The 72,089-nt window shown below is 47.9% G+C and overlaps 1 protein-coding gene and 2 non-coding genes across 3 annotated transcripts; all 3 read right to left on the reverse strand.

Moving 5' to 3' along the window:
• Window positions 1-15,181: 15,181 nt before the first annotated feature.
• LOC144484529 (uncharacterized) lies at window positions 15,182-39,217 on the reverse strand. The gene is given in 5 exon segments (XM_078203042.1): window positions 15,182-15,931; window positions 28,242-28,664; window positions 37,903-38,070; window positions 38,155-38,470; window positions 38,552-39,217. Coding segments are annotated over 5 exon segments (2,142 nt in total). The 5' UTR covers window positions 39,142-39,217; the 3' UTR covers window positions 15,182-15,286.
• Window positions 39,218-50,866: 11,649 nt separating this feature from the next.
• On the reverse strand, window positions 50,867-50,938 carry trnac-gca (transfer RNA cysteine (anticodon GCA)). The gene has a single exon. It is a non-coding gene; the product is annotated as a tRNA-Cys (tRNA).
• A 1,874-nt stretch (window positions 50,939-52,812) lies between these two features.
• On the reverse strand, window positions 52,813-52,884 carry trnac-gca (transfer RNA cysteine (anticodon GCA)). The gene has a single exon. It is a non-coding gene; the product is annotated as a tRNA-Cys (tRNA).
• Between the last annotated feature and the right edge of the window lie 19,205 nt (window positions 52,885-72,089).

Raw genomic sequence — 72,089 nt, forward strand, 5'->3', positions numbered from 1 at the left:
GGGGGAGAGCGTCGCTACCGGGGAGATGCCCCTTTCGTGGCGCAGGGCCGTCATTGCCCTGCTGCCCAAGAAGGGGGATCTCCACCTGCTCAAGAACTGGCGCCCGGTCTCCCTCCTCAGCACGGATTATAAAATCTTTGCCAGGGCTATGGCTTCACGCTTTGGATCCGTGCTGGACCACTTGATCCACCCTGACCAGTCCTACACGGTCCCGGGCCGCTGTATACATGACAATCTCCACCTGGTCCGGGACCTAATCCATCACACCCAGAGGGCTGGTCTGTCGGGCGCCTTCTTGTCATTAGATCAGGAGAAGGCGTTCGACAGGGTGGAGCACGAGTATTTACTCGGGACTCTGCGGGCATTCGGGTTCGGGACGCATTTTGTGGCCCGGATCCGATTACTGTACTCTGCCGCAGAGTGTCTGATTAAGGTTAACGGGTCCCTGACGGCGCCCCTTCGCTTCGGGAGAGGAGTACGGCAGGGCTGCCCCTTGTCCGGCCAACTGTATTCCGTATGCGTGGAGCCATTCCTGCGCCTCTTGCGGAGGAGGTTGTCAGGTTTGGTCCTGCGCGGACCGGACGTAGGGGTGGTCCTGTCAGCTTACGCCGACGACGTGCTCCTCATGTTCACGGACCCGGCTGACCTGCGGAGGATGCGAGAATGCCAGGCGGTGTACTCCGCCGCGTCCTCCGCCAGGATCAACTGGGCCAAGTGCTCCGGACTCCTTGTCGGTCCTTGGGAGACGGACCCCCTCCCGGAGGAGCTCAGGCCTTTCACCTGGAGCAGGACCGACCTCCTCTACTTGGGGGCCCATCTCTGCCCAGCCGAGGAATCCTGGCCGGCGAACTGGCGGGAGCTGGAGGCCAAAGTCTCCGCCCGCCTGGGTCGCTGGACAGGACTGCTCCGAGTGCTGTCCTACGGGGCGCGAGCTCGCGTCATAAACCAGCTGGTCGCCTCCATGCTGTGGTACCGGCTGGTCCCTTTGACCCCTCCCCCTGGCTTTGTCACCGATATCCAGAGAACCCTCGTGCGGTTCTTCTGGGGCAATCGACTGCACTGGGTCCCTGCTGCGGTCCTGTATCTCCCGCTTGAGGAGGGCGGACAAGGTCTGGTGTGCCTCCGCACTCAGATAGCGACCTTCCGCCTCCAGGCCCTGCAGAGGTACCTTTACGTTGAGCCCCCTCCACAGTGGTGTGCCATGGCGACGTATTTCTTCCGCCAGTGGCACGGCCTCAATTATGACGTGCAGCTCCTGCATATCGAACTGGGGCGTGCTTCGACCACCCTGCAGGAGTTGCCCGTCTTTTACCAGGACCTCCTCACTGTCTGGAACAAGGTCGCCTCGCGACGCAGCTCTCCCCCGTCAGGAGTAGCGGCTCTCGTGCGAGAGCCGCTGCTCAGGAATCCGCTCCTCCAGCCGTATAACTTCAGGTGGCTGGCGGAGAGGGGGGCTGTGGACGCCGGGGTGACCAGAATCGGGGACGTGCTCGATGGCGGAGGAGCGGGCTGGATGAGTCCCCGCGTGCTGGCTGAGCGCGCGGGGACGTCCGTCCGGCGCGCGGCCAAAGCCATCCTAGACCTTAGGACGGTCGTGCTCGGCCCCGAAACTGCACGCAAACTTGAGACGGCGCAGGCGTGCGGTGGGATCCCGCCCGAGCGTTCCCCTGTTCGGGCGGAATTCCACATTGGCCCAAAGCCTCAGCCCCCTCCCCTGGGTGAGGTGCCCCACAGCCTGAGCCGCCTCGCGGAAATGCCCTCCGTGCCTTTTTCTACCGCGCGGAGGCGTTTCCTGTGCGGGCTGCTGCTGCACACCCTCCACTACCGCCTCCTCGCCTGTCGCCCGGATACACCTTGGCGGGCCTTGTTGCCGCCGGGCGGCGGAGGTCCCCGCTGGAGGTCCCTCTACGGAGGGATCTCCCCCAATTACGTCGGGGACCTGGGGTGGAGGGTGATGCATGCAGCAGTTCTGCACAACCGTAGGATTCACTGGTTCACGGGCTCCGAAGACTGCCCTTTCTGCGGCCTTGTGGAGTCCGTGGACCATGTCTATGTTGAGTGTCTTAGGCTGCACTCCCTTTATGTTTTCCTGAAGAACCTTTTATTGATGTTTTGTTTACACTTCAGTCCCACGCTCCTGATCTACGGACACCCGGTGCGGAGAGGGGAGGGTCGGGATGGCGACCTCCTCGTGAACCTGCTCCTGGGCCTGGCGAAACGCGCCATTTACCGGTCCAGGCAGCGGGCGATCGAGGGGGCCGTCCATCCTGACTGTCTTCCCCTCTACCGCGGCTACGTTCGCGGCCAGGTGTCCCTGGAGAGGGAGCATGCGGTGTCCACGGGCGAGGTTGACGCTTTCCGCGCCCGCTGGGCACCGCAGGGGTTGGGGTGCATTATTGACCCTAATAATCACATTTTAATTTGATGTTTTTTAAGTTTCCTTTGCATTTTGATTTCTGTTCGGGCTGTTCCCCCTCCTTTTTGGGGAGCTGCCCCTTTTACTTTGTCCTGATTTAATTTGAGTTTGTTTACTTGGTTTGACCTAAAAAGAGGTCTCTCAATGAAGATTGAGCTTCAGACAGACTCAAACTTCCTCCTGTCTCTCCAACATCTGTGAGTAAAACACTTTCTTTTCTCCCCCTTTCCATTTCTTTTCTCATTCTGGGGGAAATTGGGGACTTGCAGCAACTGAAGGAAAAGGAAGTGAATCCAGGGAGGCTGCAGACTCTGGAAAGGTTGGCCCGGGTCTCTCTTTCTCTTAAAGACATTGACATCCTTTGCTCCCTCAGCTTGACACGCTGATTTGTCTGGCTAAAAGGTCCCTTTCCTCGTGTTCACAATTAAAGGGCTGGTTTCCCCAGGAGATGGCTGACATTTAAAAGAACAATAAATTAATATAGGACAGAGATATGCCTAGTGTTGTTATATTGTAGATTTGATATATTATTTATGGTTCTGTAACAAAGTACATTTATTGTTATTTCTCGTTTTGTAATGTAACACTGAAGCAATGTTATATATTTTCATTCATCGAGTCATTACAGCGCAGAAGGAGTCCATTCAGTAACTCGAATCCATGCCGACTCTCTGTAGAACAATCCAGTCAGTCCCATTCCCTTTCTATATTCCCTTTCCCCAGCAACTTTATTTCCTTCATGTGCCCATCTAATTTCTGAAATATATTAAAGGGGACAGTAAACTAATATCGGACAGAGACACGTCTGATGTTTTTTTTATTCATCCTTGGGACACGGGCATTGCCGGCTGGGCCAGCATTTATTGCCCATCCCTAATTGCCCCTTGAACTGAATGGCTCGCTGGGCCATTTCAGAAGCTGGTTAAGAGTCAACTACATTGCTGTGGCCTCTGGAGTCACATGTGGGCCAGACTGGGTAAGGACGGCAGATTTCCTTCCCTGAAGCACATTAATGAACCAGATGGGTTTTTAAGTCAATCGACAATGGTTTCATGGTCATCAGTAGATTCTTAATTCCAGATTTTGTTTTTAAATTCAAATTCCACCATCTGCTGTGGCAGGATTCGAACCTGGGTCCCCCAGAACATCAGCTGAGTTTCTGGATTAATAGTCTAGCGATAATACCACGAGGCTATCAGCTCCCCTGTTGTTATATGGTACAGATTAGATATATTATTTATAGCTCTGTAATAAAATACACTTATTATACCTGGCTGTGTAATTTTGGACTGCAGCTATATTATATATTTCCAACAATCTCTTCCCTCAGAGAATTGTTAGATTTCTCTTCCATAGGGACCAGTGGAGGGATTGAATATATTCAAGGATGAGTTAGACAGTTTTTGAATGACAAGGGAGTCAATAATTATTGGGGACAGGCTGGAAAATGGAGAGAAAGCTCAGATGAGACAGGATTTCTTCACTCAAGGATGTGGTGACGTTTTGGATTCTCTACCCCAGAGGACTATAGAGCCTCAGTCATCAAGAATTTTCAAGAGAGGGGTTGATAGGTTTCTAGATATTGAAGATATCGATGGATATGGGGGACAGTGTGGGGAAAATAATGCAGAGGTAGATCAACCAATAATCTGAATGAATGGTTGAGCAGACTCGATGGGCCGAATGCTGACTGCGGCTCCTATTTGTTATGATTTCTGTGCTGGACAGGAAGCAGTGAGCATGGATCTGTCAATCAGCCTCAATCAGCACCTTCAGGAGAATTGGGAGGGTGAATATTAGATACAGCAGAGTGAGAATGGAGGGAGAGTGTGTGGGATGGAGATTCACAGCTTTTGGGGAATGGGAGAGGAAAGAATGTTCATTAGAATCATAGAATTGCTCCATCTTATCAACCGTCCCTGAGCTTTCACAATGAATCCCACTTCTGAAGACACCCTTATCTCTGACTTGTCTGTACTGCTGGCAGTCTCACAAAGCAGCTGCCTGTGTGCTGATACGGGAGGCCCTGCTCGGCAAGTTTAATGCTCCATGACTGTGTCTTTAATGAACGCTCCATAGAAACGAGAAATGTCGATTTGAATTTCGATCGTATTCTGAATTGTGATGTTTTTTCTAAATTGACTTACAGGATATTAGACAAGGAGAAATCAGACAGAAATCTCCAACATCACATCGAGATCTGACAGAGTGACTCGATCTCTTGGGACCTGAATATCATTGGCCTTTGAATCTAACAGGAGAAATGTTTGTTTGGCCTCTTGGCTTCAAAAGATTGTAAACATCGCTGTGACTAGAACTGCAGTGAGATACACACACCCGAGTGAGAGTGTTCCAGTGCACTGAGTGTGGAAAGAGCTTTAACCAGTTACACAGCCTGAAAATACATCGCAGCATTCACAGCGGGAGAGACTGTACCCGTGTTCTGTGTGAGATTTAACTGACTGTTTAACCTGGAGAGTCACAAGGACACCCGCACCATGGAGAAACTGTGCAAATGTGGGGACTGTGGGAAGGGATTCAGATACCCATCTGCACTGGAAATTCATCAACGCAGTCACACTGGGGAGAGGCCATTCACCTGCTCTGTGTGTGGGAAGGCATTCACTCATTCATCCCACCTGCGCAGACACAATCTCACTCACACCAATGAGAAACCCTTTAAATGCACTGACTGTGGGAGCGGATTCAGAAGCTCTCAGGATCTGGTGTCCCACCAGCGCACTCACACTGAGGAGAGACCGTTCAGCTGCTCTCACTGCTCAAAGAGGTTTAAATGGTCATCCACCCTGCGGGTACACCAGCGAGTTCACACTGGGGAGAATCCATTCACCTGCTCGGTATGTGGAAAGGGATTCACTCTTTCATTCCACCTGCGCAGACACAATCTCACACACACCAATGAGAGACTGTTTAAATGCACTGACTGTGGGAGCGGATTCAAAAGCTCTGGGGAACTGATGTCCCACCAGCGCACTCACACTGAGGAGAGACCGTTCAGCTGCTCTCACTGCTCAAAGAGGTTTAGAACTTCATCCACACTGCAGAGACACCAGCGACTTCACACCGGGGAGAGACCGTTCACCTGCTCTGTGTGTGGGAAGGGATTCACTCAGTTATCCATCCTACTGAAACACAATCTCACTCACACCAATGAGAGACCATTTAAATGCTCTGACTGTGGGAGTGGTTTCAAAAGCTCTGGAGATCTGGTGTCCCACCAGCGCATTCACACTGAGGAGAGACCGTTCAGCTGCTCTCACTGCACAAAGAGGTTTAGAAAGCCATCCAGCCTGTGGGGACATCTGCGAATTCATACCGGGGAGAGACCATTCACCTGCTCTGTGTGTGGAACAGGATTCACTCAGTTATCCCACCTGCGCAGACACAATCTCACTCATACTAATGAGAGACCGTTTAAATGCTCTGACTGTGGGAGCGGATTCAAAAGCTCTGGGGAACTGATGATCCACCAGCGCATTCACACTGAGGAGAGACCGTTCAGCTGCTCTCACTGCTCAAAGAGGTTTAGAACTTCATCCAACCTGCGGAGACACCAGCGAGTTCACACTGAGGAGAGACCGTTCAGCTGCTCTCAATGCACAAAGAGGTTTAAAAGGTCATCCAACCTGTGGGAACATCAGCGAGTTCACACTGGGGAAAGACCATTCCCCTGCTGTGTGTGTGGGAAGGGATTCACTACTTCATCCAACCTGCTGACACACAAAGCCACTCACTCCAAGGAGAGACCCTTTATTGCTCTGCCTGAGAGGCCGGCTTCAGAAGCTCTCAGGAACTGATGATCCCCGAGCACATTCACACCGGGGAGAGGCCGTTCAGCTGCTCTCACTGTTCAAGGAGGTTTAGAATATCATCAACACTGCTGAAACACCAGTGAGTTCACACCGGGGAGAAACCATTCACCTGCTCGGTGTGTGAGAAAGGATTTACTCAGTTATCCAGCCTGTCCAGACACAACATCATCACACCCAGGAGAGACCCTTTAAATGTGGGCGTGGCTTCAAAAGCTCTCGGGAACTAATGTCCCACCAGTGAGTTCACACCAGGCAGAGGCTGGTCACCTGCTCTGACTGGGAAGGGATTCACTCAGTCAGCAAACTTGGTGAAACACCAGTGAGTTCAGAAGTGATGACAGTTCTGGGATTATTCTTGTGAATCTTTCTTGCCCCTTCTCCAGTGCCTCTATTTCCTTTTTCTAAATGGAGATCACAAATAGAACATAGAACAGCACAGCACAGGAACAGACCCTTCAGCCCACCATGTTGTGTCGAACATGATGTCAAATTAAACTATTCCTTTCTGCCTGCCCTTGGTCCATATTCCTCTATTCCTTACATATTCATGTGCTTATTTAAAACCCCCTTAAATGCCCCTATCGTATCTGCCTCCACCCCCACTCCTAGCAGCGCATTCCGGACACCTACCACTCTCTGTGTAAAAACCTTACCTCTCACATCTCCTTTGAACTTTCCCCGTCTCACCTTCAGTGCATGCTCCCTGGTATTAGACATATCAACTCTGGGGGAAAAGATTCTCTGTCTCTCATTTTATAGACTGCTATCAGATCTCCCCTCACCCTCCACCGCTCTCGAGAAAACAACCCTCGTTTGTCAGTCGCTCACACCCTCCAATCCAGGCAGCATCCTGGGAAACCTCTTCTGCACCCTCATCAAAGCCTCTGCATCCTTTCTGTAATGTGGCGACCAGAATTGAACACAATATTCTAAGTGCGGCCCAAACAAAGTTTTATAAAGCTGCAACATGACACGCTGACTCTTGTACTCAATAAAGGCCAGCATGCCATATGCCTTCTTTACCGATAAATATTTGTGTGGCTAATTTCAGGGAGCTCTGGACTTGAACCCCAAGACCTCTGTACATTAACTGTATACTTATCCTTAATATTTGATCTCCCAAAGTGCAGTACCTCACACTTGCCCGGATTAAAATCCATCTGCCATTTCTCCGCTCATATCTACAGCTGATCTACATCCCACTGTATCCTTTGACAACCTTTGACATTATCTACAACTCCATCTAGTTTTGTGTCATCTGCAAGCTTACTAACCCACCCATCCACGTTTTCATCCAAGTTATTTATATATATCACAAATAGCGCAGGTCCCAGTACGGATCCCTGCAGAACACCACTAGTCATGGACCTCCAGTCAGAAAAACACCCTCCACCACTACTCCCTGACTTCTATGGGCAAGTCAATTCTGAATCCAAGTGGCCAAGTGACCGTGAATCCCATGCATCTTAATCTTCTGGATGAGCCGACCATGAGGGACCTTGTCGAAAGCCTCACTAAAATCCATGTTCACAACATCCACTGCTCTACCCTCATCGATCACCTTCATCATCTCCTCGATAAAATCGATCCAGTCAGTAAGATGTTGACGGTGCTCCCACTGCAGTCCTGTGATGAAAATATAGACTGGTTGGTGAAATGTAGATAACAGGTAGAATTGATATCTAATGAGGACTTTATACTTTAGAATTGAATACAGGGCTCATTGTTACTAACGGGGAAAGAAGGGTTAAAACCCTTACCCAGAACCCTTTTCACACACACGTGGACATCTCTGAATCTGACGCACACCAAATGGAACGTTACACAAGGGACTGGAATTCACTGGAATTTCTTAACAACCTTTCAATAGAAATGTCCTGGTACCGACTGTGACAAAGGACACAACAGACAGCAAGAAACAGGAGGAACCTTTAACCCAGAGAATGTTAATAACCTTGTTCAGGACACCGGTGCCAGGCACAGGAGGATCCCAGGAAAAACGGAACATTTAATTTCTGTGTTTCACAATTCTAAATGTCTGATTCTTTAACAAAGGAATGTTTAAAAACGGCATTGTGATATTCCGAGGTCAACTGTGTCTGGGAAAGGGACACACTGATGTGTTTTTATTTTAAACAGGAGGCTCCATTGAAAAGCAGCTCTGGACGATACGAGCACCTCCTGACCGACTTTCAATTCATTTCAAATCACCCATCACTTTCCGTGGAATATTCTTTATTCTTTCCTGGGATGTGGACACTGCTGGCAAAGCCCCAGCACACGTTGCTCAGCTCCTAATTGCCCCTGAACGGAGTGACTTGCTCGGCCATTTCAGAGGGGCAGTTAAGAGTCACCCACATCGCTGTGTGGGTCTGGATTCACATGTAGGCCAGACCGGGTAAGGATGGCAGATTTCCTTCCCGAATAGGGAGCATTAGTAGGGTGAACCGGATGGATTTTTAAAACAATCGATGATAGTTTCATGGTCACTGTTACTGAGACGAACTTTATATAATTCCAGAATGATTCACTGAATTCAAATCCCACCGGCTGCCTGTCCCCAGATCCTTTGCTGGTTCTCTGCATTACTCGGCCAGAGACATTCCCACCACCTCCCCCTGAATGGAATATTCCACACAACCCCTTCGTTAAACGGGAAGGAGAAAAGAGAGAGGCTTTGACCTTTGGATGACCTCATCACCAACTACAGAAACCTTACAGCTGACCATTCTGTAAAAATTTTAAAACTTTATTTTTATAAAACACAGAGTAAGAAACAGGTGAAAAGTAACGATGGACGTTGTGACTGACATCAGAAACATTGATTGACCGGATAAACACTCACTGCATCATAGAGCGATCCTCAACCATTGAAGAATTGACCCACAATAAGGAATGAGAGAGCCTTATAAAAAGGGGCAGGAGTTTACACAGAGAGGTGACACCCACAGCTGCTCAGGATGATGGAATTCAGTTCAGGAAGGGGATAAAGTGAGAAGCTTTTGTGATTCAAGGCAGAAGTATTGAACAATCTGGAATCAGTGCTTCTCGAGTTTGCTGACGAGCCGAACACTTCAATTAATCTCATCATAAAAACTCCCAGTGTAAATAACATGGATTTGACTGACAAATGTTGAAGTGTTGGTTTAGAGCCACAAGTTTCAACTTCCCATTTGAGCCTGGGGTACCTTTTTGTCTCTCTATTGCTCGTGTCAATGACAGCCAGGCGACGGAGCTGAGGGCAGCATTTAGCTGAGAATAATGGGGCCTGCGCCCCAGTTGGGAAACTGCCCTGGGCGTCGCACTAATAGAGAGACAGGAAGGTGCTGGAGAACTGACTGGGAAATGGGCCTCCAACCAATCAGGGCACCGGAGGAGGTGACCAGGGCTGATGGTGACCCCCCAGGGTTCAGTGTCCCTGTGTCCAAAGCGGGGTGTCACAGGAACAGGGGACAGAGGAGCTGAAGAAACACGATTTGTGTCCAGAACATTGTGAACATCCCTTTACTCTGGTTGTCTTTGATCCTCAAGTCATTTTCTGTTTGTTTTAACCATGTTCTGTTTCATTAATAAACTTTTATCAGTAAAAATATTTGATTGTTCTGGACTTTTCCTGATGAGATTGATGCACTTTAGGGAAAGCGGGTGAGAGGGGTTGGCAGGCTCTTGAACAGAAAGTGAGTCCCTCTAAGGTAATTGGCAAAGGAGCCAGAGGGGGAGATGGGATTTTATTTTTGACACAGCGATGTTAGAAAATGGGGTTCAGGGAGTCAATTAACCCTTTCTCCCCTTTTCCCAAACTCTGAAATGATTCCCAGTGATAACCCTTATTGGTGACAGTGGTTAGATTTTATTCAGGATCAATAAGAGCTGACACAGGCTAATGTCTGAGCAGTCGTATCAAAGTGCAGCAGCATTACCATTACACTCTGGGTAGAAGCAGCATCTCCACGGAAATGCTCCCTGCTCTGCCCCAGATGCCATGGCACCAGTCAATGCAATATGTAAAACCTCGACAAATCTCTGTGCTCGGGGAATCCCTTCTTATACTTTTTTACATCACAAAGACTATGGAGACTGATTTTACCCAATCATTGCCCGGCTAACATTTGAACGGACCAATTACAAAACGTGTCATTGAACCATCTGTACCCGCACAAGCCACGTCAAACTCTCAAACAATTGTCTTCCCACGCTCCGTCCCTGGTACAGGGAGTCAGCATTCCCATGGCAAGCAGTGAAAACATGGTGGCCTTGACACCCAGGTGTCATCCAGGATTCAAGGCACTCCTGTTTTCTCTGTCCTCTGGGAGCTGTTTATCTCCCTGCTCCCACACAGCAAGTCGTCTGTTCTCAGCTCTGCTGGATTTCTGCTGAAGTTTGGCCCCTTTTACACCTTTCAGATCAATAAAACATTTGGTTAATGACCCAAACCACAATTTCCCATCCTGTCACCTGTCAACCATCCTTACCCAGAGCGTAATCACAACAGGAATAAAAACAGGAGAAGTGTAACAATCAAATTCAAAATCAATGCACAGCCAGTCACAGAATTTAACCTAATGTTCACTAATTAGCAAGAAAACCCAAAGTAGGGGGTCCCCCAGGATTCTTATAGTCCACACCTTGAGGGGGGAGAACTCTCTCTCTGATCCCTCACTCAATTTCACTCTGTTATTTTCCAGTTCTGTTCTGGCCCCGCCTGGGGTAACATCTAATCGATCTTTCCTACTACTGAAGGAGCACCGTGAGTTCCAGGTTACTTGTACATAAGGACAGATGCTTCAAGCAACAGATCAAGCATGGATGTAAAAGATTCTCCAGCTCTCTCTTTACCCCTGTCCAAATTGTGGACAGTTCTTATTCAGTATTATTTCTTCCAAGCCCTTAATTGTCCCAATCTATAATATTATCCATTTTACTTTAACTTTCCTCACTTTGTGTCCATGTGCAGTGTGTTTAATTGGATCCTGATTGTTTTGAACTCAGTTTCTCTCTGGAGTGTGTGTCAGTGCCTTGATGATGTCACAATGTTGTCTCAATGCCCTGGCCACATTAACCATTTCATCTCCTGCTGTGTCTCAAGTAGCTGTGTGTGTTTGGGACCCGCTCCTCACTCGATCTCACCATGAATTTAGGCTTGCTATTTTTCACATGTAACAAATCACATCTGCACACTCACGCCAGTATCCCAAAATCATGTCACACATTCTTAACTCTCAGATGTGTTGATGAAAAGATCAATATGTCTGTCTTGCTTATCTCCTCCTGTTATAGTGCTGATATTTCATATAAATGGCTGGGCTTTCAAATGTGGATTTCTTTTTAACAGAGTTCATGGACAATGATGTTAAAAGTTCCAAGAGAAAATATCCACCTCTTCATTCCATCTCACATTTCAGAGGTGTTGATGGAAAGGAGGTCATTGATATTGTGAAATATCATAAGAATAAAAAAACTACCAATTCAGACAATACTGAGATGTCAATCATTAAGCAGATTATTGATTGTGGAGTAAAACCATTGACATATTTGCAACCGGTCTTTTCAAACTGGGCTATTTCCCTGTAAAATGAAAATAGACAAAGTTACTCCATGGTTTAAAGCTGGAGACAAACGTGATTATACTAATTACAGGAGAGTGTCCTCACTTTTCTCATTTTTCAGAGAAAAGGGAAGTCATTTGCTAAATGGTCTGATAATTCCATTGCTCAATGTAACTCACTGTGTAATAGTCAGACCAAGTCGGTCTATCTCATTATCACTGATGGAATTTGTGGAGGAAATTACGAATGCTGTGGATAAAAAGACAATTTACAATAGAGGTTTCTACTGATCTTTCACAGATTTTGATACAATTGACCATGGAATATTACTTAAAACACTGGAAACGTAAGAGATTAGGGGAGTAGTGAATAAGTGGCTCAAAGTTATTTGGAAAATCTCAACAATTTGTAACAGTAGACGATTGTGAATCAGATTTTGTGAATATTTTGTGTGGAGTCTCACAGGGATCTGTTTTGGGCCTTCAATTGTTTATTTTATATATTAATGACATTTGGAATGTATTAACGTTATTACAATTAGTTTTGTTTGCAGATGATGCCAATATTTTTTATTCTGGGTGGGATCTTCAAGAGTTTATTGAAATTGTTAGTGCTGAATTGGAGAAAATAAAAATATTGTTTGTCAAAAATGAATTGTGACTGACACTGAGTGGAACGAAGTTTATGTTATTTGATGAAGTAAATCCCTTGGTTAATATAATAAACAATGTCAACATTTACAAAAATAGAAGAGGTGTCAGACCCCTCTGATGAAGGGTCATCTAGACTCAAAACGTTGGCTCTATTCTCTCCTCACAGACAATGTCAACATTTATTTATTCATGGGATGTGGGTGTTGCTGGGACAGCATTTATTGCCCATTTCTAATTGCCCTTGAACTGAGAGGGCAATTAAAGGCAGCCATGTTGCTGTGGATCTGGAGTTACATGTTGGTCAGACCAGGTAAGGGGGTTGGCAGATTTGCTTCCCTAAAGGACATCAGTAAACCAGATGGGCTTTTATGACAATCGACAATAATTTCTAATCATCATTAGACATTTAATCCCAGATTTTCATCTAATTTATATTTCACCAGTTGCCACAATAGGATTCAAACCTGGGTCCCCAGAGCATTACCCTGAGTCTCTGGGTCACTCGTGCTGTGACACTGCCACTACACCATCGCCGCCCCAATATGGAAATATAGTTCTGGGTGTTCTCCTCGACCATATCTTTTGTTGGAAACCACACATGCAATATATTAAAACAAAATAATCAAAGAGTATTGAAATTCTGAGTAAAACTAAATTTATATTGGATCCGCAGTCATTGTATATTTTGTATTGTTCATTTGAGATGATTCTTCAGAGGTTTGGGAAAACGTTATAAAGCATGAATATTTGGGCGACATGGCGGCACTGTGGTTAGCAGTGCTGCCTCTCAGTGCCAGGGACCCAGGTTCAATTCCTGGTGTGGGTCACTGTGTGGAGTCTGCACATTCTCCCTGCGTCTGCATGGATTTCCTCCGGGTGCTCCAGTTTCCTCCCACTGTCCGAAAGACATGCTGGTTAGGTGCATTGGCCATGCTAAATTCTCCCTCAGTGTAGCCGAACAGGTGCCAGAATGTGATGACTGGGGGATTTTCATTACCTTCATTGCAGTGTTAATGTAAGTCTACTTGTGACACTAATAAATAAATTCGAACTTTAACTTTATTAATCTGATCTATATGTTACAGAAAAAAGCCAAATGAATAGTACTAAAGTGAATTTTCAAGAACTGAGCAACAAATTATTTCTAAAATGTCCAGGTTTTGAAGTTTAGGGAGTCAGTTGAACTGAAAACTGCAATGATTTTGGATGAAGCAAAAAATGAATCATTGCCTGAAAATTTGCAAAGAAACTGTTGACTTTAAGGGATGATGATCATGAATTAAATAGAAAAAAACAAGTTTAAAACATGTTATGTTTGTACAACTTTGAAGTCTGTGTATATTTCAGTTTGTGGATGAATCTTTGGAATGCTTTGGGTGAAGATTTGAAAATATGTGTAAATACAGTTTTAAAACAATGTATAAGCTTCAAATGTTAGTTTATATGAAGTCATGGAATAAAATAATGGTATTATCTATGAGTTTAATAGAGATACTATTTGAATAATCAGAACACAATAATGAGAAAATGATGTGACTGGGAAATGGGAATGATGAAGTATTTGATCTGTATTTGTGAAAAGGAGTTGAGATTTATAAGTTTGTACTTTTTCCTAGTCCTTTTTGATCAGGTGTTTATTTTATTTCTGGGCAGTGCAATATAGTATCTGAGTGCAGCACGGTGACACAGTGGTTAGGACTGCTGCCTCACGGCACCAGGGACCCATGGTCAGTTCCCAGCTTGGGTCACTGTGTGGAGTCTGCACGTTCTCCCCGTGTCTGCGTGGGTTTCCTCCGGGTGCTCCGGTTTCCTCCCATAGTCGGAAAGACATGCTGGTCAGGTGCATTGGCCATGCTAAATTCTCCCTCAGTCTCCCCAAATAGGCGCTGAGTTGTGGTAACTCAGGGATTTTCACAGTAACTTCATTGCAGTGTTAATGTGAGCCGGTTTGTGACACTAATAAATAAACATACTATTATAGTGTCATGTTCAAAATAAAGAAATCAGTTCAGTGTAACTTAGGTAAGGGGCCCATTAAATACTCCCACAAGAGACCTTTACCATTTCTTATCTCGACCCAAACCGATCCTTCATCCTGATCTTTCAGGCTAAGGTGGTAGCTCTGTACTGAACTAATGTCATCGTTAATTAATGGGAGAGATCCTGTCACCTTTTCCTAGCTTCCTGCCATTCCATTATGTCAAATACCCTTCAATATTTAGATCCCAGCCTCCGTGACCTTTCAGCTAAGTCTCTGTAATGTCTCTCAGGACACACACATTTATCTCTATCCGCGCTGACAATTCATCCTTTTTGTTACAAATGCTGTGTGCATTTTCAGAGATTCAATAATCTAATAGGGATTTAATGTGAAACCTCTTTACCAGCGAGTGGTGAGACTGTAGAACTCACTACCACAGTTGAGGTGAATAGCATGAATACATTGAAGGGGAAGCTAGATACATACATGAGGGAGAAAGGAATAGAAGGATATGCTGATGGGGGGAGATGAAGAGGGGTGGGTGGAGGCTCATGTGGAGCATAAATACTGACACAGACCATTTGGGCCGACTGGCCTGGCCCTGTGCTGTAGACTCAATGGAACAGAGACAAATGTATTTATTTTACATCGACCTTTGGTGGTAAGAAAAACATTATTTATGATCCAGGATTAAATAAACATCCTTCACCAGTTTTTGTGGATCATTTCAGTGGAAATGTGCTCTCCCAGGCTCAAAGAGCATCAGCCCACTGGAAACAAAGTTGTGAGATCGGCCAGTCCAGCAGAAAGAAACCCTCCGACCCTCCCACTTCACCTACTGTCAGAATGAACGTGGTTCAGTCCTGGGTGTGATTAACAGCAGAATCCAATGCTTGTAATCGCTTATGAACTTGCTGGTGTCTCAGCAGGTGGGATGATCGTGTGAATCCCTTTCCACATTCATTGCAGGCAAACGGCCTCTCCCCAGTGTGAAGTCGCTGGTGCGTCAGCAGGTTAGATAATCGACTGAATCCCTTCTGACACACAAAGCAGTTAAATGGCCTCTCCCCAGTGTGAACTCGCTGGTGTGAAATCAGGTTGGATGAATCACTGAATCCCTTGCCGCACACTGAGCAGGTGAACGGCCTCTCCCCGGTGTGGACTCGCTGGTGTGTCTGCAGGCTGGATGCCTGGCTAAATCCCTTTCCACACAGAAAGCAGGTGAATGGCCTCTCCCCAGTGTGAGTTCGCTGGTGCGAAAACAGGTTGGATGAATCACTGAATCCTTTACCACACTCAAAGCAGGTGAAGGAAGCCTCCCCAGTATGAAGTTGCTGGTGTCTCAGCAGGTTGGCGGAGTTACTGAATCCCTTCCCGCACACAGAGCAGGGAAATGGCCTCTCTCCGGTGTGAACTCGCTGGTGTGAATACAGGTTGGATGCCTGAGCAAATCCTTTACCACACATGGAACAGATAAATGGCCTCTCCCCAGTGTGAACTCTCTGGTGTGTCTGCAGTGTGGATGAATCGCTGAATCCCTTCTCACACACGGGGCAAGTGAATGGCCTCTCTCCATTGTGAACTCGCTGGTGTATCAGCAAGTGCGATAATTGAGTGAATCCCTTCCCACAATCAGAGCAGGTGAATGGCTTCTCCCCGGTGTGAACTCGCTGGTGTGTCAGCAAGATCGATAACCGAGTGAATCCTTTCCCACAATTGGAGCAGGTGAATGGCCTCTCCCCGGTGTGACTGCGTCAATGAATTTCCAGCACCGATGGGGAACGGAATGACTTTTCACAGTCCCCACATTTCCATGGTTTTTCCATGATCTGAGTGTCTTTCTGTCTCTCCTGCAGTTTTCACAATACGTGCACTGGAACACCGTCACTCGGGTTGCACGGGCCTCGATGCTTTTCTGTTCACACCAATGGTTCACCCAACTCAAGCAGATAAACGTTTCTTCTTCCAGATTCAAACCGATGACATTCAGCTCCCATGAATTGAGTGAATGTTAGATCTTGACATTTCTATCAGCAAATCAACTCCTTCTAATATCCTGTAAAAAGAATTTACAAAAGTCATCGCTGTCAGAACAAGGTAGAAATTCAAATCAGACAATTCTAGTTCCTGTGGAACATTGCAAAGGATGTCAATGTCTTTAAGAGAGAGAGAAACCTGGGCCAACCTTTTCAGAGTCTGCAGCTCCCTGGATTCACTTCCTTTCCCTTCAGTTGCTGCAAGTCCCCAATTTCCCCCAGAATGAGAAAAGAAATGGAAAGGGGGAAACATTGATTTCCTCCCAGATGTGGCCCAGATGTCGTCGATGTTGTGATGCAGGAATAATTGTTTAAGCAGATGGAGATTGGAATGGCCATTATTTATCAGAAAGTTTGTTCTCCGGACACGAAACCAAATAAAGAAACGTAGGAATACAAATGGTTTCCAAATAATTTCAATTTGCGTCCAATAATAACAATGAATATCCGGTGTAGATTCAAAATTAAGTCCACTCTGCACTGTCCCATAAAGTGCTCTGTTTGTGAACAGAATTCCCACTCACCTGAAGAAGGGGCTTGCAGCTCCGAAAGCTTGTGTGGCTTTTGCTACAAAATAAACCTGTTGGACTTTAACCTGGTGTTGTTAAACTTCTTACTGTCCCATAAAAGCAGAGAAAGAGCGATAGCGTAAATCTTCCTCTATGTGGTACCTGCCAAAACATCCCACCGCAAGTATGGCACGGGATAATAATACAAACTGCTTCTGCTTCGAGCAGGGCCGATTATGCTGGACATTCTGGAAGAAATGTGCTCGCAACTTCTTAACAAACCGAAATAATATCTTGTTCTATTAAACTACACGGACTGTGTACTTTGCACATTTCAATAACATATTTAAGGAATATTGGCTGTGTTGCTATCACTTTTCAAGCCCGTGGACTTGTCTCCTCAGTCTGCATGTCGAGTCAGGGATTGAACAGGCTCATTGTATCTTCCTTCATTGATTCTCGATGTGCTGTAATCTTCTACAGTGTCCGACAGTAAGATCGATAGATTCGCTGTCACCACTTAAAAATACTTTCAACCTTCGCCCAAGTCTACCATCTCTGAAAGTCGACAGAAGCTGCTTTGAAGCTGGTCAGGAGAACCACCGGCATTACCCATCCATCCATCCATCCATCCATCCATCCGTCCATCCGTCTGTCTGTCTATCTATCTGTCTGTCCGTCTGTCTATCTATCTACCTATCTATCTGCCTGTCTGTGTCTCTGTTTGTCTCTCTACCTGTCTATCTATCTTTCTATCGGACAACGTTATGGCACAGTGCTAGACATTGCTGCCTCACAGTGCCGGGGATTTGATTCCCGGTTTGGGTCACTGTCTGAGTGGAGTGTGCACGTTCTCGTCATGTCTCCGTGGGTTTCCTACGCTTGCTCCAGTTTCCTTCCACAGTGAAAGATGTGCTAGTTAGGTGCATTGGCCATGCTAAATTCTCCCTCAGTGTAGCCGAACAGGCGCCGGAATGTGGCGACCAGGGGATTTCACAGAAACTTTATTGCAGTGTTAATGTAAGCCTACTTATGAAACTAAGAAATTAAAAAAGTCAATCAATCTATTGCTTTTATTAAAGTCGAACATACAATTTGATCTCCCAATTGCTTGCTGTGCCTGTACATTAGCAACTACGTTCCCATCTCTCACAATTCAAAATATCCTGTTCATGCATTTAACCTGTCTCTCCTCATTTCCACACTCTTAGCGTCCTCCTCAGGCTAATCAAAGACACCAGCTAATTTTATGGCGTCTGCAATCTGATGTCATTGAATTTTGCGTCCACCAGCTGTCAGTGGAACCAGACATTATCTTCTATTACAGGAGATCTTTTCGTTAAAAATACACTGCAGCATGTAATTATTTTAATGGAGATCCTCTCCCTGTTTTTACTGCACTTGCCAATGTCTCTATTTGCTTTACACTAGACCATGTTTCTCTTGATATTGCGCTAAACTCTCTCTTGTCACAGTAAGAGCTTCAGCTTCTGCTCATATCACAGCAGGGCCTGCTTCATTTATTACTGTAATTGATTATAGTTCTTTGTAAATCTCATTCTCTATCTGTTCGTTGCAAACTACAAAATATCACTTCCCATTTCATTTTTACTTGATCAAGTCTGTTCTTTGTGTTACACTCGATCTGGAATCAGTAATTGCTGAACTTGATTGCATATCAGTTTTTTTTATTGACCTGGACTGTGTCTCAAGCCGTGCTTGCCTCAGCGTCTACCTAATTCATTTCTACTCTGAAATATGTCTCCAAGTAAAGTCCGATATTCCCTCTTTCATTTTTTTCCACGACAACGTTTTTGCTTGCGTGAGGGAAGAGTCGGCGTCAGATATTGCTGCAGTTGGGCATATCTCTGTTGACATTACTGTCAGCCCGATCTTAGATATTAATGCATTGATTTGTGCTTCAGCATAATGGCAGAAGGGCCTGATTCGCTTATTCAAGCACTCAGCGACATCGAGGTTGATATGATAGTGGACGCTGCTCCTGTTTATATTGTTCTCGAACGTGACTTTTCATGTATTACTCTTGTCCATGTATTGTTTATTAGTGGTCCACATCGAGCAACTGTTCATCATACTTGTGACCCTGTCCAGGTACAGTTACACCAGGCTCATAATACACCAACCTGTTTACATTACACCAGGTACTGTTCGGTATAGGAAATTACAGTATTCAACTTTTTATATTTACACTCACCCTGTTTCACTCATTGCTGTAGCCGGGTTGCCTCTGTTTGAATTATCATACCTTATATATGACTGCATTCGAATATGCTTCAGTTTATGAAAGGCTAGGCCTTGCCTCTGCTTGTGCGACAGTAGAGCATGTTTTCATTTGTATTATACCAAGCCTTACCTCGAGATGTATTGCTTGGGATGATCTGGCTTTGTTATCATTGCACCGTGTCTCTCTATCTGTTATACTGCACCATGACCATGCTGTTTTTTTGTGTCCTGTTTCAAAGCACATTCTTGCTCATGTTGTGATAGAATCTGACTCACTTATTGCAGACAAGACAATCCCTTTGTTTATGTTCAAACCGAAAGTGTTTTTCATCATATTAGGCGAACCCCTGACTCAGTTATTATGGTGATAGACCAGTTCCAGTTTTATGTCGCACTGGTCTATCTATTAGCTATTGCCGCACTGATAAATATATCTTTTTCTATTCGAAAATGTCCTGTCAGTGTTTAAACTTCGTCTTTGGCTGTGTCAATTACACCAAAGCTAAACTATGTCTTCGTTTACATTCCACTAATCTCTGTGTCAGTTTTTGCTGCAGTGTACAACATCCATGCTTATATCATAATGCAATGTCTCAATAAGAATATGGCTCTGCTTAAAATATATTATCCCTTGTTACAGTTCATATTACACACGGCCTGTCTTAGTTATTGCCGCAAGGCACCGTGCATTTCGTTGAAATGCAGCAGGGTCATGTAGCTATTTATAAAGCACTGGGTTGTGTGTCACGAGTCCTGTACTAGACCGTGACGTAAACACGCACTTAAAGCGTTCTTTGCTGTTCAACTGGACTGACGGTAACTGTGTTTGTTTTTTGCTCACTCTCACGTGAACATATCTGCTGTTTGTAGCTGAGCAACTTTCAGGGCATCAATTGGTTGATCGTGTCCCAAGGAATAAAAACAACTTCAATTTCTGCACGTGGTGAAGAAAACATTCACGTGAGCTGCTGTAATACCTTGACAGCAGTTTAGAGATGATGCCTGTTGAGCTCTTCCTGATGTCCATTCTTATTTATATTCTGGAACATGTGAACATTCTGTCATTCTGCCCCTTGTAATATGTAAATATCGGGACGTTTTTCTTTATCTGATGTGTCATATTTAGATTTTGATTGGTGTTCCTTATGTTGGAGGGAATGCAAGTAATCAATAAGGTCACCTGATGTTTAATATATTATCTCACTGGTCAAATCTAAGAGAGTTCGGTCACATAGGGGCAACATGAATTGAAGGCTACTGCGGGAGCTAATCTGGAATTGAACTGTAATCATAACTCCAGTTCTGTTGAACCGGGTCGCTATGGGTACATGCTGTAACCGAAACAGCCACTCTATTTTATATTGTATCGGATAACTTCAGACGCTGTGATGCCGAGTTTTTCAAAAGAAAATTCGATGCTCGTCGTTTCAGTCAATATCAGATTTTCCCTTTGCAATTTCTGCAGTGGAGACGAAAGACAGCGCCCTCTATATCTGCGGATTGAGGATCACAATGCTTCACAACCACACGAGCCCACACAAGAAACCTGACAAAACACGACATAACAGGAGAGTTATTTGATGGCATCGACCACCGTGCGACACTTGTAGAGTAAAATTGCTCATTCAGGATACCCATTCTTATTATCTGTCACAATTGTGCCAAGGTGTTGCAGAGTGAGCAGATAAACTGAATTGATTTCCTTGGAAAGAAGGCTGTTAAGAGGAATTGTCATGGAAGTGACCAGATTTATGAGAGTTTATCTCTGGATGTAGATATTAGGAAATTATTTCCACTGTCATCAGGAATGCCGATGAGGGCTTACGAATTATAGGTAATTGATCAAAAATTTCTGGAGGGGGGCTTGGATTTGCCATAATTTTCAAATCGAGTTGTGATCATCTTGAAAACACTGCCCAGAAGCGTGGTAGAGGAAGATTAAATAAAATGTGATTCAATATATGTTTGAAAATGAAAAAGTGCAGCTCCATAGGCAATGGAGATGTAGTTGACTTGATTGTACAGCGTTGCAAACTGGAAGTACAGACACACTTTCCCAAAGGCCCTACTTCCTGCCTATGTTATCCAGCGATTCCATAAGCCGCACTCAATTCTAACTCCAGCACAAGCGCCGTTCCTCTTGTTGTCTCTCGCTCAAAATCCTGAAAATATCTCCAGAACAGCACCGTCACCATTTACACGATGGTGGGTCAAGATAGCGATGGACGACTAATGCTAATCTGGCCATAATCGCCCATAATTAGGGAATATGCATCACAAAACAAACAAACTAAAACTTAAACAAAACGGCTGACATTTTTTGAGAATCACCACATGATTGTTTCCTCTATAATATTCATTCTTCCTTTTATTATTTGTGTCTGTACCATCTCCCTTTGCTCCTCAATTTCAGTCCTGTTTCCTCTCTCAGTTTCTCTCGTTGAATTTAATTTTCGTTCTTCTTTTGCACCTTCAGCAACGTGCAATGAAGCTGCCTGAATATTTGCCTTTTGGAACAAGTGGTGTGAAGAGGGAAGGGGTGGGGTAATTGCCAAACCCAAGCCCGGCACAGAGCAATGGCGCGGTCAGATGGTGCAGGAGGAAGCAGAGAAACTATGTCTGAACACTCAGCACTCGTGTTAAAATGCTGCGACCCAATTATCGCATTCGTTACTTGTTATTAGAAAAGAATTGCACAAGAAAATTCCTCACCTTTCGTTGTAGCTCTTAACTTAAAAGATTGCAAAAATAAATATATATGCAAATAAAAAGATGCTTCTGGGCAATGTGTGCCATTTCCTCTACTTCAGTTACAGTTTCACTTGTGTCCGTCTTTTGAGCACACAATACTGTTAGACATGTTTCAGATGGTGATTAACTATGTTAGTCTGCACCTATAAACCCATTAAATTGTGTTGCAGACTGAACGAGATGCTAACCTGTGAACGGTGCCAAAATAGGAGCGTCAGCATTTGTGATTTTGGGGGAAGCATTTGAGGCCGATGTCAGAGCAAAGATAACATGGCTGTAACACTGAGATTACGGATAATGTTCAGCAACAAACTGAAATCAGACAGACTTCCCTCACCCTACAGGAGAAAGCTTAACGAATGTTTCTACCTGGCATCGAAGCGGAGACATTTCGCGTGTTGAGCGAAATTGATAACCACGACATTACAGAAACAAAGGACAGCACAGCGTCATCAAATGGCCTGATTACAATATTCAGCTCCACTGTCATGCTGCAGGTTCTGATGTTTAGGTTGAGAGTCCATGTCACTTAATCCAAGAAGACATCCGTTACTTTCTACCTGATATCGCAACTTATCTTGTCCTTCAAAATTAAAAAACGTTCGCCCGGCAAATGGCTAAGGAAGCAATGATTTCTGCTCAATCATTAATGCATCATTCTCATTGTCTTTCGAATAATTCCAACCAATTGTACTCAGTATTTTTTCGTTATTAAATAGGGTATTTTGTTTGGGTCTTTTAAGAGACTCCTGGATGAGTATATGGGACTTAATGGGATGGAGGGTTATAGGTAGGCCTAAAAGGTAGGGATATGTTCGGCACAACTTGTGGGGCCGAAGGGCCTGTTTTGTGCTGTAGTTTTCTATGTTTCTATCTATGTTTCTAATATTTAATATCAATACATTATTTAACACATGCGTCTTCATTATGAATTGAATAGCTCTGAAATTGAACATCATTGAATTGCAAACATGACTGACCAACAGATGGAATCGAGTCACCGGGTAATACAAATCCCATAGTGCTTCTTTGAGATTCACCACAGTCAGTTTTTAAACAAAGTCATCTATATTTAAATGGAAGAGATAGAAGAATTATCTGTTAGTTATACTTGAGGCTTGTTATTATGAGTGTGAAACATTCAGGTGCATAAACTCCGGCCATCTGTAGGAATGTCCCGTAAATCCGCAGTGAGTCTCGATTTCCTCATCTGTCTGAGTGGTTATTCCTAATTCTTTGTTATTTATTTATTTTGATTTTAAAAATATTCTTCTGGGAAATGTGTGCTATTTCCTGTAGTTCACTTACAGTATCACTTGTGTCTGTCTTTTTGAGCACACACTACTATTAGACATGTTTCAGATGGTAATTAACTATGTTAGTCTGCGCCTATAAACCCATTAAATTCTACTGGAGACCGAACGAAATGCTAACATGTGCAGAGTGTCAAAACGAAACGTTTCTTTCCTCTCAATGCGTCAAAAAAAATCAGCATTTCTTATTTTACAGAAAGCATTTGAGGCCGAGGTCAGAGCAAAGATAACGTGGCTTTAACATCGAGATTCGGATAATGTTCAGCAACCAACTGAAATCATTCAGATTTCACTCACCCTTCATGAGAAAAGCTAATGAATGTTTCTGCCCGTTTTCAGATCGGGGACCTTTCGCGTGTTAGGCGAACGTGATAACCACTATGTTACAGGAACAAGAGACAGCACCGACTCGCTAATTGGCTTGACTACAATATTTCACTCCACTGTGTTGCTGCCGGTTCAGACGGTAAGATTGAAGGACCAATACAAGAACAAATCCGTTACTTTCAACCTGATATCTCAATTTATCTTGAACTTCAAAACTTAAAAAGCGTTCGTCTGTCAAATGTCAAAGGGAGCAATGATTTCTGCTCAATCATCTCATCTTCGTAGAATACGTTCAACCAGTTATATCCTGCATTTGTAGTTATTCAACATTTAATTTCAATACTTTTATTTAACACAGATGCCCTCATTCTGAATTGAACCTCTCTGAAATATACAACATTCAATTGCAAACATGACTAACAAACAAAAGAAATCGAGTCACTGGGTAATACACATCCCATGGTGCTTATCTGAGAATGACCACACTCATCTTTCAAACAAAATCAAATTCATTTCAAGGGAAGAGAATTAAGAATGATCTGTTCGTTATACTTGATGCCTCTTTATTCCGCGTGTGAAACATTCTGGCGCCGAAATCTCGTTCATCTCTAGGAGGTCCCCACTGATTCTCGATTTCCTCATCTGTCTGAGTGGTTTTTCCCATTTCTTTATCATGAAGAACAATTTTAAAAAGATGCTGCTGGGAAATGTGCGCCATTTCCTCTAGTCCAGTTACAGTTTCACTTGTGTCTGTCTTTATGAGCACATAATACTAATAGACGTGTTTCAGATGGTAATTAACTATGTTAGTCTGCATCTCTGAACCCATTAAATTCTATTGTGGACTGAACGAGTTGCGAATATGTGTATAAGCAGTACATACATTTATTTCCTGCTTTTGCATCCTAAAATACAGCAATTCTGATTTTCCGAAAAGCATTTTAGCTGACGTAACATGGAGATTCACATAATATGGAGCAACGAACTTAAATTCTGCAGATTTAGCTCACGCTCAGCGAGATAAATCCAACAGTACTTCTGGCCGGTTTCGAACCGTTGACTTTTCGCGTGTGAGGTAAACGTGATAACCACAGCACCACAGAAACAGAAGACTACACGCTCCAGCAAATCGGCTATCTGCAATGTTCAACTGCACTGTGTTTAGACTGAAAGCCCATGTCAGTCAATTTAAGAAGAAAACCGTCACTTTCAATTTATTAACTTATCTTGAACGTCAAATGTTTAAAGCGTTCATCCTAAAGCATTCATTCTGCACTCTTTCTAGTTTAATAGTAGAGCGACCAGAACTGGACACAGTATTTCAACTGTCCCGAGTGGTGCTGTGTGACGCCCAGGTGGTGAGAGAACGGACAGGAAACAGACTAACAGTAAAGTCACTATCCTACTGCGAGAACTTCCAGATTTAGCGATTTACTTGGGGAGGAATATCGAAAAATCGGGTAAAAGAACATGGGAGCAGCAGTCGGCCATTCGGTCCTTCGATTTGGTGTCGCCATTCAGTTAGATCGGGGCTGATCAGCCTGAACGCCACTTTCCCGCGCTATCTGCATGGCCCTTGATGAGATGATGCTCCATGAAGCTACTGAATTTTTTGAACATGCTCAATAATTGACATTCTACAAAAAAATGCTTATTTTCTTATTGTGACACGGAAGTTAAGGAAGGCTAAATAATTATATCATTGCTTTTCCTCAATATGTCCATTAGCCTTATTATCAGGACAGTTTCAACAGTGATTCCAGTGATTTCCTTTTTCTGTGTGTGGGACATGGGTGCCACTGGTTGGCCAGCATTTATTCCCCATCACGAGTTGAGAGCCAACCACATTGCTGTGCCTCTGGAGTCACACGTAGGCCGGACCAGGTAAGGACGGCAGGTTTCCTTCCCTTAAGTACATTATTGAACAAGATTGTTTTTTCCGACAATGGTTTCATGGTCATCAGTAGATTGTTAATTGTAGATATTGTTTTCATTGAATCTGGTCCGCACAACATTAGCTGAGTTTCTGAATAACCTCGCGCGAATACCACAAAGCCATCGACTCTCCTGTTGTCCTCTTTTTAGGTCAAACCAAACCAAATAAACAAACTCAGATTAAATCAGGACAAAGTAAAAGGGGCAGCTCCCCAAAAAGGAGGGGGAACAGCCCGAACAGAAATCAAAGCACAAAGGAAACTTAAAAACATCAAATTAAAATGTGATTATTAGGGTCAATAATGCACCCCAACCCCTGCGGTGCCCAGCGGGCGCGGAAAGCGTCAACCTCGCCCGTGGACACCGCATGCTCCCTCTCCAGGGACACCTGGCCGCGAACGTAGCCGCGGTAGAGGGGAAGACAGTCAGGATGGACGGCCCCCTCGATCGCCCGCTGCCTGGACCGGTAAATGGCACGTTTCGCCAGGCCCAGGAGCAGGTACACGAGGAGGTCGACATCCCGACCCTCCCCTCTCCGCACCGGGTGTCCATAGATCAGGAGCGTGGGACTGAAGTGCAGACAAAACATCAACAAAAGGTTCTTTAGAAAAACATAAAGGGAGTGCAGCCTAAGACACAAAACACAGACATGGTCCACGGACTCCACAAGGCCGCAGAAAGGGCAGTCTTCGGAGCCCGTGAACCAGTGAATCCTACGGTTGTGCGGAACTGCTGCATGCATCACCCTCCACCCCAGATCCCCGATGTAATTGGGGGAGATCCCTCCGTAGAGGGACCTCCAGCGGGGACCTCCGCCGCCCGGCGGCAACAAGGCCCGCCAAGGTGTATCCGGGCGACAGGCGAGGAGGCGGTAGTGGAAGGTGTGCAGCAGCAGCCCGCACAGGAAACGCCTCCGCGCGGGAGAAAAAGGCACGGAGGGCATTTCCGCGAGGCGGCTCAGGCTGTGGGGTCGCCTCTCCTGTTGTGAATATCAGCAATACTGAAAATGTAAACAGGGACCACAGAGTGAATCATGCTGCGTTTAAAGAATTTTACCATTCGCTGCTCCATTCACCCTGTCACTCTGCGGCAGTTTTATTTATACGAGGCGCCCTCTGGTTTCTGTCACTGTTTCTCAGTCCCCAGCAATACACCGCACTGTCAGACAGCCACAGCTCACGGGTGGTGAACTTCCCCTTGCTTTTCAATCTTTCGATAGATACAGAAAATCGGGGCCCCACGTCCTCGGCACTGGAAATATCTCCATAATTGGAGGTGGGGGCTTCTCCCAGTCCTGGCGGTACAATTGAATGTAATATGCACCAGCTGCTGAGCAGTTGAACTTAAAGGGCACCGAGTCTCCTTCAAACTCCACCGCTATCACCGGCTCCTGTGAGATCGAGTCTGCAGCAATGACACCTGCAGCAATTTAGAAACATCAAGCGTTAAGATGTCATTATCATTTGATTGTAAATAATAGCATTAGGGAACGGATCGTATTGTAACGAGTACAAACCCAATCTGCTCAATCTCTCCTCATAATTTACACCCCTCAACTCCGGTATCAACCTGGTGAACCTTCTCTGCACTCCCTCCAAGGCCAATCCTTTCGCAAGTAAGGGGACCAAAATTAGGAGCAGAAGGAGGCAAGTTCAGCCCTTCGAGCCTGCTCCGCCTTTCAATCAGATCATGGCTGATCTCTCCCTGGTCTCAAATCCACTTCCCCACCTGTTCCCCATATCCATCTTTCCCTTTCTTTTTATCAGAAATATGTCTATCTTCCTCTTGAAACAATTCAATGATTCAGACACCACCTCGCTATGTGGCAGCGAGTTCCACAAATTCACCATCCTCTGAGAAGCTCCTCATCTCAGTTTTAAATCTATAGCCTCGCAACCTATACCTGTGACCTCTTGTTCTAGATTGTCCCATAAGAGGAAACATTTGCTCTACATTTACTTTATCAATCGCTTTTAACATTTTATGTCCTTCGATTAGATCCCGCTCATCCTTCTAAACTCCAGCGAGTATAGTCCAAACTGCTTAATCTCTCCTCATTTGTCATCCCCTTCATCCCCAGAATAAATACTCAATTAACTGTTTGTCGATTCAATCAGGCTTAAGTGTTGAATGATTCTTCTGAGTTCATTCTCCCAAACAGTTCCTTTACCACAACCATTACCTCTCCCTTTGCCTTTTGTTCCAGGATGTTTTTGTCATTTATTCTCATCCGACCTCTAACCAATCCCTAACTTTCCATTTTGTTCCACCTGACCCTCCTCCATTTCTCACAGAATCAAACCCATCACATTTCTCCCTCTCTTTAGTTCTGAGGTAGAGTTACATTGGACATGAAACGTTAACTCTGTTTCTCTCTCCACGGATGCTGCCAGACCTGCTGTGTTTTTCCAGTTCTTTCTGTATTTACTTTCGATCTACCTGTAGTGATGGGAAAAACATTATTTACCACCGAGGATAAAATAAATGTTTTTCAACAGCATTTGTGAATCCTTTCGGTGGAAATGTACTCTCTCAGGCTCAAAGAAATTTAGCCCACTGGAAGCAAAGTTGTGAGACCGGCCAGTCCAGCAGAAAGAAACCCTCCGACCCTCCCACTTCCCAAACTGTCAGAATGAACATGGTTCTGTCCTGAGTGTGATTAACAGCAGAATCCAACACCTGTAATCACTTGTGAACTCGCTGGTGTGTCCGCATGTTCGATAATTGAGTGAATCCCTTCCCACAATCAGAGCAGGTGAACGGCCTCTCCCCAGTGTGAACTCGCTGGTGTCTCCTCAGGTCAGATGAATCACTGAATCGCTTCCTGCATTGGGAGCAGATGAACGGCCTCAGCCCGGCATGAACTCGCTCGTGTTTCCTGAGGTCAGACGAATGACTGAATTGCTTCTCACATTCAGAACAGGAGAATGGCTTCTCCCCAGTGTGAACTCGTTTGTGCGTCCGCAGGATGGATGAATTACTGAATTCCTTCCCACACACAGAGCAAGTGAATGGTCGCTCCCCAGTGTGAATTCGCTGGTGTGACTGCAGGTGGGATAACTGGGTGAATCCCTTCCCACAATTAGGACAGACAAATGGTCTCTCTCCAGTGTGAATTCACTGGTGTGTCTGTAAAATGGATGAATTACTGAATCCCTTCCCACAAACAGGGCAGGTGAACGGCCTTTCCCCTGTGTGACAACGTCGATGAATTTCCAGGTGACTCGGGCAACAAAAACGTTTCCCACAATCCCCACATTTCCATGGTTTCTCCATGGTGTCAATGTCCTTGTGTCTCTCCAGGTTTGACAATCAGTTGAAGCCTCGTTCACACATACAACCAGTGTGCAGTCTCTCCCTGCTGTGAATGGTGTGATGTTGCTTCAGCCAATGTAACTGATTAAAGATCCTTTCACAGTCACTGCATTGTACACTCTCACTCAGGTATCATTCTCTGTACTGTTCCAGTCACACTGATGTTAAAATCTTTCACAGCAGACAAAAAGGACAAACATTTCTCCTTTTAGATTCAAGATTGATGATATTCAGCTCCCGATGAATGGAGTGACTCTGTCAGATCCTGATGTGCTATCTGCTTTGAGAGTTCTGTCTGCGATATCTCCTCCCCTAATATATTGTAAAAGAGTTTACAAACGTTATCAGTGACAGTACAGGTTAGAAATTCAGAACAGAATTTTAATTGCGAAGGAACATTCATTCCTCTCTCATTTATCGAAGGCCGTAAATATCTGGACCACACACTCTCTATTCACATTCTGCTGTATTTAATACATACCCAATAACACTATGATGTATAATTATACAGTTCTCTATTACATGATTAGAGATACATAGGGCTGTGAGGGAGTATTTTATTTCGACAGCTAGTGTTGCTGACCTGAAACTCTCTGCCTACCAGCTTGATGGAAGCAGAGAAGGTGAATAATTTCAGAATGAAATTGGGGGGGGGGGGGGGCACTTGAAGGAAATAACCTGTAGGGGGACTGGGGATGTAGAGAAGGAATGGGAGTGACTGGATTGTCCTACAGAGTGTTAGCATAGGCTCAAATTACTGAATGGACACCTTGTGTCGTAATGACGCTGACTGGAAATGCATATTGTAGCTACAGTAGGATAATACAAGATTAGAAATAATTAATGTATTTTGTTACAAATAATATATCTAATCTGTACCATATTACAAGACTAGACGTATCTCTGTCCTATCTTAATTTAAATGTCAGCCTATCCTGGAGAAACCATCTCTTTAATTGTGAACATTAGGAAAGAGACCATCCTTTTACCCAGACAAATAAATGTGTCAGACTGAGAGAGCGAAAGGATGTCAATGTCTTGAAGAGAGAGAGACCTGGGGCAACCTTTCCAGAATCTGCAGCCTCCCTGGATTCACTTCCTCTCCCTTCAGTTGCTGCAAGTCCCCAATTACCCCCAGAATGAGAAAAGAAATGGAAAGGGGGATGAAAGAAAGTGTTTCACTCACAAATGGTAGAGACAGGAGGAAGTTTCAGTCTGTTGTGCACCTCAATCTGAGTATCACAAAGCCCGATTGGCTGAAGGACCAGAGTCCTTCCGGTCTTTTCCCATTGGTCAACACCTCAGCACGAAGGTCAGAAGGCGGGCTGCCCCGCTCATGCGCAGTGTCGCCTCTCCACTGGACATGCGCAGTCCCAGGCCGGGGGGAGGGGGTGATCACCAAGAGGCTTCTCGCTCTGGCCGGAGCCGCCAGCCGGTTGCCTGGAAACCTTGGCTGGAGGAGGTGCAGGGGGAGGGGAACAATGGGTGGGGGCGGGACTTCCGTGTCCGCGCGCCCGGGCCTGCGCACTGGCACCCCATGACGTCATTGTGGAAGAGACTGATTCCTGTTGGCTGATTCATGATGTGGAGATGCCGGCGTTGGACTGGGGTAAACACAGTAAGAAGTTTAACAACACCAGGTTAAAGTCCAACAGGTTTATTTGGTAGCAAAAGCCACACAAGCTTTCGAGGCTCTGAGCCCCTTCTTCAGGTGAGTGGGAATTCTGTTCACAAACAGAACTTATAAAGACACAGACTCAATTTACATGAATAATGGTTGGAATGCGAATACTTACAACTAATCCAGTCTTTAAGAAACAAAACAATGGGAGTGGAGAGAGCATCAAGACAGGCTAAAAAGATGTGTATTGTCTCCAGACAAGACAGCCAGTGAAACTCTGCAGGTCCACGCAACTGTGGGAGTTACAAATAGTGTGACATAAATTCTGATTCTAGGATCGCATGATAAAGACTCAGGAGGAAAAAAGCAGAAATATTTATGTGAAATAGTGTGACATAAACCCAATATCCCGGTTGAGGCCGTCCTTGTGTGTGCGGAACCTGGCTATCAGTTTCTGCTGATTCAGGCAGGGCTCCATTGTGACGTCACAATGCGGAAGCTCGATTGATTCAGATTCAGACTCAAACTCCCTCCTCTGGGCAACATCTGGGAGGAAATCAATGTTTCCCCCTTTCCATTTCTTTTCTCATTCTGGGGGAAATTGGGGACTTGCAGCAACTGAAGGGAAAGAAAGTGAATCCAGGGAGGCTGCAGACTCTGGAAAGGTTGGCCCAGGTTTCTCTCTCTCTTAAAGACATTGACATCCTTTGCAATGTTCCACAGGAACTAGAATTGTCTGATCTGAATTTCTATCTTGTTCTGACAGTGATGACTTTTGTAAATTCTTTTTACAGGATATTAGAAGGAGATGATTTGCTGATAGAAATGTCAAGATCTAACATTCACTCAATTCATGGGAGCTGAATGTCATCGGTTTGAATCTGGAAGAAGAAACGTTTATCTGCTTGAGTTGGGTGAACCATTGGTGTGAACAGAAAAGCATCGAGGCCCGTGCAACCCGAGTGACGGTGTTCCAGTGCACATATTGTGAAAACTGCAGGAGAGACAGAAAGACACTCAGATCATGGAAAAAGCATGGAAATGTGAGGACTGTGAAAAGTCATTCCGTTCCCCATCAGTGCTGGAAATTCATCGACGCAGTCACACCGGGGAGAGGCCATTCACCTGCTCCAATTGTGGGAAAGGATTCACTCGGTTATCGATCTTGCTGACACACCAGCGAGTTCACACCGGGGAGAAGCCATTCACCTGCTCTGATTGTGGGAAGGGATTCACTCAGTCATCGCACTTGCTGATACACCAGCGAGTTCACAATGGAGAGAGGCCATTCACTTGCCCCGTGTGTGAGAAGGGATTCAGCGATTCATCCACACTGCAGACACACCAGAGAGTTCACACTGGGGAGAGGCCATTTATCTGCTCCATGTGTGGTAAAGGATTTGCTCAGTCATCCAACCTGTATTCACACCAGCGAGTTCACACCGGAGAGAGGCCATTTCCCTGCTGTGTGTGTGAGAAGGGATTCAGTAACTCCGCCAACCTGCTGAGACACCAGCAACTTCACACTGGGGAGGCTTCCTTCACCTGCTTTGAGTGTGGTAAAGGATTCAGTGATTCATCCAACCTATTTTCACACCAGCGAACTCACACTGGGGAGAGGCCATTCACCTGCTTTCTGTGTGGAAAGGAATTTAGTCAGGCATCCAGTCTGCAGACACACCAGCGAGTCCACACCGGGGAGAGGCCGTTCACCTGCTCAATGTGTGGCAAGGGATTCAGTGATTCGTCCAACTTTATTTCACACCAGCGAGTTCACACTGGGGAGAGGCCATTTAACTGCTTTGTGTGTCAGAAGGGATTCAATCGATTATCTAACCTGCTGACGCACCAGCGACTTCACACTGGGGAGAGGCTGTTTGCCTGCAATGAATGTGGAAAGGGATTCACACGATCATCCCACCTGCTGAGACACCAGCGAATTCACAAACGATTACAAGCATTGGATTCTGCTGTTATTGCTGCTATTAATCACACCCAGAACTGAACCACGTTCATTCTGACAGTAGGTGAAGTGGGAGGGTCGGACGGTTTCTTTCTGCTGGACTGGCCGGTCTCATGACTTTGCTTCCAGTGGGCTGATGTTCTTTGAGCCTGGGAGAGCACATTTCCACTGAAATGATCCACAAAAGCTGATGAAAGATATTTATTTTATTCTGGATAGTAAATAGTGTTTTTCCTAACGCTACAGGTAGATCTAAAATAAATACATTTGTCTCTGTTCCATTGAGTCTACAGCACAGGGCCAGGCCAGTTGGCTCAATTGGTCTGTGTCAGTATTTATGCTCCACATGAGCCTCCCCCTCGTCATCTCCCCCCATCAGCATATCCTTCTATTCCTTTCTCCCTCAGGTATGTATCCAGCTTCCCCTTCAATGTATTCATGCTGTTCACCTCAACCACTCGCTGTAATAGTGAGTTCTACAGTCTCACCACTCGCTGGTAAAGAGGTTTCACATTAAATCCCTATTAGATTATTGAATCTCTGAAAATGCACACAGCATTTATAACAAAAAGGATGAATTGTCAGCGCGGATAGAGATAAATGTGTGTGTCCTGATAGACATTACAGAGACTTAGTTGAAAGGTGACCTAGGCTGGGATCTAAATATTGAAGGGTATTTGACATAATGGAATGGCAGGAAGCTAGGAAAAGGTGATAGGATCTCTCCCATTAATTAACGATGACATTAGTTCAGTACAGAGCTACCACCTTAGCCTGAAAGATCAGGATGAAGGATCGGTTTGGGTCAAGATAAGAAATGGTAAAGGTGTGAGGTCTCTTGTGGGAGTATTTAATGGGCCCCTTACCTATGTTACACTGAACTGATTTTTTTATTTTGAACATGACACTATAATAGTATATTTATTTACTAGTGTGACAAACGGGCTTACATTAACACTGCAATGAAGTTACTGTGAAAGTCCTTTAGTTGCCACAACCCAGCGCCTGTTTGGGGAGACTGAGGGAGAATTTAGCATGGCCAATGTGCCTTACCAGCACGTCCTTTGGACTATGGGAGGAAACCGGAGCACCTGGATGAAACCCACGCAGACACGGGGAGAACATGCAGACTCTGCACAGACAGTCACCCAAGCCGGGAACTGGCCATGGGTCCCTGGTGCCGTGAGGCAGCAGTGCTAACCACTGTGCCACCGTGCCGCACTAAGATACTATATTGCACTGCCCATAAATAAAATAAACACCTGATCAAAAAGGACTAGGAAAAAGTATAAACTTATAAATCTCAACTCCTTTTCACAAATACAGATCAAATACTTCATCATTCCCATTTCCCAGTCACATAATTTTCTAATTATTGTGATTATTCAAATAGTATTTCTATTAAACTCATAGATAATACCATTATTTAATTCCATGACTTTATATAAACTAACATTTGAAGCTTATACATTGTTTTAAAGCTGTATTTACACATATTTTCAAATCTTCACCCAAAGCATTCCAAAGATTCATCCACAAACTGAAATATACACAGACTTCAAAGTTGTACAAACATAACATTTTTTAAACTTGTTTTTTTCTATTTAATTCATGATCATCATCCCTTAAAGTCAACAGTTTCTTTGCAAATTTTCAGGCAAAGATTCATTTTTTGCTTCATCCAAAATCATTGCAGTTTTCAGTTCAACTGACTTCCTAAACTTTAAAACCTGGACATTTTATAAACAATTTGTTGCTAAGTTCTTGAAAATTCACTTTATTACTATTCATTTGGCTTTTTTCTGTAACATGTAGATCGGATTAATAAAGTTAAAGTTTGATGTTTATTTATTAGTGTCACAAGTAGACTTACATTAACACTGAAATGAAGTTAATGAAAATCCCCCAGTCACCACACTCCGGCACCTGTTCAGCTACACTGAGGGAGAATTTAGCATGGCCAATGCACCTAACCAGCACGTCTTTCGGACAGTAGGAGGAAACCGGAGCACCCGGAGGAAATCCACGCAGGCGCAGGGAGAACGTGCTGACTCCACACAGTGACCCAAGCCAGGAATCAAACCTGGGTCCCTGGCACTGAGAGGCAGCACTGCTAACCACAGTGCCGCCATGTCGCCCAAATATTCATGCTTTATAACGTTTCCCCAAACCTCTGAAGAATCATTTCAAATGAACAATACAAAATATGCAATGACTGCAGATCCAATATGGGCGGCACGGTAGCACAGTGGTTAGCACTGCTGCTTCACAGCTCCAGGGTCCCGGGTTCGATTCCCGGCTCGGGTCACTGTCTGTGTGGAGTTTGCACATTCTCCTCGTGTCTGCGTGGGTTTCCTCCCGGTGCTCCGGTTTCCTCCCACAGTCCAAAGATGTGCAGGTTAGGTTGATTGGCCATGCTAAAAATTGCCCCTTAGGGTCCTGAGATGTGTAGGTTTGAGGGATTAGCGGGTAAATATGTAGGGATATGGGGGTAGGGTCTGGGTGGAATTGTGGTCGGTGCAGACTCGATGGGCCGAATGGCCTCCTTCTGCACTGTAGGGCTTCCATGATAAATTTAGTCTTACTCAGAATTTCAATACTCTTTGATTATTTTGTTTTAATATATTGTATATGTGGTTCCCAACAAAATATATGGTCTAGGAGAACACCCAGAACTATATTTCCATATTGGGGAGGCGATGGTGTAGTGGCAGTGTCACAGGACGAGTGGCCCAGAGACTCAGGGTAATGCTCTGGGGACCCAGGTTCGAATCCTATTGTGGCAACTGGTGAAATATAAATTAGATGAAAATCTGGGATTAAATGTCTAATGATGATTAGGAATTATTGTCGATTGTCATAAATGCCCATCTGGTTTATTGATGTCCTTTAGGGAAGCAAATCTGCCAACCTTATCTGGTCTGACCAACATGTAACTCCAGATCCACAGCAACATGGTTACCTTTAATTGCCCTCTCAGTTCAAGGACAATTAGGAATGGGCAATAAATGCTGTCCCAGTGACACCCACATCCCATGAATAAATAAATGTTGACATTGTCTGTGGGGAGAGAATAGAGCCAACGTTTCGAGTCTAGATGACCCTTCATCAGAGGGGTCTGACCCCTCTTCTATTTTTGTAAATGTTGACATTGTTTATTATATTAACCAAGGGATTTACTTCACCAAATAACATAAACTTCGTTCCACTCAGAGTCGGTCACAATTCATTTTTGACAAACAATATTTTTATTTTCTCCAATTCAGCACTAACAATTTCAATAAGCTCTTGAAGATCCCACCCAGAATAAAACATATTGGCATCATCTGCAAACAAAACTAATTGTAATAACTTTGATACATTCCAAATGTCATTAATATATAAAATAAACAATTTAAGGCCCAAAACAGATCCCTGTGAAACTCCACACAGAATATTCACAAAATCTGATTCACATCATCGACTGTTACAAATTGTTGAGATTTTCCAAATAACTTCTGAGCCACTTATTCACTACTCCCCTAATCCCTTGTTTTAAGTAATATTCCATGGTCAATTGTATCAAAATCTGTGTAAGATCAGTAAAAACCTCTATTGTAAATTGTCTTTTTGTCCACAGCATTCGTCATTTTCTCCACAAATTCCATCAGTGATAGTGAGATAGACCGACTTGGTCTGACTATTACACAGTGAGTTACATTGAGCAATGGAATTATCAGACCATTTAGCAAATGACTTCTCTTTTCTCTGCAAAATGAGAAAAGTGAACACACTCTCCTGAAATTAGTATAATCATGTAGTATAATATGCCCGGCTAGCTCAGTCGGTAGAACGTGAGACTCTTAATCTCAGGGTCGTGGGGCTTTCGACAAGGTCCCTCATGGTCGGCTCATCCAGAAGATGAAGATGCATGGGATTCACGGTCACTTGGCCACTTGGATTCAGAATTGACTTGCCCATAGAAGTCAGAGAGTAGTGGTGGAGGGTGTTTTTCTGACTGGAGGTCCATGACTAGTGGTGTTCTGCAGGGATCCGTACTGGGACCTGCTCTATTTGTGATATATATAAATAACTTGGATGAAAACGTGGATGGGTGGGTTAGTAAGCTTGCAGATGACACAAAACTAGATGGAGTTGTAGATAGTGTAGAAGGTTGTCAAAGGATACAGTGGGATGTAGATCAGCTGCAGATATGAGCGGAGAAATGGCAGATGGATTTTAATCCGGGCAAGTGTGAGGTGCTGCACTTTGGGAGATCAAATATTAAGGATAAGTATACAGTTCATGTACAGAGGTCTTGGGGTTCAAGTCCAGAGCTCCCTGAAATTAGCCACACAAATATTTATCGGTAAAGAAGGCATATGGCATGCTGGCCTTTATTGAGTACAAGAGTCAGCGTGTCATGTTGCAGCTTTATAAAACTTTGTTTGGGCCGCACTTAGAATATTGTGTTCAATTCTGGTCACCACATTACAGAAAGGATGCAGAGGTTTTGATGAAGATGCAGAAGAGGTTTCCCAGGATGCTGCCTGGATTGGAGGGTGTGAGCGACTGACAAACGAGGGTTGTTTTCTCGATAGCGGTGGAGGGTGAGGGGAGACCTGATAGCAGTCTTTAAAATGAGAGACGTAGAATCTTTTCCTCAGAGTTGATATGTCTAATACCAGGGGGCATGCACTTAAGGTGAGACGGGGAAAGTTCAAAGGAGATGTGAGAGGTAGGTTGTTTTACACAGAGAATGGTAGGTGTCTGGAATGCGCTGCTAGGGGTGGTGGTGGAGGCAGATACGATAGGGGCGTTTAAGGGGGTTTTAAATAAGCACATGAATATGCAAGGAATAGAGGAATATGGACCAAGGGCAGGCAGAAAGGAATAGTTTAATTTGGCATCATGTTTGACACAACATGGTGAGCTGAAGGGTCTGTTCCTGTGCTGTACTGTTCTACGTTCTATTTGTGATCTCCATTTAGAAAAAGGAAATAGAGGCACTGGAGAAGGGGCAAGAAAGATTCACAAGAATAATCCCAGAACTGTAATCACTTGTGAACTCACTGGTGTTTCACCAAGTTTGCTGACTGAGTGAATCCCTTCCCAGTCAGAGCAGGTGACCAGCCTCTGCCTGGTGTGAACTCACTGGTGGGACACGAGTCCCCGAGAGCTTTTGAAGCCACGCCCACATTTAAAGAGTCTCTCCTGGGTGTGATGATGTTGTGTCTGGGCAGGCTGGATAACTGAGTAAATCCTTTCGCACACACCGAGCAGGTGAATGGTTTCTCCCCGGTGTGAACTCACTGGTGTTTCAGCAGTGTTGATGATATTCTAAACCTCCTTGAACAGTGAGAGCAGCTGAACGGCCTCTCCCCGGTGTGAATGTGCTCGGGGATCATCAGTTCCTGAGAGCTTCTGAAGCCGGCCTCTCAGGCACAGCATTTAAAGGGTCTCTCCTTGGAGTGAGTGGCTTTGTGTCTCAGCAGGATGGATGAAGTAGTGAATCCCTTCCCACACACAGAGCAGGTGAATGGTCTCTCCCCAGTGTGAACTCGCTGATGTTCCCTCAGGCTGGATGACCTTTTAAACCTCTTTGAGCAGTGAGAGCAGCTGAACGGTCTCTCCTCAGTGTGAATGCGCTGGTGGGACACCAGATCCTGAGAGCTTTTGAATCCGCTCCCACAGTCAGAGCATTTAAACGGTCTCTCATTAGTGTGAGTGACTTTGTGTCTGCGCAGGTGGGATGAAGTAGTGAATCCCTTCCCACACACCGAGCAGGTGAATGGTCTCTCCCCGGTGTGAACTCGATGGTGTTTCAGCAGGCTGTATGATGTTCTAAACCTCTTTGTGCAGTGAGAGCAGCTGAACGGTCTCTCCTCAGTGTGAATGCGCTGGTGGGACATCAGATCCTGAGAGCTTTTGAATCCATTCCCACAGTCAGAGCATTTAAATGGTCTCTCATTGGAGTGAGTGGCTTTGTGTTTCTGCAGGCTGGATGACTGACTGAATCCCTTCCCACACACAGAGCAGGGGAACGGCCTCTCCGCGGTGTGAACTCGCTGGTGTCTCCGCAGTTCGGATGAAGTTCTAAATCTCTTTGTGCAGTGAGAGCAGCTGAACGGTCTCTCCTCAGTGTGAATGCGCTGGTGGGACATCAGTCCATGAGAGCTTTTGAATCCGCTCCCACAGTCAGAGCATTTAAAGGGTCTCTCATTGCTGTGAGTGAGATTGTGTCTGCACAGGTTTGATGAATGAGTGAATCCCTTCCCACACACCGAGCAGGTGAACAGTCTCTCCCCGGTGTGAACTCGTTGGTGCTCCCGCAGGTGGGATGATGTTCTAAATGTCTTTGTGCAGTGAGAGCAGCTGAACGGTCTCTCCTCGGTGTGAATGCGCTGGTGGATCATCAGTTCCCGAGAGCTTTTGAAACCACTCCCACAGTCAGAGCATTTAAAGGGTCTCTCATTGGTGTGAGAGAGATTGTGTTTCTGCAGGCTGGATAACTGAGTGAATCCCTTCCCACACACAGAGCAGGTGAATGGCCTCTCCCCAGTGTGAACTCGTTGGTGTCTCTGCAGATTAGGTAAGTCAGTGAATCCCTTCCCACACACAGAGCAGGTGAATGGTCTCTCCCCAGTGTGACTGTGTTGATGAATTTCCAGCTCAGATGGGAACCTGAATCCCTTCCCACATTTCCACGGTTTCTCCATGGTGCGGGTGTCCTTGTGACTCTCCAGGTTAAACAATCAGTTAAATCTCACACAGAACACGGGTACAGTCTCTCCCCACTGTGAATGCTGCGATGTATTTTCAGGCTGTGTAACTGGTTAAAGCTCTTTCCACACTCAGTGTACTGGAACACACTCACTCGGGTGTGTGTATCTCAGTGCATTTCTAGTCACAGCGATGTTTACAATCTTTTGAAGCCAAGAGGCCAAACAAACATTTCTCCTGCTCGATTCAAAGGCCGATGATTTCAGGTCCCAAGAAATCGAGTCACTCTGTCAGATCTCGATGTGATGTTGGAGATTTCTGTCTGATTTCTCCTTGTCTAATATCCTGTAAGTCAATTTAGAAAAAACATCGCAATTCAGAATACGATCGAAATTCAAATCTACATTTCTAGTTTCTATGGAGCATTCATTAAAGACACAGTCATGGAGCATTAAACCTGCCGAGCAGGGCCTCCCGTATCAGCACACAGGGAGCTGCTTTGTGAGACTGCCAGCAGTACAGACAAGTCAGAGATAAGGGTGTCCTCAGAAGTGGGATTCATTGTGAAGGCTCAGGGACGGTTGATAAGATGCAGCAATTCTATGATTCTAATGAACATTCTTTCCCCTCTCATTCCCCAAAAGCTGTAAATCTCCATCCCACACACTCTCCCTCCATTCTCACTCTGCTGTATCTAATATTCACCCTCCCAATTCTCCTGAAGGTGCTGATTGAGGCTGATTGACAGATCCATGCTCACTGCTTCCTGTCCAGCACAGAAATCAGAAAAAATAGGAGCTGCAGTCAGCATTCGGCCCATCGAGTCTGCTCAACCATTCATTGAGATTATTGGTTGATCTACCTCTGCATTATTTTCCCCACACTGTCCCCCATATCCATCGATATCTTCAATATCTAGAAACCTATCAATCCCTCTCTTGAAAATTCTTGATGACTGAGGCTCTATCGTCCTCTGGGGTAGAGAATCCAAAACATCACCACATCCTTCAGTGATGAAATCCTTCCTCATCTGAGCTTTCTCTCCATTTTCCAGCCCGTTCCCAATAATTATTGACTCCCTTGTCATTCACAAACTGTCCAACTCATCCTTGAATATATTCAATCCCTCCACTGGTCCCTATGGAAGAGAAATCTAGATACTAACAATTCTCTGAGGGAAGAGATTGTTGGAAATATATAATATAGCTGCAGTCCAAAATTACACAGCCAGATATAATAAGTGTATTTTATTACAGAGCTATAAATAATATATCTAATCTGTCCCATATAACAACAGGGGAGCTGAAAGCCTCGTGGTATTATCACTAGACTATTAATCCAGAAACTTAGCTAATGGGGACCCAGGTTCGAATCGCGCCACAACAAATGGTGGAATTTGAATTTAAAAACAAAATCTAGAATTAAGAATCTACTGATGACCATGAAACCATTGTCGATTGACCAAAAAACCCATCTGGTTCATTAATGTGCTTTAGGGAAGGAAATCTGCCGTCCTTACCTAGTCTGGCCTACATGTGACTCCAGAGCCACAGCAATGTGGTTGACTCTCAACCAGCTTCTGAAATGGCCGAGCGAGCCACTCAGTTCAAGGGGAATTAGGGATGGGCAATAAATGCTGGCCCAGCCGGCAATGCCCGTGTCCCAAGGATGAATAAAACAACATCAGACACGTCTCTGTCCTGTATTAGTTTACTGTCCCCTTTAATATATTTCAGAAATTAGATGGGCACATGAAGGAAATAAAGTTGCAGGGGAACGGGAATATAGAAAGGGAATGGGACTGACTGGATTGTTCTATAGAGAGTCAGCATGGACTCGAGTTACTGAATGGACTCCTTCTGCGCTGTAATGACTCGATGAATGAAAATATGTAACATAGCTTCAGTGTTACATTACAAAACGAGAAATAATAATAAACGTACTTTGTTACAGAACCATAAATAATATATCAAATCTACAATATAACAACACTAGGCATATCTCTGTCCTATATTAATTTATTGTTCTTTTAAATGTCAGCCTTCTCCTGGGGAAACCAGCCCTTTAATTGTGAACACTAGGAAAGGGACCTTTTAGCCAGACAAATCAATGTGTCAAGCTGAGGGAGCAAATGTCTTTAAGAGAGAGAGAGAGAGAGACCTGGGCCAACCTTTCCAGAGTATGCAGCCTCCCTGGATTCACTTTCTTTTCCTTCAGTTGCTGCAAGTCCCCAATTTCCCCCAGAATGAGAAAAGAATGGAAAGGGGGAGAAAAGAAAGTATTTTACTCACAGATGTTGGAGAGACAGGAGGAAGTTTGAGTCTGTCTGAAGCTCAATCTTCATTGAGAGACCTCTTTTTAGGTCAAACCAAGTAAACAAACTCAAATTAAATCAGGACAAAGTAAAAGGGGCAGCTCCCCAAAAAGGAGGGGGAACAGCCCGAACAGAAATCAAAATGCAAAGGAAACTTAAAAACATCAAATTAAAATGTGGTTATTAGGGTCAATAATGCACCCCAACCCCTGCGGTGCCCAGCGGGCGCGGAAAGCGTCAACCTCGCCCGTGGACACCGCATGCTCCCTCTCCAGGGACACCTGGCCGCGAACGTAGCCGCGGTAGAGGGGAAGACAGTCAGGATGGACGGCCCCCTCGATCGCCCGCTGCCTGGACCGGTAAATGGCGCGTTTCGCCAGGCCCAGGAGCAGGTTCACGAGGAGGTCGCCATCCCGACCCTCCCCTCTCCGCACCGGGTGTCCGTAGATCAGGAGCGTGGGACTGAAGTGCAAACAAAACATCAATAAAAGATTCTTCAGGAAAACATAAAGGGAGTGCAGCCTAAGACACTCAACATAGACATGGTCCACGGACTCCACAAGGCCACAGAAAGGGCAGTCTTCGGAGCCCGTGAACCAGTGAATCCTACGGTTGTGCGGAACTGCTGCATGCATCACCCTCCACCCCAGGTCCCCGACGTAATTGGGGGAGATCCCTCCGTAGAGGGACCTCCAGCGGGGACCTCCGCCGCCCGGCGGCAACAAGGCCCGCCAAGGTGTATCCGGGCGACAGGCGAGGAGGCGGTAGTGGAAGGTGTGCAGCAGCAGCCCGCACAGGAAACGCCTCCGCGCGGTAGAAAAAGGCACGGAGGGCATTTCCGCGAGGCGGCTCAGGCTGTGGGGCACCTCACCCAGGGGAGGGGGCTGAGGCTTTGGGCCAATGTGGAATTCCGCCCGAACAGGGGAACGCTCGGGCGGGATCCCACCGCACGCCTGTGCCGTCTCAAGTTTGCGTGCAGTTTCGGGGCCGAGCACGACCGTCCTAAGGTCTAGGATGGCTTTGGCCGCGCGCCGGACGGACGTCCCCGCGCGCTCAGCCAGCACGCGGGGACTCATCCAGCCCGCTCCTCCGCCATCGAGCACGTCCCCGATTCTGGTCACCCCGGCGTCCACAGCCCCCCTCTCCGCCAGCCACCTGAAGTTATACGGCTGGAGGAGCGGATTCCTGAGCAGCGGCTCTCGCACGAGAGCCGCTACTCCTGACGGGGGAGAGCTGCGTCGCGAGGCGACCTTGTTCCAGACAGTGAGGAGGTCCTGGTAAAAGACGGGCAACTCCTGCAGGGCGGTCGAAGCACGCCCCAGTTCGATATGCAGGAGCTGCACGTCATAATTGAGGCCGTGCCACTGGCGGAAGAAATACGTCGCCATGGCACACCACTGTGGAGGGGGCTCAACGTAAAGGTACCTCTGCAGGGCCTGGAGGCGGAAGGTCGCTATCTGAGTGCGGAGGCACACCAGACCTTGTCCGCCCTCCTCAAGCGGGAGATACAGGACCGCAGCAGGGACCCAGTGCAGTCGATTGCCCCAGAAGAACCGCACGAGGGTTCTCTGGATATCGGTGACAAAGCCAGGGGGAGGGGTCAAAGGGACCAGCCGGTACCACAGCATGGAGGCGACCAGCTGGTTTATGACGCGAGCTCGCGCCCCGTAGGACAGCACTCGGAGCAGTCCTGTCCAGCGACCCAGGCGGGCGGAGACTTTGGCCTCCAGCTCCCGCCAGTTCGCCGGCCAGGATTCCTCGGCTGGGCAGAGATGGGCCCCCAAGTAGAGGAGGTTGGTCCTGCTCCAGGTGAAAGGCCTGAGCTCCTCCGGAAGGGGGTCCGTCTCCCAAGGACCGACAAGGAGTCCGGAGCACTTGGCCCAGTTGATCCTGGCGGAGGACGCGGCGGAGTACACCGCCTGGCATTCTCGCATCCTCCGCAGGTCAGCCGGGTCCGTGAACATGAGGAGCACGTCGTCGGCGTAAGCTGACAGGACCACCCCTACGTCCGGTCCGCGCAGGACCAAACCTGACAACCTCCTCCGCAAGAGGCGCAGGAATGGCTCCACGCATACGGAATACAGTTGGCCGGACAAGGGGCAGCCCTGCCGTACTCCTCTCCCGAAGCGAAGGGGCGCCGTCAGGGACCCGTTAACCTTAATCAGACACTCTGCGGCAGAGTACAGTAATCGGATCCGGGCGACAAAATGCGTCCCGAACCCGAATGCCCGCAGAGTCCCGAGTAAATACTCGTGCTCCACCCTGTCGAACGCCTTCTCCTGATCTAATGACAAGAAGGCGCCCGACAGACCAGCCCTCTGGGTGTGATGGATTAGGTCCCGGACCAGGTGGAGATTGTCATGTATGCAACGGCCCGGGACCGTGTAGGACTGGTCAGGGTGGATCAAGTGGTCCAGCACGGATCCAAGGCGTGAAGCCATAGCCCTGGCAAAGATTTTATAATCCGTGCTGAGGAGGGAGACCGGGCGCCAGTTCTTGAGCAGGTGGAGATCCCCCTTCTTGGGCAGCAGGGCAATGACGGCCCTGCGCCACGAAAGGGGCATCTCCCCGGTAGCGACGCTCTCCCCCAGGACCCCCGCGTAGTCGCTCCCCAGGACGTCCCAGAACGCCCTGAAGAACTCTACTGTCAGCCCGTCCAGCCCAGGGGCCTTGCCCCGGCTGAGGCCATTTAGGGCGCCGGTCAGCTCGGCCATGGTGGTAGGGGCCTCGAGCCTGCCGACGCCCTCCGGGCTGACCTGCGGCAGGTCCTCCCACAGAAGTCTGCGGGCATCCTCGCTGGACGGATCCGGAGAGAAGAGCGAGGTGTAATACTCCCGGGCAATGGCCCGGATGCCCTCCGGATCCGAGACGGGGGAACCGTCGTCGGCCAGCAGCGTAAGGAGCTGCTGACGGTTAGCCCGCCCTCTTTCCAGCGAGTAGAAGAAGGGGGAGCCGCGGTCCAGGTCCACCCAGAACTGGAGCCGCGACCTCACGTACGCGCCGCGAGACCTGGCAAGCTGCAGGTCCCGCAGCGCGTCCTTCTTCTCCCTGTACTCCGAACGCAGGGCCGGGTCCGCGTCAGGCCGACTGAGACGTGCCTCCAGGTCGAGCACCTCCTTCTCCAACTCCTCGAGCCTGGATTTCCGCCTCTTTGTCGACCCCCTCGCGTACCCCTGACAGAAGGTACGGACGTGAGTCTTGCCCACATCCCACCAGAGCCTCAAGGAGGGGAAGCCTCCCCGCTTCCTTCTCCAGCCGGCCCAGAATCGACGGAACGAGTCCAGGAAGCGCTCGTCCTCCAGCAGCGTGTTGTTAAAGTGCCAGTACGCGGACCCCCGCCGGATGCGAGACGGCGCAAAGTCCGCCCACGCCAGGCTGTGGTCCGTGCTCGACACCGGCCGCATGGAGACCGAGGACACGCCGGACACGTGCGCCTTCGAAATGTAAAGGCGGTCGAGCCTGGACGCTCCGACTCCAGGCCTCACGAAAGTGAAGGCGCTGGAGCCAGGATGGAGATGTCTCCAGACGTCCACCAAGTCGTGGGACCCGATCAGGTCCCGCAACTTCACCACCGCCGGAGTGCGCAGCCAGGGGCCGGTGCGGTCCCGTGCCTCGAGGAGGCAGTTGAAATCTCCCCCGAGGATAATGCATTCGCCCCCCGCGATGGTGTCGATGTGAGCGGACACTTTCTCGTAGAAAGTCGTTTGCTGCGGTCCGGCGGTCGGGGCGTAGACATTCAGCAAGTGAATGACCACGCCCCCCTCACGGACCGTCAAGTGCAGCAACCGGCCTGGCACCGGCTCCTTGACCCCCAAGATCTCCGGCTTATAACGCGGGGCCAACAAGATAGCCACCCCGCAAGAAGCGAGCGTGAGGTGGCTCATGTAGACCCCCCCTCGCCACTCCAGGAGCCATTGGGCTTCGTCTCCCGGAACGGTGTGGGTTTCCTGCAGGAAACACACCGCATACTTCCCGTCACGGAGGACCGAGAAGTTCTGGAACCTGCGGTGTGGCCCACTGCTGCCGTTGATGTTGAGGCTGGCTATGGTCACCTTCATGTCAGCAGCTTTGTGCCACTGTCACCACTTAACTAGGTGTGTGGGGGGGCTGGCGCAATTCTCACCAGTCCACCCCCCACCTTTTCGAGCCTGTGGAGGAACCGCAGTACCCAGCGCCGCTCTATTTTCTCCAGGCCCGCGGAGGCATGCGAGCATGCCTTCACGGACCGGACGAGCTGCGCCAGGTCCGGCCAGCGGCCGAGGGCTAGCCGGATTATGTCGGAGCGACCGGAATGGCTACGGATAAAGACCCTGAGGTCCTTGGAGGGGATGAGGGACGACTCGGTGGGGGGCACGAGGGAGTCCCCCGCCTCGCTCTGGGCAGACTCTGAAAGTGTCCCCGTGCCCTCCACCGAGCCGCTGACCTCCTCAGGGCGGTCGCCCCTCGACTCCGAGTCCCCCGCCGCAGGACGTACGGCGGGCGGCACGGAGCCACCAACTAGCCCTAGCCCCTCCCCGATCCCACCCCCAGGATCGGTGGAGGAGGGGTTCCCCCCGGGCTCACCTTTCCCGGATTGCGGGCCCCCGTGCGACGGCGGCCCAGCCCCCCCCCCCGCCCCAGACGCTTGGACACCCCCCAGGTCCGGTGTATCCTTCGGACTGAGGTTGGGGATGTCCAGCGTCCAAGGTCGGGACGGAGAGGACGAGTGGATCGTCTCTTCGCCGCCGCCGCACGAGGACATGAACATTGGAGTGTCGCCCCAGTCCCCCGACAGACTGAAGAAGAACTCCGGGTTGTAACCGGCCGGGTGGAACGGAACCGTGGGGGCCCCGCTGCCACCCGGCCCCGGAGACTCCTCGCCGGGGGACTGAGGCAACACATGCTTCGATTTACAGGGTGCCTTGCCCCCTTTTTTCTGGGGACAAGGCACAAAGACAGGTGGGGGCACGGCAGGAGATGACTCACAAGGGGGGAGGGGCACGCAGACCTCGAACTCTACGGTGCCCGAGGGGCCTCGCCTCTTTTTGTTAACCTGCCCTCGGGCAGGCGAGGCCCCTCGCCCTCCACCCCTCTTCGCCTTGCCGCGCCCCCCCTGCTCTCCCGTCACTTCCCCCCGAGGTGGCGGCGTCGCCAGTTTTGCCGGCTCGGGGTCGCTTACCCCCCCATGCTCGGGCCCATGATCCCGGGCGCCGGACCCAGCACTAGGCCCCGGAGAGCCCACGGGCCCGGCAGATGGTGGTGGTGGTGGGGGGGGGGGGGCGCAGGTGGAGACTGAGGCGGTCCCCGAGCCGGCTGCCGGGGTGGTTGGGGTGTTTTCCCTGGGGGCCGGGGTTCCGGTACCCCCCTTCTTTTTTGTAGGTCCTTTATGGGCCTTTTGGCCGCGCGGGGGCTCCGCTCCCCCCCCGCCAGCAGCTGAGGTGGCAGCTGCTGCCGGCGTGGCCTCCCCTCGCGGGGGGGCAGATGGTACTCGCTTGGGGGGAGAGGGGGCTGCGGTGCCAGCTGCGGCCGCCTTGGGTTGGTGGTCGGCGGCCTTGGAGACGGGGCAGTTTTTTCTCACGTGCCCCGCCTCCTTACAGGCATGGCACCGCACACCGTCCGCGGACCAAAAGACCCGGTACGTGGTCCCCTCGTGGGGGACATTGAACCCTCCCTCCAGTTCCTCCTCCCGGGCCAGGCGGACAAAAACCTGGCGTCGGAAGGAGTATATGTGGCGGAGGGAGGGGTCCCGAAGGCCGAGCGGGATCGGCTGCACCCCGGACCTGACCTCCCCCAGTAGATGGAGGTGGGGGAGGAGGAGCTCACTCGGTAGGAAGGGCGGGACGTTTGATATTACTATCTTGTGGGCGGTGGCCTCCAATGGGTCCACCGCCAGGAACGTCCCGCCCACCGTGAGCCCCTTTTCCAGGGCGAGGCGAACCGCCCGCTCGGCCTTCAGGAAGAATACGGCCCGGCCGTACATCTTAGAGGCCGCGACAATGGCTGAGGGGCCGACAACCCCAGCCATTGCCTTAACGCAGGCCTCGATAGACATGTCGGGGTGGGCGTAGCACTTCACCCCGAGCTGCCGCGTGATTAGGGAGAATGGCGGCAGGGCCTTGGGAGCGGCGGGGGCTCTGGCAGCCGCCACGCCCGCATAGGTGGGCCGAGAAGGCCCTGCCACCGGCGACGCTGGTGATGTCGCCATTGTATCAGGGGAAGTGCTACGCCCACCCCGAGACTGCCCAGATGCACGGCAGGGCGTATGTGGGATGGGGAAGATAAGGCAGGGTGGGGTAGGCGGGGAAGGGTGTAGGTGCTCTCTCCCCGGAGCGAGAGAGGGAGAGAGGAGGTTGGAGGCGCAGGAGGGAGATGAGGCACAAGGCCGGTGCCCCAGTCAGGAGGGAAAAGGGGAGGGGGTGCCGGTCCCGGGGGCAGCAGCAGTGGGTAGGGGAATTAGGAAAAGGCCTTCACCCCCCCCCCCACTGCAGATGGAAAAGAGACAGTCCAAACGCCTTCGCCCCCCCCCCTCTCCTCCAGTCACTCCCTGTCCTCTCTTCCTCCCCCCCCCCCCCCGGGGAGAGCGCACCCTCCAGAGGCCGGATGGCAGGCAAGCAGGCAGTCAGGCAGTCCAGACGGCAGGCAGGCTAGACGGCAAGCAGGCAGGCAGTCCAGACGGCAGGCAGGCAGGTAGGTAAGCAGGCCAGACGGCAGGCAGGCAGGTAAGCAGGCCAGACGGCAGGCAGGCAGGTAAGCAGGCCAGACGGCAGGCAGGCAGGTAAGCAGGCCAGACGGCAGGCAGGCAGGTAAGCAGGCCAGACGGCAGGCAGGCAGGTAAGCAGGCCAGACGGCAGACAGGCAGGTAAGCAGGCCAGATGGCAGGCAGGCAGGTAAGCAGGCCAGACGGCAGGCAGGCAGGTAAGCAGGCCAGACGGCAGGCAGGCAGGTAAGCAGGCCAGACGGCAGGCAGGCAGGTAAGCAGGCCAGACGGCAGGCAGGCAGGTAAGCAGGCCAGACGGCAGGCAGGCAGGTAAGCAGGCCAGACGGCAGGCAGGCAGGTAAGCAGGCCAGACGGCAGGCAGGCAGGTAAGCAGGCCAGACGGCAGGCAGGCAACAGGCAGGCCGGGCAAGGCAGGCAGCAGCTCACCTCTCTCCTTCCTCCCCGCAGGGAGCGAAAAACAAACAAACCCAACAAAACAAAAACAAAAACCGGGCGTCTCCGTGAGCAAAAACGAAAAAAAATAAAGGTACTCACAAAAAGAAAAGAAAACAAACCCAAAATTTCCGCCCGGCTCCGACCCGGGGCCCCCCGCTACTCGGGCGAACGTGAACTCACCCCACCCCCGAAACAAAGTGCAGGCGCTGCCTCGGAGGAGGCACGTTTCAGGCCGTCTGAAGCTCAATTCTCATTCAGAGAGACCTCTTTTTAGGTCAAACCAAGTAAACAAACTCAAATTAAATCAGGACAAAGTAAAAGGGGCAGCTCCCCAAAAAGGAGGGGGAACAGCCCGAACAGAAATCAAAATGCAAAGGAAACTTAAAAACATCAAATTAAAATGTGGTTATTAGGGTCAATAATGCACCCCAACCCCTGCGGTGCCCAGCGGGCGCGGAAAGCGTCAACCGCGCCCGTGAACACCGCATGCTCCCTCTCCAGGGACACCCGGCCGCGAACGTAGCCGCGGTAGAGGGGAAGACAGTCAGGATGGACGGCCCCCTCGATCGCCCGCTGCCTGGACCGGTAAATGGCGCGTTTCGCCAGGCCCAGGAGCAGGTTCACGAGGAGGTCGCCATCCCGACCCTCCCCTCTCCGCACCGGGTGTCCGTAGATCAGGAGCGTGGGACTGAAGTGCAAACAAAACATCAATAAAAGATTCTTCAGGAAAACATAAAGGGAGTGCAGCCTAAGACACTCAACATAGACATGGTCCACGGACTCCACAAGGCCACAGAAAGGGCAGTCTTCGGAGCCCGTGAACCAGTGAATCCTACGGTTGTGCGGAACTGCTGCATGCATCACCCTCCACCCCAGGTCCCCGACGTAATTGGGGGAGATCCCTCCGTAGAGGGACCTCCAGCGGGGACCTCCGCCGCCCGGCGGCAACAAGGCCCGCCAAGGTGTATCCGGGCGACAGGCGAGGAGGCGGTAGTGGAAGGTGTGCAGCAGCAGCCCGCACAGGAAACGCCTCCGCGCGGTAGAAAAAGGCACGGAGGGCATTTCCGCGAGGCGGCTCAGGCTGTGGGGCACCTCACCCAGGGGAGGGGGCTGAGGCTTTGGGCCAATGTGGAATTCCGCCCGAACAGGGGAACGCTCGGGCGGGATCCCACCGCACGCCTGTGCCGTCTCAAGTTTGCGTGCAGTTTCGGGGCCGAGCACGACCGTCCTAAGGTCTAGGATGGCTTTGGCCGCGCGCTGGACGGACGTCCCCGCGCGCTCAGCCAGCACGCGGGGACTCATCCAGCCCGCTCCTCCGCCATCGAGCACGTCCCCGATTCTGGTCACCCCGGCGTCCACAGCCCCCCTCTCCGCCAGCCACCTGAAGTTATACGGCTGGAGGAGCGGATTCCTGAGCAGCGGCTCTCGCACGAGAGCCGCTACTCCTGACGGGGGAGAGCTGCGTCGCGAGGCGACCTTGTTCCAGACAGTGAGGAGGTCCTGGTAAAAGACGGGCAACTCCTGCAGGGTGGTCGAAGCACGCCCCAGTTCGATATGCAGGAGCTGCACGTCATAATTGAGGCCGTGCCACTGGCGGAAGAAATACGTCGCCATGGCACACCACTGTGGAGGGGGCTCAACGTAAAGGTACCTCTGCAGGGCCTGGAGGCGGAAGGTCGCTATCTGAGTGCGGAGGCACACCAGACCTTGTCCGCCCTCCTCAAGCGGGAGATACAGGACCGCAGCAGGGACCCAGTGCAGTCGATTGTCCCAGAAGAACCGCACGAGGGTTCTCTGGATATCGGTGACAAAGCCAGGGGGAGGGGTCAAAGGGACCAGCCGGTACCACAGCATGGAGGCGACCAGCTGGTTTATGACGCGAACTCGCGCCCCGTAGGACAGCACTCGGAGCAGTCCTGTCCAGTGACTCAGGCGGGCGGAGACTTTGGCCTCCAGCTCCCGCCAGTTCGCCGGCCAGGATTCCTCGGCTGGGCAGAGATGGGCCCCCAAGTAGAGGAGGTTGGTCCTGCTCCAGGTGAAAGGCCTGAGCTCCTCCGGAAGGGGGTCCGTCTCCCAAGGACCGACAAGGAGTCCGGAGCACTTGGCCCAGTTGATCCTGGCGGAGGACGCGGCGGAGTACACCGCCTGGCATTCGCGCACCCTCCGCAGGTCAGCCAGGTCCTATTATTACTCATTGCTGCAGTTACAGACACTGTACTGTGTAAGGGTGGATTTTATGACTTTGATTCTTTCTTGCTAAGATGAAGATTAGATAGGGGAGCGCCCAGATTTGAACTGGGGACCTCTTGATCTGCAATCAAATGCTCTACCACTGAGCTATACCCCCTCATGGCCTCTTTTTAGGTCAAACCAAATAAACAAACTTAAATTAAATCAGGACAAAGTAAAAGGGGCAGCTCCCCAAAAAGGAGGGGGAACAGCCCGAACAGAAATCAAAGTACAAAGGAAACTTAAAAACATCAAATTAAAATGTGATTATTAGGGTCAATAATGCACCCCAACCCCTGCGGTGCCCAGCGGGGGCGGAAGGCATCAACCACGCCCGTGGACACCGCATGCTCCCTCTCCAGGGACACCTGGCAGCGAACGTAGCCGCGGTAGAGGGGAAGACAGTCAGGATGGACGGCCCCCTCCATAGCCCGCTGCCTGGACCGGTAAATGGCGCGTTTCGCCAGGCCCAGGAGCAGGTTCACGAAGAGGTCGCCATCCCGACCCTCCCCTCTCCGCACCGGGTGTCCGTAGATCAGGAGCGTGGGACTGAAGTGCAAGCAAAACATCAATAAAAGGTTCTTTAGGAAAACATAAAGGGAGTGCAGCCTAAGACACACAACATAGACATGGTCCACGGACTCCACAAGGCCACAGAAAGGGCAGTCTTCGCTGCACGTGAACCAGTGAATCCTACGGTTGTGCGGAACTGCTGCATGCATCACCCTCCACCCCAGGTCCCCGACGTAATTGGGGGAGATCCCTCCGTAGAGGGACCTCCAGCCGGGACCTCCGCCGACCAGCGGCAACAAGGCCCGCCAAGGTGTATCCGGGCCCCCGGCGAGGAGGCGGTAGTGGAAGGTGTGCAGCAGCAGCCCGCACAGGAAACGCCTCCGCGCGGTAGAAAAAGGCACGGAGGACATTTCCGCGAGGTGGCTCAGGCTGTGGGGCACCTCACCCAGGGAGGGGGGTTGAGGCTTTGGGCCAATGTGGAATTCCGCCCGAACAGGGGAACGCTCGGGCGGGATCCCACCGCACGCCTGCGCTGCCTCGGGTTTGCGTGCAGTTTCGGGGCCGAGCACGACCGTCCTAAGCTCTAGGATGGCTTTGGCCGCGTGCCGGACGGACGTCCCCGCGCGCTCAGCCAGCACACGGGGACTCATCCAGCCCGCCCCTCCGCCATCGAGCACGTCCCCGATTCTGGTCACCCCAGCGTCCTCATCCCTCCTCTCCGCCAGCCACCTGAAGTTATACGGCTGGAGGAGCGGATTCCTGACGGGGGAGAGCTGCGTCGCGAGGCGACCTTGTTCCAGACAGTGAGGAGGTCCTGGTAAAAGACGGGCAACTCCTCCGCCATCGAAGCACGCCCCAGTTCGATATGCAGCAGCTGCACGTCATAATTGAGGCCGTGCCTCTGGCGGAAGAAATACGTCGCCATGGCACACCATTGTGGAGGGGGCTCAACGTAAGGTACCTCTGCAGGGCCTGGAGGCGGAAGGCCGCTATCTGAGTGCGGAGCCACACCAGACCTTGTCCGCCCTCCTCAAGCGGGAGATGCAGAACCGCAGCAGGGACCCAGTGCAGTCGATTGTCCCAGAAGAACCGCCGGGGGTCCTCTGGATATCTGGATATCGGCGACAAAGCCAGGGGGAGGGGTCAAAGGGACCAGCCGGTACCACAGCATGGAGGCGACCAGCTGGTTTATGACGCAAACTCGTGGACAGCACTCGGAGCAGTCCTGTCCAGCGACTCAGGCAGGCGGAGACTTTGGCCTCCAGCTCCCGCCAGTTCACCGGCCAGATCAGGAGCGTGGGACTGAAGTGCAAACAGAACATCAATAAAAGGTTCTTCAGGAAAACATAAAGGGAGTGCAGCCTAAGACACTCAACATAGACATGGTCCACGGACTCCACAAGGCCACAGAAAGGGCAGTCTTCGGAGCCCGTGAACCAGTGAATCCTACGGTTGTGCGGCACTGCTGAAGATTAGATAGGGGAGCGCCCAGATTTGAACTGGGGACCTCTTGATCTGCAATCAAATGCTCTACCACTGAGCTATACCCCCTCATGCCAGAGGAGGAGGTTTTGGTCTGAAGCTCATTGGACAACATCCGTATTTTGACGTCACAATGCAGCCCTGCCTGAATCAGCCAGTAGGAATCAGTCTCTTCCGCGATGACGTACAGGGGTTCCAGTGCGCAGGCCCGGGCGCGCGGACGCGGGAGCCCCGCCCCCACCCATTGATCCCCTCCCCCTCCACCTCCTCGAGCCAAGGTTTCCAGGCAACCGACTGATGGCTCCGGCCAGAGCGAGAAGTAACTCGTTGATCGCCCCCTGCCCACGGCCCGGGACTGCGCATGTCCAAGGGAGTGGGGAAGCTGCGCATGTGCGAGGGAGTGCCCACCCCCTGACCCTCATGTTGAGGTATTGACCAATGGGAAGAGTTGGAGGACCGGAAGGACTCTGGTCCTCCAGCCAATCACAGCCCCCCATTGTCTGAATGCGGAAGTGGACAATGAGCTTGTTCAGCTGCTCATTAAGGCCCAGCAAAGCTGCTGCTCTCTCTCTTTGAATGAAGATTGAGCTTCAGACAGACTCAAACTTCCTTCTGTCTTCAACATCTGTGAGTAAAACAGTTTCTTTTCTCCCCCTTTCCATTTATTTTCTCATTCTGGGGGAAATTGTTGACTTGCAGCAACTGATCACGAGAAATAGAAGCATGAGCGGCCACCAGGCCCTTGAAGCCTGTCCCGCCATTCAATCCGATCATAGCTGACTGATGCCGGTTTCATCTCCTTTACTGTGCCATTTCCCCATAGCCCTCTATTCCCCGATCTATCAAATATGTATCCACCTCCACTTTAAATACTTCTAACGATCCAGCCTCCACCACCCTTTGGGGCGGGGAATTCCAGAGCTTCATCATCCTCTGTGAGAAGAAATTTCTGCACACCTCAGTTTTAAATGACTGACCCTTTATTTTGTTTGAAAATATCTCACCATCTACCCTGTCAAGCCCCCTCAGGATCTGAAATGTTTCAATAACTCCTTTGTCTTCAAAACTTCAAGGAACACAGACCTTGACTTTACTCCCTCGTGACAGGACAAACCTCCTATCCCAGGAATTAGCCTGGTGAATTTCCTTTGGACTCTGTCCAATATTACTATATCCTTGTTTAGATAAGGGGATCAAAACTGTATGCATTATCCCGGGTGAGGCATCACCAACACACTATACAGTTGCAACAAAACCTCCCTGTTTTTAAACTCCAACCCCTTTGCAATAAAAGCCAAAATGCCATTTTCCTTCTTAACTCGTGTGGGACCTGCCTGCTCGCTTTTTGTGATTCATAGAGAGAAACAGACTCAAACTTCCTCCTGTCTCCAGCATCTGTGAGTAAAACACTTTCTTTTCTCCCTCTTTCCATTTGTTTTCTCATTCTGGACTTCAGTTTTTAACTTCCAGGTCAGTAGTGGCTGCCTAAATAAAAATCCTCCTCACAGAAATTTATGGAGCCCGCCACGATTGTCCCCCTTGGGAATAACAGCTCTTAGTCAGGTAGAGTCAGTCACTCCTGCGGTCGTCATCGGGTTTTCAATCCGTGTTTGCCACACAAATCCCTACGAGACTCGTCATGACAAAGAAACCTGCGCTAAGGCCCTAGAACTGATTGCTTACTTATATCAGTTCCCAGTCCGACTCCGGGCCCAGCTGTCTCTGTTAGTGATACACTGGAGCCGGTCATTCAAATTATAATATTCTAATTCTCCATGATTATTTCTGGAAACCGTTAGCCAATCAGTTGTGAAATGATTTTGTTTCATTTGACACCTGCCGGTTATCATTGGACAAATTACTTTTTTCGAGAATGATCACACGCACAAAAATGTTTATTTAAATGTCATATCATGTTCTGTCTCTCCTATTTACTGTGAAAATCCCCGAGTCTTCACACTCCGTCACCTCTTCGGGTACACTGAGGGAGAATTTAGCATGGCCAATGCACCCTAACCAACACGTCTTTCAGACTGTGGGAGGAAACCGGAAAAAACCCATGCAGACATGGGGAGAACATGCAAAATCCGCACAGGCAGTGACCCAAGTCGGGAACCGAACCCGGGTGCCTGGCTCAATGAGGCAGCAGTGCTAACCATTGTGCCACCGCTCCACCCTAACAAGCGTATACGTCTGCTATGAGGAGGCTTCCTCCGACCACCTCCTAAATTTGGAGAGAGTGAAGTTGCTCCCTGCAGCAGAATACCTGGGTTGATGGAACGGCAGTGGTTCCCTCCTGACCAGAGGGACGGCTCGTGGGACAACAGACCTGACCACCGTCTGTAGCTGCTGAGGTGTGATGAGAGGTTGCCAGCGATTCGTCTTTGCTTGAATATTATTGTTCAACTTTGTCAATCGGGGTATAGATACAAAAACGGAGAGTTCATGATGGAGTTGTATAGAGCATTGGTGAGGCTGCAGCTGGAGTAGTTTGTGCAGTTCTGGTCGCCACATTATAGGAAGGATGTGATTGCACTGGAGGGGGTGCAGTGGAGATTCACCAGGTTGCTGTCTGGGATGGAACATTTAAGTTATTAGGAGAGGTTGGATAGGCTTGGATTGTTTTGAAAGTAGCAGAGAAGACTGAGGGGCGACCTGATCGTGGTGTTCACGATTTTGAGGCGCATGGACAGGGTGGATAGGGAGCAGCTGTTCCCGTTACGTGAAGGGTCAGTTATGAGGGGACACAAGTTAAAAATGAAGAGTGGGAGGTTTAGGGGGAATTTGACGAAAAGCGTTTTTACTCAAATGGTTTTGATTGTCAGGAATGCGTTGCCTGGGAGGGTGCTGGAGGCGGGATGCTTCACATCCTAAAAAAAGTACCTGGATGAGCATTTGGCACATCGTAGCATTCAGGGCTATGGGACAAATGTTGGCAAGTGGGCAGGTCAGGGCATTTCATGTTGTCGGTGCAGACTCCAAGGGCCGAGGGGCCTTTTCTGCTCTGTAGTATTCTATGATTCGGTGATTCTGTGAACTTAATTAAGCTGCTGTAGAGAAATGTAAACACCTTGTTTCCCCTCTCTTCAGGAGTCATTCTGTCTCGTGGTGGGCATTGGGAGAGAGAGCTGTGGAAGGGGTGATGAATTTTAACTTGTTAGCACAAATAACAATGATAAATTCGAATACAAACCTAACATCGGCTTTCTGCAGCTCTTTGATTTCATGCAGGAGGTGTACAAAATTTGTCCCATCTGATTGGAACTGCTTTATCATTCTTCTGAAGGTTAACCAGATGTTGCCCCGCACCCTCCTCTTCCCCACGCTCACGCACATTCCCAGCATGGCATGACACGTTGACACAGTGGTTAGCACTGCTGCCTCACAGCACCAGGGACCTGGGTTCAATTCCGGCCTCAGGTCACTCTCTCTTTGCTCCCCTTGTCTTCTTGGGTTTCCTCCGGGTGCTCCAGTTTCCTCCCACAGTCCAAAAATGGTTAGCTGGATTGTCCCTTCGTATCCAAAGACACACTGGTAAGGTGCATTGGCCGTGCTAAATTCTCCCTCAGTGTACCTGAACAGGCAGCAGAGAGTGGCAACTCGGGGAATTTCACAGTAACTTCATTGCATTGTTAATGTAAGCCTACTTCTGACACCAATAAATATGCTTAAATTTCGAACAGCATTTTGCTTAATTCAGAGCATAGAGCTCTGGTTAACTTTCACAGCAACTGTCTCCCTTCCCTTCTGGGCACAAACCTCAAGAAGAATACCTACTGACCTTTCAGATGGGACAGTGGAAATTCATCAGAATGATAGAGGGATTGTCAGGATTGTATCGGATTAACAGTTGGCACGGTGGCACAGTGGTTAGCACAGCTGCCTCACAGCGCCAGGGACCCGAGTTCAATTCCCGGCTCGGGAATGTGTCTGTCTGTGTGGAGTCTGGACGTTCTCTCCGTGTCTGTGTGGGTTTTCTCCGACTGCTGCAGTTTCCCCCCAGAGTCCAAAGATCTGTAGGATAGGTTAATTGACCTTGTCAAATTGACACTTAGTCTCAGGGAGACCAGCAGGGTAAGTACACGGGGTTACGGGGAAAGGGAGAGAAATTTGTTGAGTGTATTCAGGAGGAATTTCTCATTCGGTATGTGGATGGAATGAATAGAGAGGGTGCAAAACTTGACCTCCTCTTGGGAAATAAGGAAGGGCAGGTGAGGGGTTTGTTGGGGATCGCTTTGGGACCAGTGACCAGAATTCTATTAGTTTTAAGATAGCTATGGAGAATGATCGGTCTGACAAAAAATTAAAATTCTAAATTGGGGCAAGGCCATTTTTTATGGTATCGGGCAGGAACTTTCAAAATTTAATTGGGGAAGTCTGTGGGAAGGCAAAGGGATATCTGGAAAGTGGCAGGCATTCACAAGGGTGTAACCAGGGTTCAGTGTAAGCACATTCCTCGTAGAGTGAAGGACAAGGCTGGGAGAAGTAGGGAATCCTGGATGCTTCGAGATATTGAGGCCCTGGTCCAGAAGAAGGAGACACATGACATGCATAGGCAGCTGGGATCAAATGAATTCCTTGAGGAGTATAGGGGGTGTAGGAGTCGAGGTAAGAGAGAAATCAGGAGGGCAAAAAGAGTACATGAGATTGTTTTGGCAGATAAGATGAGAATCCAAAGCGCTTCCACAAATACATAAAGGGCAAAAGAGTAACTGGGGCCTCTTAGAACATAGAACATAGAACAGTACAGCACAGAACAGGCCCTTCGGCCCACGATGTTGTGCCGAGCTTTATCTGAAACCAAGATTAAGCTATCCCACTCGCTATCATCCTGGTGTGCTCCATGTGCCTATCCAATAACCGCTTAAATGTTCCAAAAGTGTCTGACTCCACTATCACTGCAGGCAGTCCATTCCACACCCCAACCACTCTCTGCGTAAAGAACCTACCTCTGATATCCTTCCTGTATCTCCCACCACGAACCCGATAGTTATGCCCCCTTGTAATAGCTCCTTCCACCCGAGGATATAGTTTTTGAACGTTCAATCTATCTATCCCCTTCATCATTTTATAAACCTCTATTAAGTCTCCCCTCAGCCTCCTCCGCTCCAGAGAGAACAGCCCTAGCTCCCTCAACCTTTCCTCATAAGACCTACCCTCCAAACCAGGCAGCAACCTGGTAAATCTCCTCTGCACTCTTTCCAGCGCTACCACATCTTTCTTATAGTGAGGTGACCAGAACTGCACACAATATTCCAAATGTGGTCTCACCAAGGCCCTGTACAGTTGCAGCATAACTCCAACCCCCTGTTAATAAAAGCTAACACACTATCGGCCTTCTTCACAGCTCTATCCACTTGAGTGGCAACCTTTAGAGATCTTGGATATGGACCCCAAGATCTCTCTGTTCCTCCACAGTCGTAACAACCCTCCATTTGACCCTGTAATCCACATTTAAATTAGTCCTACCAAAATGAATCACCTCACATTTATCAGGGTTAAACTCCATTTGCCATTTTTCAGCCCAGCTTTGCATCCTATCTATGTCTCTTCGCAGCCTACAACAGCCCTCCACCTCATCCACTACTCCACCAATCTTGGTGTCATCAGCAAATGTACTCATCCACCCTTCAGCCCCCTCCTCTCAGTCATTAATAAGAATCACAAAGAGCAGATGACCAAGCACTGATCCCTGTGGCACTCCGCTAGCAACCTGCCTCCAATCCGAAAATTTTCCATCCACCACCACCCTCTGTCTTCGATCAAACAGCCAGGTACCTATGCAATCGTCCAACTTTCCCTCTATCGCACACCTCCTCACTTTCACCATAAGCCGACCATGGGGGACCTTATCAAACGCCTTACTAAAAACCATGTATATGACATCAACTGCCCTACCTTCATCAACACACTTAGTTACCTCCTCAAAAAATTCTATCAAATTTGTGAGGCACGACTTGCCCTTCACGAATCTGTGCTGACTATCCCGGATTAATTCACATCTTTCTAAATGGTCGTAAATCCCATTCCTAAGGACCTTTTCCATCGATTTACCAACCACCGAAGTAAGACAAACCGGTTTATAATTACCAGGGTCATTTCTATTCCCTTTCTTAAACAGAGGAACAACATTCGCCATTCTCTTGTCCTCTGGCACCATCCCCGTGGACAGCGAGGACCCAAAGATCAAAGCCAAAGGCTCTGCAATCTCATCCCTTGCCTCCCAAAGAATCCTAGGATACATTTCATCAGGCCCAGGGGACTTATCGATCTTCAGTTTATTCAAAACTGCCAGGACATCCTCCCTCCGAACATCTATTTCCTCCAGCCTATTAGCCTGTAGCACCTTCTCTTCCTCAAAAACATGGCCCCTCTCCTTGGTGAACAATGAAGAAAGGTATTCATTCATCACCTCGCCTCTCTCTACTGACCCCATACACAAGTTCCCACTACTGTCCTTGACCGGCCCTAACCTCACCCTGGTCATTCTTTTATTCCTCACATAAGAGTAAAAAGCCTTGGGGTTTTCCTTGATCCGACCCGCCAAGGACTTCTCATGTCCCCTCCTAGTTCTCCTAAGCCCCTTTTACAGCTCGTTCCTTGCTAACGTGCAACCCTCAATCGAGCCATCTGAACCTTGTTTCCACATCCCTACATAAGCTTCCCTCTTCCTTTTCACAAGACATTCCACCTCTTTCGTGAACTATGGTTCCCTCACTCGGCCATTTCCTCCCTGCCTGACAGGGACATACCTATCAAGGACACCCAGTATTTATTCCTTGAAAAAGTTTCACTTTTCATTCGTGCCTTTCCCTGACAGTTTTTGATTCCATCTTATGCCACCTAATTCTTGCCTAATCGCATCATAATTACCTCTCCCCCAATTGTAAACCTTGCCCTGCCGTACGGCCCTGTCCCTCTCCATTGCAATAACAAAAGGCACCACATTGTGGTCACTATCTCCAAAGTGCTCTCCCACAACTAAATCTAACACTTGGCCCGGTTCATTTCCCAGTACCAAATCCAATGTGGCCTCACCTCTTGTCGGCCTATCCACATATTGTGTCAGGAAACCCTCCTGCACACACTGCACAAAAACTGCCCCATCCGAACTATTTGACCTACAAAGGTTCCAATCAATATTTGGAAAGTTAAAGTCCCCCATGACAACTACCCTGTGACCCCCACACATATCCATAATCTGCTTAGCAATTTCTTCCTCCACACCTCTATTACTATTTGGGGGCCTATAGTCAACTCCTAACAACGTGACCGCTCCTTTCCTATTTCTAACATCAGCCCATATTACCTCAGTGTGCAGATCCCCCTCGAAGTGCCTTTCCACAGCCGTTAAACTATCCTTGATTAACAATGCTACTCCTCCACCTCTTTTACCAGCTTCCCTACACTTACTGAAACAGCTATACCCTGGAACGTCCAACAACCATTCCTGTCCTAGTTATACCCACGTCTCCGTAATGGCCACAACATCGTAGTCCCAAGTGCCAATCCACACCCCAAGTTCATCTACCTTGTTCCGGATGCTCCTTGCATTGAAGTAGACACACTTCAACCCACCTTCCTGTCTACCATTACCCACCCTTGACCCTGATACCTTCCCCAATACCTCACCACCCTCACTGACTTCTGGACTACAACTCCTTTTCCCACTCCCCTGACAAATTAGTTTAAACCCCCCTGAAGAGCCGTAACAAATTTCCCTCCTAGGATATTGGTGCCCCTCTGGTTCAGGTGCATCCCGTCCTGTTTGTACAGGTCCCACCTTCCGCAGAACGTGATCCAATTATCCACATATCTGAAACCCTCCATCCTACACCATCCCTGCAACCACATGTTTAACTGCACTCTCTCCCTGTTCCTCAACTCGCTATCACGTGGCACCGGCAACGTACCAGAGATGACCACATGTTTTGTCTTGGCTCTCAGCTTCCAGCCCAGCTCCCGAAATTCCTGTTTTAAATCCCCATCCCTTCTCTTACCTATGTCTTCTGGATCAATAAGATCATTTATGTGCGGATCCACAAGAGAGTGGTGAGATCCTAAATGAATATTTCTCATCAGTATTTACCGTTGAGAAAAACATGGATGTTAGAGAACTTGAGGAAATAAATACTGATATCCTGAGGCGTGTACATATTACAGAGAAGGAGCTGCTGGAAGTCTAAACGAGCATCATCGTAGATTAATCCACGGAACCTGATGAAGTGTATCCCAGGACATTGTGGGAGGCGAGAATAAAGAACAAAGAACAAAGAACAATACAGCACAGGAACAGGCCCTTCGGCCCTCCAAGCCCACGCCGCTCCCTGGTCCAAACTAGACCATTATTTTGCATCCCTCCATGCCCACTCCGTTCACGTGGTTATCTAGATCAGTCTTAAACGCTCCCAGTGTGTCCGCCTCCACCACCTTGCCAGGCAGCGCATTCCAGGCCCCCACCACCCTCTGTGTAAAATACGTCCGTCTGATATCCGTGTGAAACCTCCCCCCCTCACCTTGAACCTATGACCCCTCGTGAACGTCACCACTGATCTGGGAAAAACCTTCCCACCGTTCACACTATCGATGCCTTTCATAATTTTATACACCTCTATTAGGTCATCCCCTCATCCTGCGTCTTTCCAGTGAGAACAATCCCAGTTTACCCAATCTGTCCTCATAACTAAGCCCTTCCATACCAGGCAACATCCTGGTAAACCTCCTCTGCATTCTCTCTAAAGCCTCCACGTCCTTCTGGTAGTGTGGCGACCAGAACTGGGCGCAGTATTCCAAATACGGCCGGACCAACCTTCTATACAACTGCAACATCAGACCCCAACTTTTATACTCTATGCCCCGTCCTATAAAGGCAGGAAAAACAATATGCCGTATTCACTACCTTCTCCACCTGTGACATCACCTTCAAGGATCTGTGGACTTGCACACCCAGGTCCCTCTGCGTATCTACACCCTTTATGGTTCTGCCATTTATCGTATAGCTCCCCCCTACATTAGTTCCACCAAAATGCATCACTTCGCATTGATCTGGATTGAACTACATCTGCCATTTCTTTGCCCAAATTTCCAGCCTATCTATATCCTTCTGTAGCCTCTGACAATGTTCCTCACTATCTGCAAGCCCAGCCATTTTCGTGTCGGCCGCAAACTTACTGATCACCCCAAATACAGCTTCTTCCAGATCGTTTATATAAATCACAAACAGCAGAGGTCCCAATACAAAGCCCTGCGGAACATCACTAGTCACAGGCATCCAGCCGGAAAAAGACTATTCCACTACCACCCTCTGTCTTCTGTGACCAAGTAAGAGGTTCTACACCACCGGGTTAAAGTCCAACAGGTTTATTTGCTAGCAAAAGCCACACAAGCTTTCGGAGCCCCAAGCCACTCACTCTTCAGGTGAGTGGGAATTCTGTTCACAAACTGAGCATATAAAGACATAAACTCAATTTACATGAATAATGGTTGGAATTAGAATACTTACAACTAATCAAGTCTTTAAGATATAAACAATGTGAGTGGAGAGAGCATCAAGACAGGCTAAAGAGATGTGTATTGTCTCCAGACAGTGAGACTCTGCAGGTCCAGGCAAGCTGTGGGGCTTACAAATAGTGTGACATGAACCCAATATCCCGGTTGAGGCCGTTCTCATGTGTGCGGAACTTGTCTATCAGTTTCTCTCAGCGACTCTGCGCCGTTGTGTGTCGTGAAGGCCGCCTTGAAGATCGCTTACCCGAATATCAGAGGCCGAATGCCCGTGACCGCTGAAATGCTCCCCAATGCATCCCCCACCACTATTGCTCTCCTAATCCCTCTCTTTCCTTTCCAGGCCACAGAGCCTGACTGTGTGCCAGTGACCTGGTCACTGTGGCTTACCCCTGGAGAGTCATCCTCCTCCACACTATCCAAAACAATATACTTGTTTTGGATGGGGACAACCACAGGTGACCCCACCACTAATTGCTCACTCCCCTCCCCTCTCACACCTGTCGCCGAGCCCTTCGTATTATGAGAGACAGCTGTGGAGGAAATTGCGGAATCGATCGTCACAGGTGAGGTGTCTGAAGATTGGAGGGTGGGAACTGGAGTGCCTTTATTTAAAAAGGGCTGCAGCGAAACGCCTGGGAACTATAGGCCAGTGAGCCTCACATCTGTGGTGGGTACGTTGTTGGAAGTTATTTTGAGAGACAGGATCTACAGGTATTTAGGGACGCAAGGACTGATTAGAGACAGTCAGCATGGCTTTGTGAGTGGAAAATCATGTCTCGCAAATTGATTGAGTTTTTTGAAGGGGTAACCAAGAAGGTAGATGAGGGCAGTGCAGTTAATGCTGTCTATGGACGTTTGCAAGGCCGTTGACAATGTACCACATGGTAGGCCGTTGCATAAGGTTCAATCTCACGGAATCCAGGGGGAGGTAACTATAAGGATACAAAATTGGCTTGATGACAGAAGCCAGAGGGTTGTAGAGGGTTATTTGTCAAACTGGAGGCCTCTGACGTGACCAGCGTTGTGCCTCAGGGATCAGTGCTGCGTCCACTGTTATTTGTCATTTATATTACTGATTTGGATGAGAATTTAGGAGGTATGGTTAGTAAGTTTGCAAATGACAACAAGATTGGTGGTATAGTGGACAGTGAAGGAGGTTATCTCGGATTGCAGCGGGATTTTGATCAATTGGGCTAGTGGGCTGATGAATGGCAGATGGATTTTAACTGAGATAAATGCGAGGTGATGCATTTTGGTAGATTGAATCAGGGCAGGACTTACTCAGTTAATGGGATGGCGTTGGGGAAATTGAAAGAACACAGGGATCTCGGGGTACAGGTTCACAGCTCCTTGAAAGTGGAGTCACAGGTGGACAGAGTGGTGAAGAAAGCATTCCGCAAGCTTGGTTTCATTGATCAGAAATTTGAATATAGCGTTTGGGACGTCTTGTTGAACTTGTACAAGACCACACTTGGAATACTGCGTACAATTCCGTTCACCCTACTATCGAAAGAACATTAATCACCGAGAAAGAGTGCAGAAAATATTTATTAGGATGCTACCGAGGCTTGAAGGTTTGAGTTATAACGAGAGGCTTATAGACTGGGACTTTCTTTCCCTGGAACATAGGACGTTTAGCGGTGATCTTATAGAGGTTTATAAAATAATGATAGATCAGATAGATAGTCAACATCTTTTCCCAAATCTGGGAGTGTCTAAAACTGGAGGGCATAGGTTTAAGGTGAGAGGGGAGAGATACACAAGGGTCCAGAGGGGCAACTTTTGCATTCAAAGGGTAGTGACTGTCTGGAACAAGCTGCCGGTGTAGTAGTAGAAAGCGGGTACAATTTTGTTTTTTTTAAAAAAGCATTGAGAAAGTTGCATGGGCAAGATGGGTAGAGAGGGATATGAACCAAATGCGGAGAATTGGGACTAGTTTAGTGGTACAAACTGGTTGGCATGGACAAGTTGGGCCAAAGGGCCTGTTTCCATACTGTAAACCTCTGACTCATTCACCCTTCATCCCCCACTCTCTTCCAAACCAGCTGAAAGAACCTCAAACCTGTTGGACAACACAGTAAGAAGTCTCACAACACCAGGTTAAATACCAACAGGTTTATTTGGGAACGCTGGTGGACAATTGCAGTGGCTGACACTTCTGCACTCCTATCCTCTGGGTCCCCTTACTTACCTCAGCAGCCGTCACATCCTCCTGTCACTGACCACTTTCCAATCTGGAAGGTTATATCCGAAGGGGTGTGGCCGCTTCCTGAAACAAAGCTCCCAGATAAAACTCTCCCTCCCTGATGTGTCGCAGTGTAAAATTCCAGCTGAATGTCTCTGAGCCAAAGCTTCTGAAGACGCAGACACTGACTGCAGACATCCTTGCCCTGGATAACACCAGTATCCATGAACACCCACATACTGCAGTCATCACACATCAACTGTCCTGATATATTTCTGATCTTTAATTAACGACTTAATTATTTTATTCAGTTATTTATTTTAGATAGTAATAAATCTTATCACAAAGTGCAGGAGAAATTTCACCTTCAGAAAATAGATCTTTGCCACTTACTGGATTTTAACCAACAGCTCGTCACTTCCCCTGTAGGAAAGCAGAAACCAATTCCCACAGGGTGAAAAAGTTAGAAAAGCAAAGGAGTAGCCCCCGCCCCCCCCCCCCCCCCGCCCCCTTCTGAACTCCCTCTTCTCACCAAACTTCCACACTCTGTCCAACCCACACTCAGTGCTGCTCACACAGAGAGTGTCTGAATTTCAATTCCTTGCTATGAGCCATGTCTTAATTAGAAAACATTTAGTTCATTTTCCTTCCATGTTTATTTCCAGAAGTTACATTTCCTACATTTAAGTTATTGAAGTAATATGATGATTAAAACATATGGGAAAGGACAGATGGAGAAAGACACTCTGGTGCATCCAGCCTGTCTCACTCAGATGCAATGCCTTGTGCAGCACAATATATAGACCTCTCCACTTCACCCAGGAGGCCTTATCAATCAGGGTAGGTGAATAAACAGAATGACAAAGAAGGTTAATTTGGGAGAAACATTTGCTGGTAAATTCCTCTCCAATCCCCACAGGCAATTGAAAACTAGTCCAGGAGATCGCTCTGCTCCTAGTGAGTTCCATGCATTACAAGGTGATTGCTTCGCCACTCTGGCTTTGCAGCCGATATCTGAACACAGGACCTCTGATCCTGTGTTCGAACAATCTCCACTGTTCAGTATGAGCAGCTGCTTCCCAAATATTCATCGATAACTTGAAAGCTGCTGTTGGATTGTCCAGATTTTCCACTTCTGTGCCGTTGCAGATTGAAGAAAAACTGTTCCAAGATTTATCTTTTTAAAATGCTAGGTATATCATCCTTTAATTCAGTGGGACCTGAATCTCAGGCGTGGTGGTCAGAGGACTGGACTAATAATCGGAAGATGTAAGTTCAAATCCAACATTTCAATTCTTACACACACCAATGCTTTTCTCAACCTGAGTGGCTCCTGTTCATTGTTAATTTAGAGCACACCCTCAAACTCGGATTGTTGACACCTAAATACAACCCAGATTGAGTAAAATAAACTTATCAAATACTCCCTACAAGGACCAACAAACAGCCAATAGGAAACTACTGGATGCTGAATGAGTAGAGTTTTACAATGTATCAGTTTATCAGGCACGACCTCACATCCTCATTCGAAATTAAATGCTCACTCAGCCACACTGTTGCGCCTTCACAACCATGTCTCACTCTCACTCTGGGCAAACATCGTCTTTGTTTTCACTCCACTCAATGCATTTCTCACTCCCATAATTTGCTATTTTCATCCATTTCAATAAAGAGTGAGCAGAACTCCAGGGAAGGAAGAGGACAGGATATGATCCTCCAGTGACAAGCATCTTGACAAGCACTGGCAATGCATGCCCTCCTGGTCCACTGTGGGGGAGGCCTTGTTACCGGGGACTGCAGACATCAGCAAGACCGGCCATGAAAGTCTGAGCCTGTTGATTAAGTTTGATTGCTTGGACCAGGTGCTCACACATGTCATCATCAGAGTTTCAAGGTGCGTCCGTGCTGTGGTGAGACAGTCGGGAGGTGCATATCAGGGTGCGTGATGCCCAGGATATCTGGCTTCGTAAAATATCTTAAGGCCTGATACAATTTTCAGACATTTATTTTGATACTATAACTCTGTAGATCACATCGATTTGGTTACCACAACCCGTGTGCCTCTATTGATTGGTCATTTATAGCAGCCTAGCACTCAGCTTGTTGACACCTAAATACAACTCAGGATGAAGTACTGATATCAAGCAAATAATCCCCCAATCACCGGGGCTCAAGCAGGTAACAGGAAAATGCTGCATTAGCTACAGAATGAACCGGGTTTTACACTGCCCAGGTGCTGGATCACGCATCGGAGGCGCTGGGGACTGGACCTGTTCCTGAATTGTGGATTTGGGGTTCTGGATAGTTTGCTTGTAAAACATGGAGACGCAATGAGAAATAAAGACGATGACGCTTTCTAATTTAATTATTATACATTTAATATTTCATAATTTTACATATTGCATTGCAACCGAGAGAGAGGCTGCTGCCGTACAGACAGATGCTGTGAAAATTGAAGGTTCAGGACGATTTGGCAGATTTTGGGCTCTTTTTGCTGTGTTGATCAAACTTGGAGAAGGAATGAGAAATAAAGACTACAAGACTTTTAGTTCATTATTGCACATTGATTATTTCATAATTTTACAATTCAAATTACACATCAACCGGGGAAGAGACAGCTGCCATATAGACACAGGATGTGAATATTGACGGTTCAGGACATATTGTACCTCTTTTAAACATGTCCTGCACCTTAAATTATTTCAGGTACATGGGATTTTCTTTCAGAAACACCACTTGTACCTCTGTCATGAAGCTCTTCTGATCGATGCCATGAGTCAATTCCTATGTAATCCTTATTCACCTATGAAGAAACATATTTATCTTCAACATCACCACTCTCATTCTCTTTATTCTTGGTCCAGACCATGGTGTGTGTTTCATTGTGTGGGACTTGCAAGTGAAGTTGAGCATTGTTGCCAATATTGCAGAATCATCAACATCTTGATCCAACAGCTGGACTTCAGCACAGGGAAGTCTCTCACAAATGCCAACAATATTTCCAAAATATCTTCTTTCTCGGACACACGGACACCTTTAAATTCAAGTTTAATTTGATCATCACCAATCAAGGAAATTTCTAGAAGATGGCAGGAAAATGTTTCATTTCCCGCAGATGGAACAGGAGTTTACAATGTACAGATACCAGACCCTATACCTGGGATGTCTGAGAGCTAACATGATGTGGCCTTGTGTATTTGGCAGATTTTTTGGCGTGCTTATAAAACATGGAGAAGGGATGAGAAATAAAGATGACAAGGCTTTTTGTTCATTATTGTACATTTATCATTTCATAATTTTACAACTCAAATTACAACTGAGGATGAGATATCTGCAGTACAGACACAGGCTGCGAATATTGAAGGTTGAGGTTCTGCCAACACTGTTTAAACATGTCCTGCATCTTTTGGATTCTGGTCTCTGTATCGCATGTTTATAAAACATGTAGAAGGAATGAAAAATAAAGACTTTTATTTCATTATTGTACTTTTATTATTTCATAATTTTACAACTCAAATTACATATCAACAGAGGAAGAGGAAGCAGGACTTTCACATCTGCCAATAGAGCTTCAGCAACGTTTTCTCCTCAGAGAGATAAAAAGCTCTAAATTCAGGTTTAATTTCACCATCACCATTTAGGAACATGGTGAATGGCTTGAGGTTGTACCATCCATTTATCACTACCCTGGGGTACATTGGCCCAGCCTTGGCAGCACTGCAGAGTGCATCGTTCACAATGAACATTTGTTGGAATTCCTTCCGACCCAAACCTCTGTTCCACGCACTGAGCATTTTGTGCATTAATTCAACCTTGAATCTGGTCTTGAATTGCCACAGAAAGCTTCGACCCAGGCTGGATGAGGGACAAACAGTCGGGTGACAAACAGATTCTGAAAACATTCCGGATTTGATGGATTCTGGTCTATGTATGGCCTCTTTATAAAACACAAAGAATGAATGAGAAGTAAAGACTAGAAGATTTTATTTCACTGTTGTACTTTTATTTTTTCATAATATTACAACTCAAAGTATATATTAATCGAGGATGGACTTTCTGCCATACAGACACAGGCTGGGAAACTTGAAGGTTCAGGATCTGTTGTACGTCTTTTAAACATGTCCTGCAGCTTTAATTGTTTCAATTATGTTGGCTTTCCTTTCAGGAACAGCTCTTGTGTTTTGTGGACCCACATAATAGGCTGCTCTGTAATGAAGCTGTACCGAGTGATGCCCTGAATCAATTCCTCCGTAAACCTTATTCACCTGTCAATAGACAATTGTCCTGTTCCACCAAAGCGCCATTTTCATCTCCATCATCACCACTCTCAATTCTCGGTATTCTTATTTATGATCATGCCACTCATTCACGTTCTGTGAGTTGGAAATAAACTGGAGCAGCGTTGTGTGAATATTTAGACAATCCTCAACAGCTTCTTCATCCCGCAACTTGGCTTCAGCTTCTTGAATGGTCTGGAATGGCCAGAGAATGCCTTGAGCCATGGCTGGATGAGGGATATGCATTTCAGCAGCAACTGAATTCCAAAATCATTGTCCCTGGTGAGGATTTCTAATGATGCGGAGATGCCGGCGTTGGACTGTGGTGAACACAGTAGGAGTTTTAACAACACCAGGTTAAAGTCCAACAGGTTTATTTGGTAGCAAATACCCTTTTGCTACCAAATAAACCTGTTGGACTTTAACCCGAGGATTTCTAAAGCAGGGTGTGCAGCACAATTATCAAGGAGTAAACTAGCCTTGCAGACCGCAGGATGCCCCAGAGACTGACAATGAGCCCTGGTTTCAGGGAAAGCTGCTGTTCCTATTGGTTTCAGCATTGTTGCTGCTCTTGTTTCCGTGCTGTGGTGAGGCAGAAGGGAAGAGCATATCAAGGTGATCTGTTTTAATTTCACCATCACTAGTTAGGAACATGGTAAATGGCTTCACCTTGTTCCACCCATTTATCAAACTACCTTGGAGTACATTGGCTCAGGCCTTGGCAGCATTGCAGAGTGCATTGTCCAATAATACTTCTTGGAATTCCCTCCCACCCAAGCCTCTGTTGGATGCAGTGAGTATTCTGTGCATGAATTCAGCTTGTATCTGGTCGCGATTGCCCGCAAAATGCATTAATCTTTGGGCTGAATGGGGGACGTACATTTGGGCAGAAAATGAATTCTGAAAACAATGTTCCTGATGACGACTAAATAACCATGCTTCTCTCAGGAACCCCCAGAGACCGACACTGAGCCCTGGTTTCAAAGACAAAATGGCACTCGTACCAATCAAAGAAAATTGGTTGAGTCATCCATGTGCACTTATTGATTGGCCTTGTAAACAACAGGGAAGGTTCTGATCCCATTGAAAAATGTATACTTCTGACTGGTACCAACAATACATGTACACATGTCCTTCTCTTTGACCTTTTTCCAATATTATCACAGAAAACTCATCCAAGTATGTCTCTGCAGCTTCATGGTCAGTGGAGCTTCCTTCACCATACATTTTCGGCACACACACACACACCATGGCAGTTTGTAACTTGTGATGCCACCCCGACGTTCAATAACATGGTGTTGTTAGGCCGAGCTCTTTATTGAACACTTTCGCTTTGGCCATGGTAATGAAGTGATCCAATGGATATGTTGCATTCTGACTTTGTCTGATTCAATCTGATAGTACTTTGTCGACGTGGACAGTCTTTGACTGATGGAGGGTTTTCCTATTATCCATTAATTTGGGCAATTCACTGTCAGCATAACATTTAGATTCTCCAGTTGCTTCTTCAGGTCATACATGGTAGATGTACCAACACCATTCTATTTGCTTAACCTCTTCCCTGAGGTGTCTTTCTCCAGACGCATGAGTAACTCTACTTTCTGCTTTATAGTCAGTGACATTTTGTCTTGGTGCTCTTGTTAGCCGCGGGACGTTTGACATGAAAGCAGAAACATAGAAACATAGAAACCCTACAGTGCAGAAGGAGGCCATTCGGCCCATCGAGTCTGCACCGACCACAATCCGACCCAGGCCCTACCCCCACATATTTAACCCGCTCATCCCTCTAACCGACGCATCCCAGGACTCAAAGGGACAATTTTTAACCTGGCCAATCAACCTAACCCGCACATCTTTGGACTGTGGGAGGAAACCGGAGCACCCGGAGGAAACCCACGCAGACACGAGGAGAATGTGCAAACTCCACACAGACAGTGACCCGAGCCGGGAATCGAACCCGGGACCGTGGAGCTGTGAAGCAGCAGTGCTAACCACTGTGCTACCGTGCCGCCCAAGTAGTAAAGTCTAAAATTATACAGAGAGAGAGAGAGAGACATGTTCGAGCAATGGTTAAACTGCGTGTGCAGGTTATAGATATGGGAATCTGGGACTTGACAAATTACTCTTCGCGTCAATTGCAAATTGTATCATGTGGTGTCATCGTCAAGTGCAATCGGTTTTTGAGACCCTCCTGTTTCTGGGACCCAGGAAAAGGGGTCCAGTACCTGTACCAGTTTACAAGGGGGATGATTCTCATTCAAATACACTGCACAGAATGCTGGGATGTAACCAAATAGTACTGAGGTTAAAGATGGTGGAGACACTTGTATGGGAATAGTGACTTAAATAAGCTGATGAAATATTAGCCAAGTATTCCAGCATGAATAGTGAAATCAGCTTGAGCTTTAAGTGTGACTCATGCTGTCGGTGTATTTGCAACACATGTAGTGTGTGCAGCATTCCTGTTATGACACTGCTGAGGTCATATTTGCCGAGGATGGAAGGAAAAGGCCAGCCTCGTGAAACCAGCAGCAAGAATGGAAGTGACCGAAAAAGTGAGCAGGAACATTGCAGTCTTTCAAACATGGGAAAAGGGTTTCAAGAAGTTCAAGGACTGCAGGAGGTCGGGAAAGTGCGTGACATAACTCGTTCAGGAGCCGAGACTCATTTTCCCAGCATTTCCCAGCACAACTCCACAAAAAAAACCCTTACACCTCCAGACACTTCCTCACATCCTCATCTGAAAAGCCAAAGTGCTCACTCAGCCACATCATTGTCCCATCACAGCCATGTCTCATTCTCACCCTGCACTAACACTGACTTTGTTTTTACTCCACTCAATGCATTTCTCACTCTCACAATTCTCTATTTCCACCCCTTTCAGTTTGACTAACAAATTCTAGGACTTCGGATATTTATCTAACTTTCCTGTAAAAGTTGCAATGTTCTCATCCCTCAACCATTCAGGGTAACACAGCATTTAGATAGAGGTCTGTGGGAAGGTCACTGCTGACCGTCAATTACAAATAAATGAAAGGATGTAGAGCTGGCACTGAGAAAAAGACTGGGACACAGAGGATGATGACGTGAGGAGCATTTCAATTGACCTCCATTCCTCCTTAGCTTTCTGCAGGCAATGATTGGTTTTGGGTTGGGATTCGATCGCTCTTATAATTGATCCACTTGCCTTTGATACTTCATTTCTGATGATTTCACTCTGTGGCAGTTTGGTCAAAACCCCATTTCTTCACACTCATTCTGGCACGAGCCGTGTGCCTGTAGCAGAAGAAGATATTAGACACAGA

This window comes from Mustelus asterias, unplaced genomic scaffold (assembly GCF_964213995.1).
Source record: "Mustelus asterias unplaced genomic scaffold, sMusAst1.hap1.1 HAP1_SCAFFOLD_114, whole genome shotgun sequence".
Taxonomy (NCBI): Eukaryota; Metazoa; Chordata; class Chondrichthyes; order Carcharhiniformes; family Triakidae; genus Mustelus; species Mustelus asterias.